General features: G+C 51.7%; 8 protein-coding genes across 8 annotated transcripts; 6 read left to right on the top strand and 2 right to left on the bottom strand.

Annotated features, from left to right (window-relative positions):
* The first annotated feature begins 4549 nt into the window (after positions 1-4549).
* On the top strand, positions 4550-5590 carry LOC124741196 (E3 ubiquitin-protein ligase RNF12-B-like). Its single transcript, XM_047248700.1, has 2 exons — positions 4550-5017; positions 5066-5590. Exons 1-2 carry the CDS (start codon positions 4550-4552, stop codon positions 5588-5590), a joined length of 993 nt encoding a protein of 330 aa, XP_047104656.1.
* A 1039-nt stretch (positions 5591-6629) lies between these two features.
* LOC124741195 (pinin-like) lies at positions 6630-7996 on the top strand. The gene is made up of 3 exons (XM_047248699.1): positions 6630-6642; positions 6684-7405; positions 7454-7996. Exons 1-3 carry the CDS (start codon positions 6630-6632, stop codon positions 7994-7996), a joined length of 1278 nt encoding a protein of 425 aa, XP_047104655.1.
* A 9232-nt stretch (positions 7997-17228) lies between these two features.
* On the top strand, positions 17229-18269 carry LOC124741194 (E3 ubiquitin-protein ligase RNF12-B-like). Its single transcript, XM_047248698.1, has 2 exons — positions 17229-17696; positions 17745-18269. The coding sequence occupies exons 1-2, from the start codon at positions 17229-17231 to the stop codon at positions 18267-18269; spliced, it is 993 nt and encodes a 330-aa protein (XP_047104654.1).
* An 11027-nt stretch (positions 18270-29296) lies between these two features.
* On the top strand, positions 29297-30337 carry LOC124741193 (E3 ubiquitin-protein ligase RNF12-B-like). Its single transcript, XM_047248697.1, has 2 exons — positions 29297-29764; positions 29813-30337. Exons 1-2 carry the CDS (start codon positions 29297-29299, stop codon positions 30335-30337), a joined length of 993 nt encoding a protein of 330 aa, XP_047104653.1.
* A 7111-nt stretch (positions 30338-37448) lies between these two features.
* LOC124741192 (seminal vesicle major clotting proteins-like) lies at positions 37449-37865 on the bottom strand. Its single transcript, XM_047248696.1, has one exon. It carries the CDS (start codon positions 37863-37865, stop codon positions 37449-37451), a length of 417 nt encoding a protein of 138 aa, XP_047104652.1.
* Positions 37866-44311: 6446 nt separating this feature from the next.
* Positions 44312-46339, top strand: LOC124741190. The gene has a single exon (XM_047248694.1). It carries the CDS (start codon positions 44312-44314, stop codon positions 46337-46339), a length of 2028 nt encoding a protein of 675 aa, XP_047104650.1.
* Positions 46340-46521: 182 nt separating this feature from the next.
* Positions 46522-48390, top strand: LOC124741189. Its single transcript, XM_047248693.1, has one exon. The coding sequence runs from the start codon at positions 46522-46524 to the stop codon at positions 48388-48390; it is 1869 nt and encodes a 622-aa protein (XP_047104649.1).
* Positions 48391-49016: 626 nt separating this feature from the next.
* Positions 49017-52580, bottom strand: LOC124741188 (seminal vesicle major clotting proteins-like). The gene is made up of 2 exons (XM_047248692.1): positions 52431-52580; positions 49017-49745 (listed from the first exon to the last, which is right to left on the bottom strand). The coding sequence occupies exons 1-2, from the start codon at positions 52578-52580 to the stop codon at positions 49017-49019; spliced, it is 879 nt and encodes a 292-aa protein (XP_047104648.1).
* Between the last annotated feature and the right edge of the window lie 10877 nt (positions 52581-63457).

Genomic DNA, 63457 nt, shown 5'->3' with positions numbered 1-63457 from the left:
CTGCCCTCTCTAGTTGAGCTGTCCTCTCAAGTTGAGCTGTCCTCTCAAGTTGAGCTGTCCTCTCAAGTTGAGATGTCCTCTCAAGTTGACCTCTCCTTCAAGTTGAGCTGTCCTCTGATGTTGAGCTGTCCTCTCTAGATGAGCTGTCCTCTGTAGATGAGCTGTCCTCTCAAGTTGAGCTGTCCTCTCAAGTTGAGCTGCCCTCTCAAGTTGAGCTGTCCTCTCAAGTTAAGCTGTCCTCTCAAGTTGAGCTGTCCTCTCAGGTTGAGCTGTCCTCTCAAGTTGAGCTGTCCTCTCAAGTTGAGCTGTCCTCTCAAGTTGAGCTGTCCTCGCAAGCCGTGCTGTCCTCGCAAGTTGTGCTGTCATCGCAAGCTGTGCTGTCCTCGCAAGCTGTGCTGTCCTCGCAAGCTGTGCTGTCCTCGCAAGCTGTGCTGTCCTAGCAAGCCGAGCTGTCCTCGCAAGCCGTGCTGTCCTCGCAAGCCATGCTGTCTTCACAAGCCGTGCTGTCCTCGCAAGCCGTGCTGTCCTCGGAAGCCATGCTGTCCACGCAAGCCTTGCTGTCCTCGCAAGCCGTGCTGTCCTCACAAGTTTTGCTGTCCACACAAGCTTTGCTGTCCTCGCAAGCTTTGCTGTCCTCGCAAGTTGTGCTGTCCTCGCAAGTTGTGCTGTCCTCTCAAGTTGTGCTGTCCTCTCGAGTTGAGCTGTCCTCTCAAGTTGAGCTGTCCTCTCAAGTTGAGCTGTCCTCTCAAGTTGAGCTGTCCTCTCAAGTTGAGGTGTCCTCTCAAGTTGAGCTGTCCTCTACAGTTCTGCTGTCCTCTACAGTTCTGCTGTCCTCTACAGTTGGACTGTCCTCTCAAGTTGAGCTGTCCTCTCAGGTTGAGGTGTCCTCTCAGCTTGAGATTTCCTCTCAAGTTGAGCTGTACACTCAAGTTGAGCTACCCTCTCAAGTTGAGCTGCCCACTCAAGTTGAGCTGCCCTCTCAAGTTGAGCTGCCCTCTCAAGTTGAGCTGCCCTCTCAAGTTGAGCTGCCCTCTGAAGTTGAGCTGCCCTTTTAAGTTGAGCTGTCCTCTTAAGTTGTGCTGTCCTCTCTAGTTGAGCTGTCCTCTCAAGTTGAGCTGTCCTCTCAAGTTGAGCTGCCCTATCAAGTTGAGCTGCCCTCTCAAGTTGAGCTGCCCTCTGAAGTTGAGCTGCCCTTTTAAGTTGAGCTGTCCTCTCAAGTTGAGCTGTCCTCTCAAGATGAGATTTCCTCTCAAGTTGAGCTGTACACTCAAGTTGAGCTGCCCTCTCAAGTTGAGCTGCGTTCTCAAGTTGAGCTGCCCTCTCAAGTTGAGCTGCCCTCTGAAGTTGAGCTGCCCTTTTAAGTTGACCTGTCCTCTCAAGTTGAGCTGCTCTCGCAACCTGTGCTGTCCTCGCAAGCCGTGCTGTCCTCGCAAGCCGTGCTGTCGTCGCAATCCGTGCTGTCCTCGCAAGCCGTGCTGTCCTTGCAAGCTTTGCTGTCAGTGCAAGCTTTGCTGTCGGCGCAAGCTGTGGTGTCCTCCCAAGTTGTGCTGTCCTCGCAAGTTGTGCTGTCCTCTCAAGTTGTGCTGTCCTCTCAAATTGAGCTGTCCTCTCAAGTTGAGCTGCCCTCTCAAGTTGAGCTGCCCTCTCAAGCTGAGCTGCCCTCTGAAGTTGAGCTGCCCTCTGAAGTTGAGCTGCCCTCTCAAGTTGAGCTGCCCTCTCAAGTTGAGCTGTCCTCTCAAGTTGAATTGTCCTCTCAAGTTGAGCTGTCCTTTAAAGTTGAGCTGTCCTCTCTAGTTGAGCTGTCCTCTCAGGTTGAGCTTTCCTCTCAGGTTGAGCTGTCCTCTCAAGTTGAGCTGTCCTCGCAATCTGTGCTGTCCCCGCAAGGTGTGCTGTCCCCGCAAGCTGTGCTGTCCCCGCAAGCTGTGCTGTCCCCGCAACCTGTGTTGTCCTCGCAAGCTGTGCTGTCCCTGCAAGCTGTGCTGCTCTCTCAAGCTGTGCTGTCCGCGCAAGCCGTGCTGTCCTCGCAAGCCGTGCTGTCGTCGCAATCCGTGCTGTCTTAGCAAGCCGTGCTGTCCTTGCAAGCTTTGCTGTCGGTGCAAGCTGTGCTGTCGGTGCAAGCTGTGCTGTCCGCACAAGTTGTGCTGTCCTCGCAAGTTGAGCTGTCCTCTCAAGTTGAGCTGCCCTCTGAAGTTGAGCTGCCCTCGCAAGTTGAGCTGTCCTCTCAAGTTGAGCTGTCATCTCAGGTTGAGCTGTCCTCTCAAGTTGAGCTGTCCTCTGAAGTTGAGCTGTCCTCTCAAGTTGAGCTGTCCTCTAAAGTTAAGCTGTCCTCTCAAGTTGAGCTGTCTTCTCTAGTTGATCTGTCCTCTCTAGTTGAGCTGTCCTCTCTAGTTCAGCTGTCTTTCCTAGTTGAGCTGTCCTCTCTAGTTGAGCTGTCCTCTCTAGTTGAGCTGTCCTCTCTAGTTGAGCTGTCCTCTCAAGTTGAGCTGTCCTCTCAAGTTGAGCTGCCCTATCAAGTTGAGCTGCCCTCTCAAGTTGAGCTGCCCTCTGAAGTTGAGCTGCCCTTTTAAGTTGAGCTCTCCTCTTAAGTTGAGCTGTCCTCTCAAGTTGAGCTATCCTCTCAAGATGAGCTGTCCTCTCTAGTTGAGCTGTCCTCTCAAGTTGAGCTGTACACTCAAGTTGAGCTGCCCTCTCAAGTTGAGCTGCCCTCTCAAGTTGAGCTGCCCTCTCAAGTTGAGCTGCCCTCTGAAGTTGAGCTGCCCTTTTAAGTTGAGCTGTCCTCTTAAGTTGAGCTGTCCTCTTAAGTTGTGCTGTCCTCTCTAGTTGAGCTGTCCTCTCAAGTTGAGCTGTCCTCTCAAGTTGAGCTGCCCTATCAAGTTGAGCTGCCCTCTCAAGTTGAGCTGCCCTCTGAAGTTGAGCTGCCCTTTTAAGTTGAGCTGTCCTCTCAAGTTGAGCTGTCCTCTCAAGATGAGATTTCCTCTCAAGTTGAGCTGTACACTCAAGTTGAGCTGCCCTCTCAAGTTGAGCTGCGTTCTCAAGTTGAGCTGCCCTCTCAAGTTGACCTGCCCTCTGAAGTTGAGCTGCCCTTTTAAGTTGACCTGTCCTCTCAAGTTGAGCTGCTCTCGCAACCTGTGCTGTCCTCGCAAGCCGTGCTGTCCTCGCAAGCCGTGCTGTCGTCGCAATCCGTGCTGTCCTCGCAAGCCGTGCTGTCCTTGCAAGCTTTGCTGTCTGTGCAGGCTTTGCTGTCGGCGCAAGCTGTGGTGTCCTCCCAAGTTGTGCTGTCCTCGCAAGTTGTGCTGTCCTCTCAAGTTGTGCTGTCCTCTCAAATTGAGCTGTCCTCTCAAGTTGAGCTGCCCTCTCAAGTTGAGCTGCCATCTCAAGCTGAGCTGCCCTCTGAAGTTGAACTGCCCTCTGAAGTTGAGCTGCCCTCTCAAGTTGAGCTGCCCTCTCAAGTTGAGCTGTCCTCTCAAGTTGAATTGTCCTCTCAAGTTGAGCTGTCCTCTAAAGTTGAGCTGTCCTCTCTAGTTGAGCTGTCCTCTCAGGTTGAGCTTTCCTCTCAGGTTGAGCTGTCCTCTCAAGTTGAGCTGTCCTCGCAATCTGTGCTGTCCCCGCAAGGTGTGCTGTCCCCGCAAGCTGTGCTGTCCCCGCAAGCTGTGCTGTCCCCGCAACCTGTGTTGTCCTCGCAAGCTGTGCTGTCCCTGCAAGCTGTGCTGCTCTCTCAAGCTGTGCTGTCCTCGCAAGCCGTGCTGTCCTCGCAAGCCGTGCTGTCGTCGCAATCCGTGCTGTCTTAGCAAGCCGTGCTGTCCTTGCAAGCTTTGCTGTCGGTGCAAGCTTTGCTGTCGGTGCAAGCTGTGCTGTCCGCACAAGTTGTGCTGTCCTCGCAAGTTGTGCTGTCCTCTCAAGTTGAGCTGTCCTCTCTAGTTGAGCTGTCCTCTCTAGTTGAGCTGTCCTCTCAAGTTGAGCTGTCCTCTCAAGTTGAGCTGTCCTCTCAAGTTGAGCTGTCATCTCAGGTTGAGCTGTCCTCTCAAGTTGAGCTGTCCTCTCAAGTTGAGCTGTCCTCTCAAGTTGAGCTGTCCTCTAAAGTTAAGCTGTCCTCTCAAGTTGAGCTGTCTTCTCTAGTTGATCTGTCCTCTCTAGTTGAGCTGTCCTCTCTAGTTCAGCTGTCTTCCCTAGTTGAGCTGTCCTCTCTAGTTGAGCTGTCCTCTCTAGTTGAGCTGTCCTCTCTAGTTGAGCTGTCCTCTCAAGTTGAGCTGTCCTCTCAAGTTGAGATGTCATCTCAAGTTGACCTCTCCTTCAAGTTGAGCTGTCCTCTGATGTTGAGCTGTCCTCTCTAGATGAGCTGTCCTCTCTGGATGAGCTGTCCTCTCAAGTTGAGCTGTCCTCTCAAGTTGAGCTGCCCTCTGAAGTTGAGCTGTCCTCTCAAGTTAAGCTGTCCTCTGAAGTTGAGCTGTCCTCTGAAGTTCAGCTGTCCTCTTAAGTTGAGCTATCCTCGCATGCTGTGCTCTCCTCGCAAGCTGTGCTGTCCTCGCAAGCCGTGCTGTCCTTGCAAGCCATGCTGTCCTCGCAAGCTGTGCTGTCCTCGCAAGTCGTGCTGTCCTTGCAAGCCGTGCTGTCCTCACAAGCTTTGCTGTCCTCGCAAGCTTTGCTGTCCTCCCAAGTTGTGCTGTCCTCGCAAGTTGTGCTGTCCTCTCAAGTTGAGCTGTCCTCTAAAGTTGAGCTGTCCTCTCTAGCTGAGTTGTCCTCTCAGGTTGAGCTTTCCTCTCAGTTTGAGCTGTCCTCCCAAGTTGAGCTGTCCTCGCAATCTGTGCTGTCCCCGCAAGGTGTGCTGTCCCCGCAAGCTGTGCTGTCCCCACAAGCTGTGCTGACCCCGGAAGCTGTGCCGTCCCCGCAAGCTGTGCCGTCCCCGCAAGCTGTGCTGTCCCCGCCAGCTGTGCTGTCCCCACAAGCTGTGCTGTCCTCGCAAGCTGTGCTGTCCCTGCAAGCTGTGCTGCTCTCGCAAGCTGTGCTGTCCTCGCAAGCTGTGCTGTCCTCGCAGGCTGTGGTTTTCTCTCAAGCTGTGCTGTCCTAGAAAGCCGTGCTGTCCTGGCAAGCTGTGCTGTTCTCGCAAGCTTTGCTGTCCTCGCAAGTTGTGCTGTCCTCACAAGTTGTGCTTTCCTCTCAAGTAGTGCTGGCCTCTCAAGTTGAGCTGCCCTCTCAAGTTGAGCTGTCATCTCAAGTTAAGCTGTCCTCTCAGGTTGAGCTGTCTTCTCAAGTTGAGCTGTCCTCTCAAGTTGAGCTGTCCTCTCAAGTTGTGCTGTCCTTTCAAGTTGTGCCGTCCTCTCAAGTTGAGCTGTCCACTCAAGATGAGCTGTCCTCTCAAGTTGAGCTGTCCTCTCAAGTTGAGCTGTCCTCTCAGGTTGAGGTGTCCTCTCAGGTTGAGATTTCCTCTCAAGTTGAGCTGTACACTCAAGTTGAGCTGCCCTCTCAAGTTGAGCTGCCCTGTCAAAATGAGCTGCCCTCTCAAGTTGAGCTGCCCTCTCAAGTTGAGCTGCGCTCTCAAGTTGAGCTGCCCTCTCAAGTTGAGCTGCCCTCTCAAGTTGAGCTGTCCTCTTAAGTTGAGCTGTCCTCTCAAGTTGAGCTTCCCTCTCTAGTTGAGCTGACCTCCCTAGTTGAGATGCCCTCTCTAGTTGAGCTGCCCTCTCTAGTTGAGCTGTCCTCTCAAGTTGAGCTGTCCTCTCAAGTTGAGCTGTCCTCTCAAGTTAAGCTGTCCTCTCAAGTTCACTTCTCCTTCAAGTTGAGCTGTCCTCTGATGTTGAGCTGTCCTCTCTAGATGAGCTGTCCTCTCTAGATGAGCTGTTCTCTCAAGGTGGGCTGTCCTCTCAAGTTTAGCTGTCCTCTCAAGTTGAGCTGTCCTCTCAAGTTGAGCTGTCCTCGCAAGCCGTGCTGTCCTCGCAAGTTGTGCTGTCATCACAAGCTGTGCTGTCCTCGAAAGCTGTGCTGTCCTCGCAAGCTGTGCTGTCCTCGCAAGCTGTGCTGTCCTCGCAAGCTGTGCTGTCCTCGCAAGCCGTGCTGTCCTTGCAAGCCATGCTGTCATCGCAAGCTGTGCTGTCCTCGCAAGCTGTGCTGTCCTCACAAGCTGTGCTGTCCTCGCAAGCCGTGCTGTCCTCGGAAGCCATGCTGTCCACCCAAGCCTTGCTGTCCTCGCAAGCCGTGCTGTCCTCACAAGCATTGCTGTCCTCACAAGCTCTGCTGTCCTCGCAAGCTTTGCTGTCCTCGCAAGTTGTGCTGTCCTCGCAAGTTGTGCTGTCCTCTCAAATTGAGCTGTCCTCTCAATTTGAGCTGTCCTCTCAAGTTGAGCTGTACACTCAAGTTGAGCTGCCCTCTCAAGTTGAGCTGTCCTCTCAAGTTGAGCTGTCCTCTCAAGATGAGCTGTCCTCTCTAGTTGAGCTGTCCTCTCAAGTTGAGCTGTCAAATTGAGCTGTCCTGTCAAGTTGAGCTGTCCTCTCAAGTTGACCTGTCCTCTCAAGTTGAGCTGTCATCTCAAGTTGAGCTGTCCTCTAAAATTGAGCTGTCCTCTCTAGTTGAGCTGTCCTTTCAGGTTGAGCTTTCCTCTCAGGTTGAGCTGTCCTCTCAAGTTGAGCTGTCCTCGTAATATGTGCTGTCCCCGCAAGCTGTGCTGTCCCCGCAAGCTGTGCTGTCCCCGCAAGCTGTGCTGTCCCCGCAAGCTGTGCTGTCCCCTCAAGCTGAGCTGTCCCCGCAAGCTGTGCTGTCCTCACAAGCTGTGCTGTCGCTGCAAGCTGTGCTGCTCTCGCAAGCTGTGCTGTCCTTGCAAGCCGTGCTGTCCTCGCAAGCCGTGCTGTCGTCGCAATCCGTGCTGTCCTCGCAAGCCGTGCTGTCCTTGCAAGCTTTGCTGTCTGTGCAGGCTTTGCTGTCGGCGCAAGCTGTGGTGTCCTCCCAAGTTGTGCTGTCCTCGCAAGTTGTGCTGTCCTCTCAAGTTGTGCTGTCCTCTCAAATTGAGCTGTCCTCTCAAGTTGAGCTGCCCTCTCAAGTTGAGCTGCCATCTCAAACTGAGCTGCCCTCTGAAGTTGAACTGCCCTCTGAAGTTGAGCTGCCCTCTCAAGTTGAGCTGCCCTCTCAAGTTGAGCTGTCCTCTCAAATTGAATTGTCCTCTCAAGTTGAGCTGTCCTCTAAAGTTGAGCTGTCCTCTCTAGTTGAGCTGTCCTCTCAGGTTGAGCTTTCCTCTCAGGTTGAGCTGTCCTCTCAAGTTGAGCTGTCCTCGCAATCTGTGCTGTCCCCGCAAGGTGTGCTGTCCCCGCAAGCTGTGCTGTCCCCGCAAGCTGTGCTGTCCCCGCAACCTGTGTTGTCCTCGCAAGCTGTGCTGTCCCTGCAAGCTGTGCTGCTCTCTCAAGCTGTGCTGTCCTCGCAAGCCGTGCTGTCCTCGCAAGCCGTGCTGTCGTCGCAATCCGTGCTGTCTTAGCAAGCCGTGCTGTCCTTGCAAGCTTTGCTGTCGGTGCAAGCTTTGCTGTCGGTGCAAGCTGTGCTGTCCGCACAAGTTGTGCTGTCCTCGCAAGTTGTGCTGTCCTCTCAAGTTGAGCTGTCCTCTCTAGTTGAGCTGTCCTCTCTAGTTGAGCTGTCCTCTCAAGTTGAGCTGTCCTCTCAAGTTGAGCTGTCCTCTCAAATTGAGCTGTCATCTCAGGTTGAGCTGTCCTCTCAAGTTGAGCTGTCCTCTCAAGTTGAGCTGTCCTCTCAAGTTGAGCTGTCCTCTAAAGTTAAGCTGTCCTCTCAAGTTGAGCTGTCTTCTCTAGTTGATCTGTCCTCTCTAGTTGAGCTGTCCTCTCTAGTTCAGCTGTCTTCCCTAGTTGAGCTGTCCTCTCTAGTTGAGCTGTCCTCTCTAGTTGAGCTGTCCTCTCTAGTTGAGCTGTCCTCTCAAGTTGAGCTGTCCTCTCAAGTTGAGATGTCATCTCAAGTTGACCTCTCCTTCAAGTTGAGCTGTCCTCTGATGTTGAGCTGTCCTCTCTAGATGAGCTGTCCTCTCTGGATGAGCTGTCCTCTCAAGTTGAGCTGTCCTCTCAAGTTGAGCTGCCCTCTGAAGTTGAGCTGTCCTCTCAAGTTAAGCTGTCCTCTGAAGTTGAGCTGTCCTCTGAAGTTCAGCTGTCCTCTTAAGTTGAGCTATCCTCGCATGCTGTGCTCTCCTCGCAAGCTGTGCTGTCCTCGCAAGCCGTGCTGTCCTTGCAAGCCATGCTGTCCTCGCAAGCTGTGCTGTCCTCGCAAGTCGTGCTGTCCTTGCAAGCCGTGCTGTCCTCACAAGCTTTGCTGTCCTCGCAAGCTTTGCTGTCCTCGCAAGTTGTGCTGTCCTCGCAAGTTGTGCTGTCCTCTCAAGTTGAGCTGTCCTCTAAAGTTGAGCTGTCCTCTCTAGCTGAGTTGTCCTCTCAGGTTGAGCTTTCCTCTCAGGTTGAGCTGTCCTCCCAAGTTGAGCTGTCCTCGCAATCTGTGCTGTCCTCGCAAGCTGTGCTGTCCTCGCAAGCTGTGCTGTCCTTGCAAGCTGTGCTGTCCTCACAAGCAGTGATGTCCTCGCAAGCTGTGCTGTCCTCGCAAGCTGTGCTGTCCTCACAACCTGTGCTGTCCTCGCAACCCGTGCTGTCCTCGCAAGCCGTGCTGTCCTCGCCAGCCGACCTGTCCTCGCAAATCGTACTGTCCTCGCTAGCCGTGCTGTCCTCACAAGCTGTGCTGTCCTTGCAAGCTTTGCTATCATCGCAACTTGTGCTGTCCTCTCAAGTAGTGCTGTCCTCTCAAGTTGAGCTGTCCTCGCAAGTTGAGCTCTCCTTGCAAGCTGCGCTGTCCTCGCAAGCTGTGCTGTCCTCGCAAGCTGTGCCGTCCTCGCAAGCTGTGCTGTCCTCCCAAGTTGTGCTGTTAGTGCAAGTTGTGCTGTCCTCGCAAGTTGTACTGTCCTCTCAAGTTGTGCTGCCCTCTCAAGTTGTGCTGTCCTCCCAAGTTGTGCTGTCCTCTCAAGTGTAGCTGTCCTCTCAAGTTGAGCTGACCTCTCAATATGAGCTGTCCTCTCAAGTTGAGCTGTCCTCTCAAATCGAGCTGTCCTCTCAAGTTGAGCTGTCCTCTCAAATTGAGCTGTCCTCTCAAGTTGAGGTATCTTCTCAAGTTGAGGTGTCCTTTCAAGTTGAGGTGTCCTCTCAGGTTGAGGTGTCCTCTCAAAATGAGGTGTCCTCTCAAGTTGAGCTATCCTCTCAAGTTGAGGTGTCCTCTCAAGTTGAGCTGTCCTCTCAAGTAGAGCTGTCCTCTCAAGTAGAGCTGTCCTCTCAAGTTGAGCTATCCGCTCTAGTGGAGCTGTCCTCTCAAGTTGAGCTGTCCTCTCAAGTTGTGCTGTTGTCTCAAACTGAGCTGTCGTCTCAAGTTGAGCCGTCCTCACAAGTTGAGCTGTCTTCTCAAGTTGTGCTCTCCTCTCAAGTTGAGCTGTCCTGGCAGGTTGAGCTGTTCTCGTAAGTCTAGCTGTCCTAGCAAGTTGAGCTGTCCTCGCCAGTTGATCTGTCCTCTCAAGTTGATCTGTCCTCTCTAGTTGATCTGTCCTCTCTAGTTGAGCACTCCTCTCAAGTTTAGCTGTCCCCGCAAGCTGTGCTGTCCCCACAAGGTGTGCTGTTCTCGCAAGCTATGCTGTCCTCGCAAGCTGTGCTGTCCTCGCAAGCTGTGCAGTTCTCGCAAGCTATGCTGTCCTCACAAGCTGTGCTGTCCTCGCAATCTGTGCTGTCCTCGCAAGCTGTGCTGTCCTCGCAAGCTGTGCTGTCCTCACAAGATGTGCTCTCCTCGCAAGCTGTGCAGTCCTTGCAAGCTGTGCTGTCTTCGCAAGCTGTGCTGTCCATGCAAGCTGTGCTGTCCTCGCAAGCTGTGCTGTCATCGGAAGCTTTGCTGTCCTCGGAAGCTGTGCTGTCCTCGGAAGCTGTGCTGTCCTTGAAAGCTTTGCTGTCCTCGCAATCTGTCATGTCCTCACAACCTGTGCTGTCCTCGCAAGCCATGCTGTCCTCGCTTGCCGTGCTGTCCTCGCAACCCGTGCTGTCCTCGCAACCCGTGCTGTCCTCACACGCCGTGCTGTCCACGCAAGCCGTGCTGTCCTTGCAAGCCGTGCTGTCCTGGAAAGGCGTGCTGTCCTCGCAAGCCGTGCTGTCATCACAAACTTTGCTGTCCTCTCAAGCTTTGCTGTCCTCACAAGCTTTGCTGTCCTCGCAAGTTGTGCTGTCCTCGCAAGTTGTGCTGTCCACTCAAGTTGAGCTGTCCTCTCAAGTTGAGCTGTCCTCTCTAGTTGAGCTGTTCTCTCACGTTGAGCTGTCCTCACAAGTTGAGCTGTTCTCTCAAGTTGAGCTGTCCTATCAAGCAGTGCTGTCCTCGCAAGCTGTGCTGTCCTCGCAAACTGTGCTGTCCTCGCAAGCTGTGCTGTCCTCACAAGCTGTGCTGTCCTCGCAAGCTGTGCTGTCCTCACAAGCCGTGCTGTCCTTGCAAGCTGTGCTGTCCTCGCAAGCTGTGCTGTCCTCGCAAGCTGTGCAGTCCTCACAAGCTGTGCTGTCCTCGCAAGCTGTGCTGTCCTAGAAAGCCGTGCTGTCCCGGCAAGCTGTGCTGTCCTCACAAGCTTTGCTGTCCTCGCAAGTTGTGCTTTCCTCTCAAGTAGTGCTGTCCTCTCAAGTTGAGCTGTCCTCTCAAGTTAAGCTGTCCTCTCAGGCTGAGCTGTCCTCTCAAGTAGAGCTGTCCTGTCAAGTTGAGCTGTCCTCTCAAGTTGTGCTGTCCTTTCATGTTGTGCCGTCCTCTCAAGTTGAGCTGTCTTCTCAAGTTGAGCTGTCCTCTCAAGTTGAGCTGTCCTCTCAACTTGAGCTGTCCTCTCAAGTTGAGCTGTCCTCTCAAGTTGAGCTGTCCTCTCAACTTGAGCTGTCCTCTCAACTTGAGCTGACCTCTCAAGTTGCGCTGTCTTCTCTAGTTGAGCTGTCCTCTCAACTTGAGCTGTCCTCTGAAGTTGAGCTGTCCTCTGAAGTTGAGCTGTCCTCTCAAGTTAAGCTGTCCTCTCAAGTTGAGCTGTCCTCTCAAGTTGAGATGTCCTCTTAAGTTGACCTCTCCTTCAAGTTGAGCTGTCCTCTGATGTTGAGCTGTCCTCTCTAGATGAGCTGTCTTCTCCAGATGAGCTGTCCTCTCTAGATGAGCTGTCCTCTCAAGTTGAGCTGTCCTCTCAAGTTGAGCTGTCCTCTCAAGTTAAGCTGTCCACTCAAGTTGAGCTGTCCTCTCAAGTTGAGCTGTCCTCTCAAGTTGAGCTGTCCTCTCAAAATGAGCTGTCCTTGCAAGCCGTGCTGTCCTCGCAAGCCATGCTGTCCTTGCAAGCCGTGCTGTCCTTGCAAGCCGTGCTGTCCTCGCAAGCTGTGCTGTCCTCGCAAGCCGTGCTGTCCTCGCAAGCCGTGCTGTCCTCGGAAGACGTGCTGTCCACGCAAGCCTTGCTGTCCTCGCAAGCCATGCTGTCATCACAAACTTTGCTGTCCTCTCAAGCTTTGCTGTCCTCGCAAGCTTTGCTGTCCTCGCAAGTTGTGCTGTCCTCGCAAGTTGTGCTGTCCTCTCAAGTTGAGCTGTCCTCTCAAGTTGAGCTGTCCTCTACAGTTGAGCTGTCCTCTACAGTTGGACTGTCCTCTCAAGTTGAGCTGTCCTCTCAGGTTGAGGTGTCCTCTCAGGTTGAGATTTCCTCTCAAGTTGAGCTGCCCTCTCAAGTTGAGCTGCCCTCTCAAGTTGAGCTGCCCTCTCAAGTTGAGCTGCCCTCCCAAGTTGAGCTGTCCTCTCAAGTTGAGCTGTCCTCTCAAGTTGAGCTGTCCTCTCAAGATGAGCTGCCCTCTCTAGTTGAGCTGTCCTCTCAAGTTGAGCTGTCCTCTCAAGTTGAGCTGTCCTCTCAAGTTGAGATGTCCTCTCAAGTTGACCTCTCCTTCAAGTTGAGCTGTCCTCTGATGTTGAGCTGTCCTCTCTAGATGAGCTGTCCTCTGTAGATGAGCTGTCCTCTCAAGTTGAGCTGTCCTCTCAAGTTGAGCTGCCCTCTCAAGTTGAGCTGTCCTCTCAAGTTAAGCTGTCCTCTCAAGTTGAGCTGTCCTCTCAGGTTGAGCTGTCCTCTCAAGTTGAGCTGTCCTCTCAAGTTGAGCTGTCCTCTCAAGTTGAGCTGTCCTCGCAAGCCGTGCTGTCCTCGCAAGTTGTGCTGTCATCGCAAGCTGTGCTGTCCTTGCAAGCCGTGCTGTCCTTGCAAGCCGTGCTGTCCTCGCAAGCTGTGCTGTCCTCGCAAGCCGTGCTGTCCTCGCAAGCCGTGCTGTCCTCGGAAGACGTGCTGTCCACGCAAGCCTTGCTGTCCTCGCAAGCCATGCTGTCATCACAAACTTTGCTGTCCTCTCAAGCTTTGCTGTCCTCGCAAGCTTTGCTGTCCTCGCAAGTTGTGCTGTCCTCGCAAGTTGTGCTGTCCTCTCAAGTTGAGCTGTCCTCTCAAGTTGAGCTGTCCTCTACAGTTGAGCTGTCCTCTACAGTTGGACTGTCCTCTCAAGTTGAGCTGTCCTCTCAGGTTGAGGTGTCCTCTCAGGTTGAGATTTCCTCTCAAGTTGAGCTGCCCTCTCAAGTTGAGCTGCCCTCTCAAGTTGAGCTGCCCTCTCAAGTTGAGCTGCCCTCCCAAGTTGAGCTGTCCTCTCAAGTTGAGCTGTCCTCTCAAGTTGAGCTGTCCTCTCAAGATGAGCTGCCCTCTCTAGTTGAGCTGTCCTCTCAAGTTGAGCTGTCCTCTCAAGTTGAGCTGTCCTCTCAAGTTGAGATGTCCTCTCAAGTTGACCTCTCCTTCAAGTTGAGCTGTCCTCTGATGTTGAGCTGTCCTCTCTAGATGAGCTGTCCTCTGTAGATGAGCTGTCCTCTCAAGTTGAGCTGTCCTCTCAAGTTGAGCTGCCCTCTCAAGTTGAGCTGTCCTCTCAAGTTAAGCTGTCCTCTCAAGTTGAGCTGTCCTCTCAGGTTGAGCTGTCCTCTCAAGTTGAGCTGTCCTCTCAAGTTGAGCTGTCCTCTCAAGTTGAGCTGTCCTCGCAAGCCGTGCTGTCCTCGCAAGTTGTGCTGTCATCGCAAGCTGTGCTGTCATCGCAAGCTGTGCTGTCCTCGCAAGCTGTGCTGTCCTCGCAAGCTGTGCTGTCCTAGCAAGCCGAGCTGTCCTCGCAAGCCGTGCTGTCCTCGCAAGCCATGCTGTCCTCACAAGCCGTGCTGTCCTCGCAAGCCGTGCTGTCCTCGGAAGCCATGCTGTTCACGCAAGCCTTGCTGTCCTCGCAAGCCGTGCTGTCCTCACAAGTTTTGCTGTCCACACAAGCTTTGCTGTCCTCGCAAGCTTTGCTGTCCTCGCAAGTTGTGCTGTCCTCGCAAGTTGTGCTGTCCTCTCAAGTTGTGCTGTCCTCTCGAGTTGAGCTGTCCTCTCAAGTTGAGCTGTCCTCTCAAGTTGAGCTGTCCTCTCAAGTTGAGCTGTCCTCTCAAGTTGAGGTGTCCTCTCAAGTTGAGCTGTCCTCTACAGTTCTGCTGTCCTCTACAGTTCTGCTGTCCTCTACAGTTGGACTGTCCTCTCAAGTTGAGCTGTCCTCTCAGGTTGAGGTGTCCTCTCAGCTTGAGATTTCCTCTCAAGTTGAGCTGTACACTCAAGTTGAGCTGCCCTCTCAAGTTGAGCTGCCCTCTCAAGTTGAGCTGCCCTCTCAAGTTGAGCTGCCCTCTGAAGTTGAGCTGCCCTTTTAAGTTGAGCTGTCCTCTTAAGTTGTGCTGTCCTCTCTAGTTGAGCTGTCCTCTCAAGTTGAGCTGTCCTCTCAAGTTGAGCTGCCCTATCAAGTTGAGCTGCCCTCTCAAGTTGAGCTGCCCTCTGAAGTTGAGCTGCCCTTTTAAGTTGAGCTGTCCTCTCAAGTTGAGCTGTCCTCTCAAGATGAGATTTCCTCTCAAGTTGAGCTGTACACTCAAGTTGAGCTGCCCTCTCAAGTTGAGCTGCGTTCTCAAGTTGAGCTGCCCTCTCAAGTTGAGCTGCCCTCTGAAGTTGAGCTGCCCTTTTAAGTTGACCTGTCCTCTCAAGTTGAGCTGCTCTCGCAACCTGTGCTGTCCTCGCAAGCCGTGCTGTCCTCGCAAGCCGTGCTGTCGTCGCAATCCGTGCTGTCCTCGCAAGCCGTGCTGTCCTTGCAAGCTTTGCTGTCAGTGCAAGCTTTGCTGTCGGCGCAAGCTGTGGTGTCCTCCCAAGTTGTGCTGTCCTCGCAAGTTGTGCTGTCCTCTCAAGTTGTGCTGTCCTCTCAAATTGAGCTGTCCTCTCAAGTTGAGCTGCCCTCTCAAGTTGAGCTGCCCTCTCAAGCTGAGCTGCCCTCTGAAGTTGAGCTGCCCTCTGAAGTTGAGCTGCCCTCTCAAGTTGAGCTGCCCTCTCAAGTTGAGCTGTCCTCTCAAGTTGAATTGTCCTCTCAAGTTGAGCTGTCCTTTAAAGTTGAGCTGTCCTCTCTAGTTGAGCTGTCCTCTCAGGTTGAGCTTTCCTCTCAGGTTGAGCTGTCCTCTCAAGTTGAGCTGTCCTCGCAATCTGTGCTGTCCCCGCAAGGTGTGCTGTCCCCGCAAGCTGTGCTGTCCCCGCAAGCTGTGCTGTCCCCGCAACCTGTGTTGTCCTCGCAAGCTGTGCTGTCCCTGCAAGCTGTGCTGCTCTCTCAAGCTGTGCTGTCCGCGCAAGCCGTGCTGTCCTCGCAAGCCGTGCTGTCGTCGCAATCCGTGCTGTCTTAGCAAGCCGTGCTGTCCTTGCAAGCTTTGCTGTCGGTGCAAGCTTTGCTGTCGGTGCAAGCTGTGCTGTCCGCACAAGTTGTGCTGTCCTCGCAAGTTGAGCTGTCCTCTCAAGTTGAGCTGCCCTCTGAAGTTGAGCTGCCCTCGCAAGTTGAGCTGTCCTCTCAAGTTGAGCTGTCATCTCAGGTTGAGCTGTCCTCTCAAGTTGAGCTGTCCTCTGAAGTTGAGCTGTCCTCTCAAGTTGAGCTGTCCTCTAAAGTTAAGCTGTCCTCTCAAGTTGAGCTGTCTTCTCTAGTTGATCTGTCCTCTCTAGTTGAGCTGTCCTCTCTAGTTCAGCTGTCTTTCCTAGTTGAGCTGTCCTCTCTAGTTGAGCTGTCCTCTCTAGTTGAGCTGTCCTCTCTAGTTGAGCTGTCCTCTCAAGTTGAGCTGTCCTCTCAAGTTGAGCTGCCCTATCAAGTTGAGCTGCCCTCTCAAGTTGAGCTGCCCTCTGAAGTTGAGCTGCCCTTTTAAGTTGAGCTCTCCTCTTAAGTTGAGCTGTCCTCTCAAGTTGAGCTATCCTCTCAAGATGAGCTGTCCTCTCTAGTTGAGCTGTCCTCTCAAGTTGAGCTGTACACTCAAGTTGAGCTGCCCTCTCAAGTTGAGCTGCCCTCTCAAGTTGAGCTGCCCTCTCAAGTTGAGCTGCCCTCTGAAGTTGAGCTGCCCTTTTAAGTTGAGCTGTCCTCTTAAGTTGAGCTGTCCTCTTAAGTTGTGCTGTCCTCTCTAGTTGAGCTGTCCTCTCAAGTTGAGCTGTCCTCTCAAGTTGAGCTGCCCTATCAAGTTGAGCTGCCCTCTCAAGTTGAGCTGCCCTCTGAAGTTGAGCTGCCCTTTTAAGTTGAGCTGTCCTCTCAAGTTGAGCTGTCCTCTCAAGATGAGATTTCCTCTCAAGTTGAGCTGTACACTCAAGTTGAGCTGCCCTCTCAAGTTGAGCTGCGTTCTCAAGTTGAGCTGCCCTCTCAAGTTGACCTGCCCTCTGAAGTTGAGCTGCCCTTTTAAGTTGACCTGTCCTCTCAAGTTGAGCTGCTCTCGCAACCTGTGCTGTCCTCGCAAGCCGTGCTGTCCTCGCAAGCCGTGCTGTCGTCGCAATCCGTGCTGTCCTCGCAAGCCGTGCTGTCCTTGCAAGCTTTGCTGTCTGTGCAGGCTTTGCTGTCGGCGCAAGCTGTGGTGTCCTCCCAAGTTGTGCTGTCCTCGCAAGTTGTGCTGTCCTCTCAAGTTGTGCTGTCCTCTCAAATTGAGCTGTCCTCTCAAGTTGAGCTGCCCTCTCAAGTTGAGCTGCCATCTCAAGCTGAGCTGCCCTCTGAAGTTGAACTGCCCTCTGAAGTTGAGCTGCCCTCTCAAGTTGAGCTGCCCTCTCAAGTTGAGCTGTCCTCTCAAGTTGAATTGTCCTCTCAAGTTGAGCTGTCCTCTAAAGTTGAGCTGTCCTCTCTAGTTGAGCTGTCCTCTCAGGTTGAGCTTTCCTCTCAGGTTGAGCTGTCCTCTCAAGTTGAGCTGTCCTCGCAATCTGTGCTGTCCCCGCAAGGTGTGCTGTCCCCGCAAGCTGTGCTGTCCCCGCAAGCTGTGCTGTCCCCGCAACCTGTGTTGTCCTCGCAAGCTGTGCTGTCCCTGCAAGCTGTGCTGCTCTCTCAAGCTGTGCTGTCCTCGCAAGCCGTGCTGTCCTCGCAAGCCGTGCTGTCGTCGCAATCCGTGCTGTCTTAGCAAGCCGTGCTGTCCTTGCAAGCTTTGCTGTCGGTGCAAGCTTTGCTGTCGGTGCAAGCTGTGCTGTCCGCACAAGTTGTGCTGTCCTCGCAAGTTGTGCTGTCCTCTCAAGTTGAGCTGTCCTCTCTAGTTGAGCTGTCCTCTCTAGTTGAGCTGTCCTCTCAAGTTGAGCTGTCCTCTCAAGTTGAGCTGTCCTCTCAAGTTGAGCTGTCATCTCAGGTTGAGCTGTCCTCTCAAGTTGAGCTGTCCTCTCAAGTTGAGCTGTCCTCTCAAGTTGAGCTGTCCTCTAAAGTTAAGCTGTCCTCTCAAGTTGAGCTGTCTTCTCTAGTTGATCTGTCCTCTCTAGTTGAGCTGTCCTCTCTAGTTCAGCTGTCTTCCCTAGTTGAGCTGTCCTCTCTAGTTGAGCTGTCCTCTCTAGTTGAGCTGTCCTCTCTAGTTGAGCTGTCCTCTCAAGTTGAGCTGTCCTCTCAAGTTGAGATGTCATCTCAAGTTGACCTCTCCTTCAAGTTGAGCTGTCCTCTGATGTTGAGCTGTCCTCTCTAGATGAGCTGTCCTCTCTGGATGAGCTGTCCTCTCAAGTTGAGCTGTCCTCTCAAGTTGAGCTGCCCTCTGAAGTTGAGCTGTCCTCTCAAGTTAAGCTGTCCTCTGAAGTTGAGCTGTCCTCTGAAGTTCAGCTGTCCTCTTAAGTTGAGCTATCCTCGCATGCTGTGCTCTCCTCGCAAGCTGTGCTGTCCTCGCAAGCCGTGCTGTCCTTGCAAGCCATGCTGTCCTCGCAAGCTGTGCTGTCCTCGCAAGTCGTGCTGTCCTTGCAAGCCGTGCTGTCCTCACAAGCTTTGCTGTCCTCGCAAGCTTTGCTGTCCTCGCAAGTTGTGCTGTCCTCGCAAGTTGTGCTGTCCTCTCAAGTTGAGCTGTCCTCTAAAGTTGAGCTGTCCTCTCTAGCTGAGTTGTCCTCTCAGGTTGAGCTTTCCTCTCAGGTTGAGCTGTCCTCCCAAGTTGAGCTGTCCTCGCAATCTGTGCTGTCCCCGCAAGGTGTGCTGTCCCCGCAAGCTGTGCTGTCCCCACAAGCTGTGCTGACCCCGCAAGCTGTGCCGTCCCCGCAAGCTGTTCCGTCCCCGCAAGCTGTGCTGTCCCCGCCAGCTGTGCTGTCCCCACAAGCTGTGCTGTCCTCGCAAGCTGTGCTGTCCCTGCAAGCTGTGCTGCTCTCGCAAGCTGTGCTGTCCTCGCAAGCTGTGCTGTCCTCGCAGGCTGTGGTTTTCTCTCAAGCTGTGCTGTCCTAGAAAGCCGTGCTGTCCTGGCAAGCTGTGCTGTTCTCGCAAGCTTTGCTGTCCTCGCAAGTTGTGCTGTCCTCGCAAGTTGTGCTTTCCTCTCAAGTAGTGCTGGCCTCTCAAGTTGAGCTGCCCTCTCAAGTTGAGCTGTCATCTCAAGTTAAGCTGTCCTCTCAGGTTGAGCTGTCTTCTCAAGTTGAGCTGTCCTCTCAAGTTGAGCTGTCCTCTCAAGTTGTGCTGTCCTTTCAAGTTGTGCCGTCCTCTCAAGTTGAGCTGTCCACTCAAGATGAGCTGTCCTCTCAAGTTGAGCTGTCCTCTCAAGTTGAGCTGTCCTCTCAGGTTGAGGTGTCCTCTCAGGTTGAGATTTCCTCTCAAGTTGAGCTGTACACTCAAGTTGAGCTGCCCTCTCAAGTTGAGCTGCCCTGTCAAAATGAGCTGCCCTCTCAAGTTGAGCTGCCCTCTCAAGTTGAGCTGCCCTCTCAAGTTGAGCTGCCCTCTCAAGTTGAGCTGCCCTCTCAAGTTGAGCTGTCCTCTTAAGTTGAGCTGTCCTCTCAAGTTGAGCTTCCCTCTCTAGTTGAGCTGACCTCCCTAGTTGACATGCCCTCTCTAGTTGAGCTGCCCTCTCTAGTTGAGCTGTCCTCTCAAGTTGAGCTGTCCTCTCAAGTTGAGCTGTCCTCTCAAGTTAAGCTGTCCTCTCAAGTTCACTTCTCCTTCAAGTTGAGCTGTCCTCTGATGTTGAGCTGTCCTCTCTAGATGAGCTGTCCTCTCTAGATGAGCTGTTCTCTCAAGGTGGGCTGTCCTCTCAAGTTTAGCTGTCCTCTCAAGTTGAGCTGTCCTCTCAAGTTGAGCTGTCCTCGCAAGCCGTGCTGTCCTCGCAAGTTGTGCTGTCATCACAAGCTGTGCTGTCCTCGAAAGCTGTGCTGTCCTCGCAAGCTGTGCTGTCCTCGCAAGCTGTGCTGTCCTCGCAAGCTGTGCTGTCCTCGCAAGCCGTGCTGTCCTTGCAAGCCATGCTGTCATCGCAAGCTGTGCTGTCCTCGCAAGCTGTGCTGTCCTCACAAGCTGTGCTGTCCTCGCAAGCCGTGCTGTCCTCGGAAGCCATGCTGTCCACCCAAGCCTTGCTGTCCTCGCAAGCCGTGCTGTCCTCACAAGCATTGCTGTCCTCACAAGCTTTGCTGTCCTCGCAAGCTTTGCTGTCCTCGCAAGTTGTGCTGTCCTCGCAAGTTGTGCTGTCCTCTCAAATTGAGCTGTCCTCTCAATTTGAGCTGTCCTCTCAAGTTGAGCTGTACACTCAAGTTGAGCTGCCCTCTCAAGTTGAGCTGTCCTCTCAAGTTGAGCTGTCTTCTCAAGATGAGCTGTCCTCTCTAGTTGAGCTGTCCTCTCAAGTTGAGCTGTCAAATTGAGCTGTCCTGTCAAGTTGAGCTGTCCTCTCAAGTTGACCTGTCCTCTCAAGTTGAGCTGTCATCTCAAGTTGAGCTGTCCTCTAAAATTGAGCTGTCCTCTCTAGTTGAGCTGTCCTTTCAGGTTGAGCTTTCCTCTCAGGTTGAGCTGTCCTCTCAAGTTGAGCTGTCCTCGTAATATGTGCTGTCCCCGCAAGCTGTGCTGTCCCCGCAAGCTGTGCTGTCCCCGCAAGCTGTGCTGTCCCCGCAAGCTGTGCTGTCCCCTCAAGCTGAGCTGTCCCCGCAAGCTGTGCTGTCCTCACAAGCTGTGCTGTCGCTGCAAGCTGTGCTGCTCTCGCAAGCTGTGCTGTCCTTGCAAGAGATGCTGTCCTCGCAAGCCGTGCTGTCGTCGATATCCGTGCTGTCCTCGCAAGCCGTGCTGTCCTTGCAAGCTTTGCTGTCGGTGCAAGCTTTGCTGTCGGCGCAAGCTGTGCTGTCCGCCCAAGTTGTGCTGCCCTCCCAAGTTGTGCTGTCCTCTCAAGTTGTGCTGTCCTCTCAAGTTGAGCTGTCGTCTCAGGTTGAGCTGTCCTCTCAAGTTGAGCTGTCCTCTCAAGTTGAGATGTCCTCTCAACTTGAGCTGTCCTCTAAAGTTGAGCTGTCTTCTCTAGTTGATCTGTCCTCTCTAGTTGAGCTGTCCTCTGTAGTTGAGCTGTCTTCCCTAGTTGAGCTGTCGTCTCTAGTTGAGCTGTCCTCTCTAGTTGAGCTGTTCTCTCACGTTGAGCCGTCCTCACAAGTTGAGCTGTCCTCTCAAGTTGAGCTGTCCTCGCAAGCAGTGCTGCCCTCGCAAGCTGTGCTGTCCTCGCAAGCTGTGCTGTCCTCGGAAGCTGTGCTGTCCTCGCAAGCTGTGCTTTCCTCGCAAGCTGTGCTTTCCTCGCAAGCTGTGCTGTGCTCGCAAGCTGTGCTGTCCTAGAAAGCCGTGCTGTCCTGGCAAGCTGTGCTGTCCTCACAAGCATTGCTGTCCTCGCAAGTTGTGCTTTCCTCTCAAATAGCGCTGTCCTCTCAAGTTGGGCTGTCCTCTCACGTTGAGCTGACCTCTCAAGTTGAGCTGTCCTCTGACGTTGAGCTGTCCTCTCAAGTTGAGCTGTCCTCTCAAGTTGAGCTGTCCTCTCAAGTTGAGCTGTCCTCGCAGGCTGTGCCGTCTACGCAAGCTGTGCCGTCTTTGCAAGGTGTGCTGTCCTCGCAAGCTGTGCTGTCCTCGCAAGCTGTGCTGTCCTTGCAAGCTGTACTGTCCTCGCAAGCTGTGCTGTCCTCGCAAGCTGTGCTGTCCTCGCAAGCTGTGCTGTCCTTGCAAGCTGTACTGTCCTCGCAAGCTGTGCTGTCCTCGCAAGCTGTGCTGTCCTCGCAAGCTGTGCTGTCCTCGCAAGCTGTGCTGACCTCGCAAGCTGTGCTGTCCTCACAAGCAGTGATGTCCTCGCAAGCTGTGCTGTCCTCGCAAGCTGTGCTGTCCTCACAACCTGTGCTGTCCTCGCAACCCGTGCTGTCCTCGCAAGCCGTGCTGTCCTCGCCAGCCGACCTGTCCTCGCAAATCGTACTGTCCTCGCTAGCCGTGCTGTCCTCACAAGCTGTGCTGTCCTTGCAAGCTTTGCTATCATCGCAACTTGTGCTGTCCTCTCAAGTAGTGCTGTCCTCTCAAGTTGAGCTGTCCTCGCAAGTTGAGCTCTCCTTGCAAGCTGCGCTGTCCTCGCAAGCTGTGCTGTCCTCGCAAGCTGTGCCGTCCTCGCAAGCTGTGCTGTCCTCCCAAGTTGTGCTGTTAGTGCAAGTTGTGCTGTCCTCGCAAGTTGTACTGTCCTCTCAAGTTGTGCTGCCCTCTCAAGTTGTGCTGTCCTCCCAAGTTGTGCTGTCCTCTCAAGTGTAGCTGTCCTCTCAAGTTGAGCTGACCTCTCAATATGAGCTGTCCTCTCAAGTTGAGCTGTCCTCTCAAATCGAGCTGTCCTCTCAAGTTGAGCTGTCCTCTCAAATTGAGCTGTCCTCTCAAGTTGAGGTATCTTCTCAAGTTGAGGTGTCCTTTCAAGTTGAGGTGTCCTCTCAGGTTGAGGTGTCCTCTCAAAATGAGGTGTCCTCTCAAGTTGAGCTATCCTCTCAAGTTGAGGTGTCCTCTCAAGTTGAGCTGTCCTCTCAAGTAGAGCTGTCCTCTCAAGTAGAGCTGTCCTCTCAAGTTGAGCTATCCGCTCTAGTGGAGCTGTCCTCTCAAGTTGAGCTGTCCTCTCAAGTTGTGCTGTTGTCTCAAACTGAGCTGTCGTCTCAAGTTGAGCCGTCCTCACAAGTTGAGCTGTCTTCTCAAGTTGTGCTCTCCTTTCAAGTTGAGCTGTCCTGGCAGGTTGAGCTGTTCTCGTAAGTCTAGCTGTCCTAGCAAGTTGAGCTGTCCTCGCCAGTTCATCTGTCCTCTCAAGTTGATCTGTCCTCTCTAGTTGATCTGTCCTCTCTAGTTGAGCACTCCTCTCAAGTTTAGCTGTCCCCGCAAGCTGTGCTGTCCCCACAAGGTGTGCTGTTCTCGCAAGCTATGCTGTCCTCGCAAGCTGTGCTGTCCTCGCAAGCTGTGCAGTTCTCGCAAGCTATGCTGTCCTCACAAGCTGTGCTGTCCTCGCAATCTGTGCTGTCCTCGCAAGCTGTGCTGTCCTCGCAAGCTGTGCTGTCCTCACAAGATGTGCTCTCCTCGCAAGCTGTGCAGTCCTTGCAAGCTGTGCTGTCTTCGCAAGCTGTGCTGTCCACGCAAGCTGTGCTGTCCTCGCAAGCTGTGCTGTCATCGGAAGCTTTGCTGTCCTCGGAAGCTGTGCTGTCCTCGGAAGCTGTGCTGTCCTTGAAAGCTTTGCTGTCCTCGCAATCTGTCCTGTCCTCACAACCTGTGCTGTCCTCGCAAGCCATGCTGTCCTCGCTTGCCGTGCTGTCCTCGCAACCCGTGCTGTCCTCGCAACCCGTGCTGTCCTCACACGCCGTGCTGTCCACGCAAGCCGTGCTGTCCTTGCAAGCCGTGCTGTCCTGGAAAGGCGTGCTGTCCTCGCAAGCCGTGCTGTCATCACAAACTTTGCTGTCCTCTCAAGCTTTGCTGTCCTCACAAGCTTTGCTGTCCTCGCAAGTTGTGCTGTCCTCGCAAGTTGTGCTGTCCTCTCAAGTTGAGCTGTCCTCTCAAGTTGAGCTGTCCTCTCTAGTTGAGCTGTTCTCTCACGTTGAGCTGTCCTCACAAGTTGAGCTGTTCTCTCAAGTTGAGCTGTCCTATCAAGCAGTGCTGTCCTCGCAAGCTGTGCTGTCCTCGCAAACTGTGCTGTCCTCGCAAGCTGTGCTGTCCTCACAAGCTGTGCTGTCCTCGCAAGCTGTGCTGTCCTCACAAGCCGTGCTGTCCTTGCAAGCTGTGCTGTCCTCGCAAGCTGTGCTGTCCTCGCAAGCTGTGCAGTCCTCACAAGCTGTGCTGTCCTCGCAAGCTGTGCTGTCCTAGAAAGCCGTGCTGTCCCGGCAAGCTGTGCTGTCCTCACAAGCTTTGCTGTCCTCGCAAGTTGTGCTTTCCTCTCAAGTAGTGCTGTCCTCTCAAGTTGAGCTGTCCTCTCAAGTTAAGCTGTCCTCTCAGGCTGAGCTGTCCTCTCAAGTTGAGCTGTCCTGTCAAGTTGAGCTGTCCTCTCAAGTTGTGCTGTCCTTTCATGTTGTGCCGTCCTCTCAAGTTGAGCTGTCTTCTCAAGTTGAGCTGTCCTCTCAAGTTGAGCTGTCCTCTCAACTTGAGCTGTCCTCTCAAGTTGAGCTGTCCTCTCAAGTTGAGCTGTCCTCTCAACTTGAGCTGTCCTCTCAACTTGAGCTGACCTCTCAAGTTGCGCTGTCTTCTCTAGTTGAGCTGTCCTCTCAACTTGAGCTGTCCTCTGAAGTTGAGCTGTCCTCTGAAGTTGAGCTGTCCTCTCAAGTTAAGCTGTCCTCTCAAGTTGAGCTGTCCTCTCAAGTTGAGATGTCCTCTTAAGTTGACCTCTCCTTCAAGTTGAGCTGTCCTCTGATGTTGAGCTGTCCTCTCTAGATGAGCTGTCCTCTCCAGATGAGCTGTCCTCTCTAGATGAGCTGTCCTCTCAAGTTGAGCTGTCCTCTCAAGTTGAGCTGTCCTCTCAAGTTAAGCTGTCCACTCAAGTTGAGCTGTCCTCTCAAGTTGAGCTGTCCTCTCAAGTTGAGCTGTCCTCTCAAAATGAGCTGTCCTTGCAAGCCGTGCTGTCCTCGCAAGCCATGCTGTCCTTGCAAGCCGTGCTGTCCTTGCAAGCCGTGCTGTCCTCGCAAGCTGTGCTGTCCTCGCAAGCCGTGCTGTCCTCGCAAGCCGTGCTGTCCTCGGAAGACGTGCTGTCCACGCAAGCCTTGCTGTCCTCGCAAGCCATGCTGTCATCACAAACTTTGCTGTCCTCTCAAGCTTTGCTGTCCTCGCAAGCTTTGCTGTCCTCGCAAGTTGTGCTGTCCTCGCAAGTTGTGCTGTCCTCTCAAGTTGAGCTGTCCTCTCAAGTTGAGCTGTCCTCTACAGTTGAGCTGTCCTCTACAGTTGGACTGTCCTCTCAAGTTGAGCTGTCCTCTCAGGTTGAGGTGTCCTCTCAGGTTGAGATTTCCTCTCAAGTTGAGCTGCCCTCTCAAGTTGAGCTGCCCTCTCAAGTTGAGCTGCCCTCTCAAGTTGAGCTGCCCTCCCAAGTTGAGCTGTCCTCTCAAGTTGAGCTGTCCTCTCAAGTTGAGCTGTCCTCTCAAGATGAGCTGCCCTCTCTAGTTGAGCTGTCCTCTCAAGTTGAGCTGTCCTCTCAAGTTGAGCTGTCCTCTCAAGTTGAGATGTCCTCTCAAGTTGACCTCTCCTTCAAGTTGAGCTGTCCTCTGATGTTGAGCTGTCCTCTCTAGATGAGCTGTCCTCTGTAGATGAGCTGTCCTCTCAAGTTGAGCTGTCCTCTCAAGTTGAGCTGCCCTCTCAAGTTGAGCTGTCCTCTCAAGTTAAGCTGTCCTCTCAAGTTGAGCTGTCCTCTCAGGTTGAGCTGTCCTCTCAAGTTGAGCTGTCCTCTCAAGTTGAGCTGTCCTCTCAAGTTGAGCTGTCCTCGCAAGCCGTGCTGTCCTCGCAAGTTGTGCTGTCATCGCAAGCTGTGCTGTCCTTGCAAGCCGTGCTGTCCTTGCAAGCCGTGCTGTCCTCACAAGCTGTGCTGTCCTCGCAAGCCGTGCTGTCCTCGCAAGCCGTGCTGTCCTCGGAAGACGTGCTGTCCACGCAAGCCTTGCTGTCCTCGCAAGCCATGCTGTCATCACAAACTTTGCTGTCCTCTCAAGCTTTGCTGTCCTCGCAAGCTTTGCTGTCCTCGCAAGTTGTGCTGTCCTCGCAAGTTGTGCTGTCCTCTCAAGTTGAGCTGTCCTCTCAAGTTGAGCTGTCCTCTACAGTTGAGCTGTCCTCTACAGTTGGACTGTCCTCTCAAGTTGAGCTGTCCTCTCAGGTTGAGGTGTCCTCTCAGGTTGAGATTTCCTCTCAAGTTGAGCTGCCCTCTCAAGTTGAGCTGCCCTCTCAAGTTGAGCTGCCCTCTCAAGTTGAGCTGCCCTCCCAAGTTGAGCTGTCCTCTCAAGTTGAGCTGTCCTCTCAAGTTGAGCTGTCCTCTCAAGATGAGCTGCCCTCTCTAGTTGAGCTGTCCTCTCAAGTTGAGCTGTCCTCTCAAGTTGAGCTGTCCTCTCAAGTTGAGATGTCCTCTCAAGTTGACCTCTCCTTCAAGTTGAGCTGTCCTCTGATGTTGAGCTGTCCTCTCTAGATGAGCTGTCCTCTGTAGATGAGCTGTCCTCTCAAGTTGAGCTGTCCTCTCAAGTTGAGCTGCCCTCTCAAGTTGAGCTGTCCTCTCAAGTTAAGCTGTCCTCTCAAGTTGAGCTGTCCTCTCAGGTTGAGCTGTCCTCTCAAGTTGAGCTGTCCTCTCAAGTTGAGCTGTCCTCTCAAGTTGAGCTGTCCTCGCAAGCCGTGCTGTCCTCGCAAGTTGTGCTGTCATCGCAAGCTGTGCTGTCCTCGCAAGCTGTGCTGTCCTCGCAAGCTGTGCTGTCCTCGCAAGCTGTGCTGTCCTAGCAAGCCGAGCTGTCCTCGCAAGCCGTGCTGTCCTCGCAAGCCATGCTGTCCTCACAAGCCGTGCTGTCCTCGCAAGCCGTGCTGTCCTCGGAAGCCATGCTGTCCACGCAAGCCTTGCTGTCCTCGCAAGCCGTGCTGTCCTCACAAGTTTTGCTGTCCACACAAGCTTTGCTGTCCTCGCAAGCTTTGCTGTCCTCGCAAGTTGTGCTGTCCTCGCAAGTTGTGCTGTCCTCTCAAGTTGTGCTGTCCTCTCGAGTTGAGCTGTCCTCTCAAGTTGAGCTGTCCTCTCAAGTTGAGCTGTCCTCTCAAGTTGAGCTGTCCTCTCAAGTTGAGGTGTCCTCTCAAGTTGAGCTGTCCTCTACAGTTCTGCTGTCCTCTACAGTTCTGCTGTCCTCTACAGTTGGACTGTCCTCTCAAGTTGAGCTGTCCTCTCAGGTTGAGGTGTCCTCTCAGCTTGAGATTTCCTCTCAAGTTGAGCTGTACACTCAAGTTGAGCTACCCTCTCAAGTTGAGCTGCCCACTCAAGTTGAGCTGCCCTCTCAAGTTGAGCTGCCCTCTCAAGTTGAGCTGCCCTCTCAAGTTGAGCTGCCCTCTGAAGTTGAGCTGCCCTTTTAAGTTGAGCTGTCCTCTTAAGTTGTGCTGTCCTCTCTAGTTGAGCTGTCCTCTCAAGTTGAGCTGTCCTCTCAAGTTGAGCTGCCCTATCAAGTTGAGCTGCCCTCTCAAGTTGAGCTGCCCTCTGAAGTTGAGCTGCCCTTTTAAGTTGAGCTGTCCTCTCAAGTTGAGCTGTCCTCTCAAGATGAGATTTCCTCTCAAGTTGAGCTGTACACTCAAGTTGAGCTGCCCTCTCAAGTTGAGCTGCGTTCTCAAGTTGAGCTGCCCTCTCAAGTTGAGCTGCCCTCTGAAGTTGAGCTGCCCTTTTAAGTTGACCTGTCCTCTCAAGTTGAGCTGCTCTCGCAACCTGTGCTGTCCTCGCAAGCCGTGCTGTCCTCGCAAGCCGTGCTGTCGTCGCAATCCGTGCTGTCCTCGCAAGCCGTGCTGTCCTTGCAAGCTTTGCTGTCAGTGCAAGCTTTGCTGTCGGCGCAAGCTGTGGTGTCCTCCCAAGTTGTGCTGTCCTCGCAAGTTGTGCTGTCCTCTCAAGTTGTGCTGTCCTCTCAAATTGAGCTGTCCTCTCAAGTTGAGCTGCCCTCTCAAGTTGAGCTGCCCTCTCAAGCTGAGCTGCCCTCTGAAGTTGAGCTGCCCTCTGAAGTTGAGCTGCCCTCTCAAGTTGAGCTGCCCTCTCAAGTTGAGCTGTCCTCTCAAGTTGAATTGTCCTCTCAAGTTGAGCTGTCCTTTAAAGTTGAGCTGTCCTCTCTAGTTGAGCTGTCCTCTCAGGTTGAGCTTTCCTCTCAGGTTGAGCTGTCCTCTCAAGTTGAGCTGTCCTCGCAATCTGTGCTGTCCCCGCAAGGTGTGCTGTCCCCGCAAGCTGTGCTGTCCCCGCAAGCTGTGCTGTCCCCGCAACCTGTGTTGTCCTCGCAAGCTGTGCGGTCCCTGCAAGCTGTGCTGCTCTCTCAAGCTGTGCTGTCCGCGCAAGCCGTGCTGTCCTCGCAAGCCGTGCTGTCGTCGCAATCCGTGCTGTCTTAGCAAGCCGTGCTGTCCTTGCAAGCTTTGCTGTCGGTGCAAGCTTTGCTGTCGGTGCAAGCTGTGCTGTCCGCACAAGTTGTGCTGTCCTCGCAAGTTGAGCTGTCCTCTCAAGTTGAGCTGCCCTCTGAAGTTGAGCTGCCCTCGCAAGTTGAGCTGTCCTCTCAAGTTGAGCTGTCATCTCAGGTTGAGCTGTCCTCTCAAGTTGAGCTGTCCTCTGAAGTTGAGCTGTCCTCTCAAGTTGAGCTGTCCTCTAAAGTTAAGCTGTCCTCTCAAGTTGAGCTGTCTTCTCTAGTTGATCTGTCCTCTCTAGTTGAGCTGTCCTCTCTAGTTCAGCTGTCTTTCCTAGTTGAGCTGTCCTCTCTAGTTGAGCTGTCCTCTCTAGTTGAGCTGTCCTCTCTAGTTGAGCTGTCCTCTCAAGTTGAGCTGTCCTCTCAAGTTGAGCTGCCCTATCAAGTTGAGCTGCCCTCTCAAGTTGAGCTGCCCTCTGAAGTTGAGCTGCCCTTTTAAGTTGAGCTCTCCTCTTAAGTTGAGCTGTCCTCTCAAGTTGAGCTATCCTCTCAAGATGAGCTGTCCTCTCTAGTTGAGCTGTCCTCTCAAGTTGAGCTGTACACTCAAGTTGAGCTGCCCTCTCAAGTTGAGCTGCCCTCTCAAGTTGAGCTGCCCTCTCAAGTTGAGCTGCCCTCTGAAGTTGAGCTGCCCTTTTAAGTTGAGCTGTCCTCTTAAGTTGAGCTGTCCTCTTAAGTTGTGCTGTCCTCTCTAGTTGAGCTGTCCTCTCAAGTTGAGCTGTCCTCTCAAGTTGAGCTGCCCTATCAAGTTGAGCTGCCCTCTCAAGTTGAGCTGCCCTCTGAAGTTGAGCTGCCCTTTTAAGTTGAGCTGTCCTCTCAAGTTGAGCTGTCCTCTCAAGATGAGATTTCCTCTCAAGTTGAGCTGTACACTCAAGTTGAGCTGCCCTCTCAAGTTGAGCTGCGTTCTCAAGTTGAGCTGCCCTCTCAAGTTGACCTGCCCTCTGAAGTTGAGCTGCCCTTTTAAGTTGACCTGTCCTCTCAAGTTGAGCTGCTCTCGCAACCTGTGCTGTCCTCGCAAGCCGTGCTGTCCTCGCAAGCCGTGCTGTCGTCGCAATCCGTGCTGTCCTCGCAAGCCGTGCTGTCCTTGCAAGCTTTGCTGTCTGTGCAGGCTTTGCTGTCGGCGCAAGCTGTGGTGTCCTCCCAAGTTGTGCTGTCCTCGCAAGTTGTGCTGTCCTCTCAAGTTGTGCTGTCCTCTCAAATTGAGCTGTCCTCTCAAGTTGAGCTGCCCTCTCAAGTTGAGCTGCCATCTCAAGCTGAGCTGCCCTCTGAAGTTGAACTGCCCTCTGAAGTTGAGCTGCCCTCTCAAGTTGAGCTGCCCTCTCAAGTTGAGCTGTCCTCTCAAGTTGAATTGTCCTCTCAAGTTGAGCTGTCCTCTAAAGTTGAGCTGTCCTCTCTAGTTGAGCTGTCCTCTCAGGTTGAGCTTTCCTCTCAGGTTGAGCTGTCCTCTCAAGTTGAGCTGTCCTCGCAATCTGTGCTGTCCCCGCAAGGTGTGCTGTCCCCGCAAGCTGTGCTGTCCCCGCAAGCTGTGCTGTCCCCGCAACCTGTGTTGTCCTCGCAAGCTGTGCTGTCCCTGCAAGCTGTGCTGCTCTCTCAAGCTGTGCTGTCCTCGCAAGCCGTGCTGTCCTCGCAAGCCGTGCTGTCGTCGCAATCCGTGCTGTCTTAGCAAGCCGTGCTGTCCTTGCAAGCTTTGCTGTCGGTGCAAGCTTTGCTGTCGGTGCAAGCTGTGCTGTCCGCACAAGTTGTGCTGTCCTCGCAAGTTGTGCTGTCCTCTCAAGTTGAGCTGTCCTCTCTAGTTGAGCTGTCCTCTCTAGTTGAGCTGTCCTCTCAAGTTGAGCTGTCCTCTCAAGTTGAGCTGTCCTCTCAAGTTGAGCTGTCATCTCAGGTTGAGCTGTCCTCTCAAGTTGAGCTGTCCTCTCAAGTTGAGCTGTCCTCTCAAGTTGAGCTGTCCTCTAAAGTTAAGCTGTCCTCTCAAGTTGAGCTGTCTTCTCTAGTTGATCTGTCCTCTCTAGTTGAGCTGTCCTCTCTAGTTCAGCTGTCTTCCCTAGTTGAGCTGTCCTCTCTAGTTGAGCTGTCCTCTCTAGTTGAGCTGTCCTCTCTAGTTGAGCTGTCCTCTCAAGTTGAGCTGTCCTCTCAAGTTGAGATGTCATCTCAAGTTGACCTCTCCTTCAAGTTGAGCTGTCCTCTGATGTTGAGCTGTCCTCTCTAGATGAGCTGTCCTCTCTGGATGAGCTGTCCTCTCAAGTTGAGCTGTCCTCTCAAGTTGAGCTGCCCTCTGAAGTTGAGCTGTCCTCTCAAGTTAAGCTGTCCTCTGAAGTTGAGCTGTCCTCTGAAGTTCAGCTGTCCTCTTAAGTTGAGCTATCCTCGCATGCTGTGCTCTCCTCGCAAGCTGTGCTGTCCTCGCAAGCCGTGCTGTCCTTGCAAGCCATGCTGTCCTCGCAAGCTGTGCTGTCCTCGCAAGTCGTGCTGTCCTTGCAAGCCGTGCTGTCCTCACAAGCTTTGCTGTCCTCGCAAGCTTTGCTGTCCTCGCAAGTTGTGCTGTCCTCGCAAGTTGTGCTGTCCTCTCAAGTTGAGCTGTCCTCTAAAGTTGAGCTGTCCTCTCTAGCTGAGTTGTCCTCTCAGGTTGAGCTTTCCTCTCAGGTTGAGCTGTCCTCCCAAGTTGAGCTGTCCTCGCAATCTGTGCTGTCCCCGCAAGGTGTGCTGTCCCCGCAAGCTGTGCTGTCCCCACAAGCTGTGCTGACCCCGCAAGCTGTGCCGTCCCCGCAAGCTGTGCCGTCCCCGCAAGCTGTGCTGTCCCCGCCAGCTGTGCTGTCCCCACAAGCTGTGCTGTCCTCGCAAGCTGTGCTGTCCCTGCAAGCTGTGCTGCTCTCGCAAGCTGTGCTGTCCTCGCAAGCTGTGCTGTCCTCGCAGGCTGTGGTTTTCTCTCAAGCTGTGCTGTCCTAGAAAGCCGTGCTGTCCTGGCAAGCTGTGCTGTTCTCGCAAGCTTTGCTGTCCTCGCAAGTTGTGCTGTCCTCGCAAGTTGTGCTTTCCTCTCAAGTAGTGCTGGCCTCTCAAGTTGAGCTGCCCTCTCAAGTTGAGCTGTCATCTCAAGTTAAGCTGTCCTCTCAGGTTGAGCTGTCTTCTCAAGTTGAGCTGTCCTCTCAAGTTGAGCTGTCCTCTCAAGTTGTGCTGTCCTTTCAAGTTGTGCCGTCCTCTCAAGTTGAGCTGTCCACTCAAGATGAGCTGTCCTCTCAAGTTGAGCTGTCCTCTCAAGTTGAGCTGTCCTCTCAGGTTGAGGTGTCCTCTCAGGTTGAGATTTCCTCTCAAGTTGAGCTGTACACTCAAGTTGAGCTGCCCTCTCAAGTTGAGCTGCCCTGTCAAAATGAGCTGCCCTCTCAAGTTGAGCTGCCCTCTCAAGTTGAGCTGCCCTCTCAAGTTGAGCTGCCCTCTCAAGTTGAGCTGCCCTCTCAAGTTGAGCTGTCCTCTTAAGTTGAGCTGTCCTCTCAAGTTGAGCTTCCCTCTCTAGTTGAGCTGACCTCCCTAGTTGAGATGCCCTCTCTAGTTGAGCTGCCCTCTCTAGTTGAGCTGTCCTCTCAAGTTGAGCTGTCCTCTCAAGTTGAGCTGTCCTCTCAAGTTAAGCTGTCCTCTCAAGTTCACTTCTCCTTCAAGTTGAGCTGTCCTCTGATGTTGAGCTGTCCTCTCTAGATGAGCTGTCCTCTCTAGATGAGCTGTTCTCTCAAGGTGGGCTGTCCTCTCAAGTTTAGCTGTCCTCTCAAGTTGAGCTGTCCTCTCAAGTTGAGCTGTCCTCGCAAGCCGTGCTGTCCTCGCAAGTTGTGCTGTCATCACAAGCTGTGCTGTCCTCGAAAGCTGTGCTGTCCTCGCAAGCTGTGCTGTCCTCGCAAGCTGTGCTGTCCTCGCAAGCTGTGCTGTCCTCGCAAGCCGTGCTGTCCTTGCAAGCCATGCTGTCATCGCAAGCTGTGCTGTCCTCGCAAGCTGTGCTGTCCTCACAAGCTGTGGTGTCCTCGCAAGCCGTGCTGTCCTCGGAAGCCATGCTGTCCACCCAAGCCTTGCTGTCCTCGCAAGCCGTGCTGTCCTCACAAGCATTGCTGTCCTCACAAGCTTTGCTGTCCTCGCAAGCTTTGCTGTCCTCGCAAGTTGTGCTGTCCTCGCAAGTTGTGCTGTCCTCTCAAATTGAGCTGTCCTCTCAATTTGAGCTGTCCTCTCAAGTTGAGCTGTACACTCAAGTTGAGCTGCCCTCTCAAGTTGAGCTGTCCTCTCAAGTTGAGCTGTCCTCTCAAGATGAGCTGTCCTCTCTAGTTGAGCTGTCCTCTCAAGTTGAGCTGTCAAATTGAGCTGTCCTGTCAAGTTGAGCTGTCCTCTCAAGTTGACCTGTCCTCTCAAGTTGAGCTGTCATCTCAAGTTGAGCTGTCCTCTAAAATTGAGCTGTCCTCTCTAGTTGAGCTGTCCTTTCAGGTTGAGCTTTCCTCTCAGGTTGAGCTGTCCTCTCAAGTTGAGCTGTCCTCGTATTATGTGCTGTCCCCGCAAGCTGTGCTGTCCCCGCAAGCTGTGCTGTCCCCGCAAGCTGTGCTGTCCCCGCAAGCTGTGCTGTCCCCTCAAGCTGAGCTGTCCCCGCAAGCTGTGCTGTCCTCACAAGCTGTGCTGTCGCTGCAAGCTGTGCTGCTCTCGCAAGCTGTGCTGTCCTTGCAAGCCATGCTGTCCTCGCAAGCCGTGCTGTCGTCGATATCCGTGCTGTCCTCGCAAGCCGTGCTGTCCTTGCAAGCTTTGCTGTCGGTGCAAGCTTTGCTGTCGGCGCAAGCTGTGCTGTCCGCCCAAGTTGTGCTGCCCTCCCAAGTTGTGCTGTCCTCTCAAGTTGTGCTGTCCTCTCAAGTTGAGCTGTCGTCTCAGGTTGAGCTGTCCTCTCAAGTTGAGCTGTCCTCTCAAGTTGAGATGTCCTCTCAACTTGAGCTGTCCTCTAAAGTTGAGCTGTCTTCTCTAGTTGATCTGTCCTCTCTAGTTGAGCTGTCCTCTGTAGTTGAGCTGTCTTCCCTAGTTGAGCTGTCGTCTCTAGTTGAGCTGTCCTCTCTAGTTGAGCTGTTCTCTCACGTTGAGCCGTCCTCACAAGTTGAGCTGTCCTCTCAAGTTGAGCTGTCCTCGCAAGCAGTGCTGCCCTCGCAAGCTGTGCTGTCCTCGCAAGCTGTGCTGTCCTCGGAAGCTGTGCTGTCCTCGCAAGCTGTGCTTTCCTCGCAAGCTGTGCTTTCCTCGCAAGCTGTGCTGTGCTCGCAAGCTGTGCTGTCCTAGAAAGCCGTGCTGTCCTGGCAAGCTGTGCTGTCCTCACAAGCATTGCTGTCCTTGCAAGTTGTGCTTTCCTCTCAAATAGCGCTGTCCTCTCAAGTTGGGCTGTCCTCTCACGTTGAGCTGACCTCTCAAGTTGAGCTGTCCTCTGACGTTGAGCTGTCCTCTCAAGTTGAGCTGTCCTCTCAAGTTGAGCTGTCCTCTCAAGTTGAGCTGTCCTCGCAGGCTGTGCCGTCTACGCAAGCTGTGCCGTCTTTGCAAGGTGTGCTGTCCTCGCAAGCTGTGCTGTCCTCGCAAGCTGTGCTGTCCTTGCAAGCTGTACTGTCCTCGCAAGCTGTGCTGTCCTCGCAAGCTGTGCTGTCCTCGCAAGCTGTGCTGTCCTCGCAAGCTGTGCTGACCTCGCAAGCTGTGCTGTCCTCGCAAGCTGTGCTGTCCTCACAAGCTGTGCTGTCCTCACAAGCTGTGCTGTCCTCGCAAGCTGTGCTGTCCTAGCAAGCTGTGCTGTCCTCGCAAGCTGTGCTGTCCTCGCAAGCTGTGCTGTCCTAGAAAGCCGTGCTGTCTTGGCAAGCTGTGCTGTCCTCGCAAGCTTTGCTGTCCTCGCAAGTTGTGCTTTCCTCTCAAGTAGTGCTGTCCTCTCAAGTTGAGCTGTCCTCTCAAGTTGAGCTGTCCTCTCAAATTAAGCTGTCCTCTCAGGACGATCTGTCCTCTCAAGTTGAGCTGTCCTGTCAAGTTGAGCTGTCCTCTCAAGTTGTGCTGTCCTTTCAAGTTGTGCCGTCCTCTCAAGTTGAGCTATCCTCTCAAGTTGAGCTGTCCTCTCAAGTTGAGCTGTCCTCTCAGATTGAGCTGTCCTCTCAAGTTGAGCTGTCCTCTCAACTTGAGCTGTCCTCTCAACTTGAGCTGACCTCCCAAGGTGTGCCGTCCTCTCTAGTTGAGCTGTCCTCTCAACTTGAGCTGTCCTCTGAAGTTGAGCTGTCCTCTCAAGTTAAGCTGTCCTCTCACGTTGAGCTGTCCTCTCAAGTTGAGATATCCTCTTAAGTTGGCCTCTCCTTCAAGTTGAGCTGTCCTCTGATGTTGAGCTGTCCTCTCTAGATGAGCTGTCCTCTCAAGTTGAGCTGTCCTCTCAAGTTGAGCTGTCCTCTCAAGTTAAGCTGTCCTCTCAAGTTGAGCTGTCCTCTCAAGTTGAGCTGTCCTCTCACGTTGAGCTGTCCTCTCAAGTTGAGCTATCCTCGCAAGCGGTGCTGTCCACGCAAGCCTTGCTGTCCTTGCAAGCCGTGCTGTCCTCGCAAGCTTTGCTGTCCTCGCAAGCTTTGCTGTCCTATCAAGTTGAGCTGTCCTCTCAAGTTGAGCTTTCCTCTCAAGTAGAGCTGTCCTCGCAAGCTGTGCCGTCCACGCAAGCTGTGCCGTCCTCACAAGGTATGCCGTCCTCGAAAGCTGTGCTGTCCTCGCAAGCTGTGCTGTCCTCGAAAGCTGTGCTGTCCTCGCAAGCTGTGCTGTCCTCGCAATCTGTGCTGTCCTCGCAAGCCTTTCCTGTCCTCACAAGCTTTGCTGTCCTCGCAAGCTTTGCTGTCCTCGCAAGTTGTGCTGTCCTCGCAAGTTGTGCTGTCCTCTCAAGTTGTGCTGTCCTCTCAAGTTGAGCTGTCCTCTCAAGTTGAGCTGTCCTCTACAGTTGAGCTGTCCTCTCAAGTTGAGCTAACCTCTTAGTTTGAGGTGTCCTCTCAGGTTGAGATTTCCTCTGAAGTTGAGCTGTACACTCAAGTTGAGCTGCCCTCTCAAGTTGAGCTGCCCTCTCAAGTTGAGCTGCCCTCTCAAGTTGAGCTGCCCTCTCAAGTTGAGCTGCCCTCTCAAGTTGAGCTGCCCTCTCAAGTTGAGCTGCCCTCTCAAGTTGAGCTGCCCTCTCAAGTTGAGCTGCCCTCTCAAGTTGAGCTGTCCTCTTAAGTTGAGCTGTCCTCTCAAGTTGAGCTTCCCTCTCTAGTTGAGCTGACCTCTCTAGTTGAGATGCCCTCTCTAGTTGAGCTGCCCTCTCTAGTTGAGCTGTCCTCTCAAGTTGAGCTGTCCTCTCAAGTTGAGCTGTCCTCTCAAGTTAAGCTGTCCTCTCTAGTTGAGCTGTCCTCACAAGTTGAGATGTCCTCTCAAGTTGACTTCTCCTTCAAGTTGAGCTGTCCTCTGATGTTGAGCTGTCCTCTCTAGATGAGCTGTCCTCTCTAGATGAGCTGTTCTCTCAAGGTGGGCTGTCCTCTCAAGTTTAGCTATCCTCTCAAGTTGAGCTGTCCTCTCAAGTTGAGCTGTCCTCGCAAGTTGTGCTGTCATCACAAGCTGTGCTGTCTTCGAAAGCTGTGCTGTCCTCGCAAGCTGTGCTGTCCTCGCAAGCTGTGCTGTCCTCGCAAGCTGTGCTGTCCTCGCAAGCCGTGCTGTCCTTGCAAGCCATGCTGTCATCGCAAGCTGTGCTGTCCTCGCAAGCTGTGCTGTCCTCACAAGCTGTGCTGTCCTCGCAAGCCGTGCTGTCCTCGGAAGCCATGCTGTCCACACAAGCCTTGCTGTCCTCGCAAGCCGTGCTGTCCTCACAAGCTTTGCTGTACTCACAAGCTTTGCTGTCCTCGCAAGCTTTGCTGTCCTCGCAAGTTGTGCTGTCCTCGCAAGTTGTGCTGTCCTCTCAAATTGAGCTGTCCTCTCAATTTGAGCTGTCCTCTCAAGTTGAGCTGTCCTCTACAGTTGAGCTGTCCTCTACAGTTGGACTGTCCGCTCAAGTTTAGCTGTCCTCTCAGGTTGAGGTGTCCTCTTAGGTTGAGATTTCCTCTCAAGTTGAGCTGTACACTCAAGTTGAGCTGCCCTCTCAAGTTGAGCTGTCCTCTCAAGTTGAGCTGTGCTCTCAAGATGAGCTGTCCTCTCTAGTTGAGCTGTCCTCTCAACTTGAGCTGTCAAATTGAGCTGTCCTGTCAAGTTGAGCTGTCCTCTCAAGTTGACCTGTCCTCTCAAGTTGAGCTGTCCTCTTAAGTTGAGCTGTCCTCTCAAGTTGAGCTTCCCTCTCTAGTTGAGCTGACCTCTCTAGTTGAGATGCCCTCTCTAGTTGAGCTGCCCTCTCTAGTTGAGCTGTCCTCTCAAGTTGAGCTGTCCTCTCAAGTTCAGCTGTCCTCTCAAGTTAAGCTGTCCTCTCTAGTTGAGCTGTCCTCACAAGTTGAAATGTCCTCTCAAGTTGACTTCTCCTTCAAGTTGAGCTGTCCTCTGATGTTGAGCTGTCCTCTCTAGATGAGCTATCCTCTCTAGATGAGCTGTTCTCTCAAGGTGGGCTGTCCTCTCAAGTTTAGCTATCCTCTCAAGTTGAGCTGTCCTCTCAAGTTGAGCTGTCCTCGCAAGCCGTGCTGTCCTCGCAAGTTGTGCTGTCATCACAAGCTGTGCTGTCCTCGCAAGCTTTGCTGTCCTCGCAAGTTGTGCTTTCCTCTCAAGTAGTGCTGTCCTCTCAAGTTGAGCTGTCCTCTCAAGTTGAGCTGTCCTCTCCAGTTAAGCTGTCCTCTCAGGATGATCTGTCCCTTTCAAGTTGAGCTGTACACTCAAGTTGAGCTGCCTTCTCAAGTTGAGCTGCCCTCTCAAGTTGAGCTGCCCTCTCAAGTTGAGCTGCCCTCTCAAGTTGAGCTGCCATCTCAAGTTGAGCTGCCCTCTCAAGTTGAGCTGCCCTCTCAAGTTGAGCTGCCCTCTGAAGTTGAGCTGCCCTCTGAAGTTGAGCTGCCCTCGCAAGTTGAGCTGTCCTCTCAAGTTGAGCTGTCCTCTCAAGTTGAGCTGTCCTCTCAAGATGAGCTGTCCTCTCTAGTTGAGTTGTCCTCTCAAGTTGAGCTGTCCTCTCAAGTTGAGCTGTCCTCTCAAGTTGAGATGTCCTCTCAATTTGACCTGCCCTCTCAAGTTGAGCTGTCCTCTCAAGTTGAGCTGTCCTCTCAAGTTTAGCGGTCCTCTCAAGTTGAGCTATCCTCTAAAGTTAAGCTGTCGTCTCAAGTTGAGCTGTCTTCTCTAGTTGATCTGTCCTCTCTAGTTGAGCAGTTCTCTCTAGTTGAGCTGTCTTCCCTAGTTGAGCTGTCCTCTCTAGTTGAGCTGTCTTCCCTAGTTGAGCTGTCCTCTCTAGTTGAGCTGTCCTCTCTAGTTGAGCTGTCCTCTCTAGTTGAGCTGTTCTCTCACGTTGAGCTGTCCTCACAAGTTGAGCTGTCCTCTCAAGTTGAGCTGTCCTCGCAAGCAGTGCTGTCCTCGCAAGCTGTGCTGTCCTCGCAAGCTGTGCTGTCCTCGCAAGCTGTGCTGTCCTCACAAGCTGTGCTGTACTCGCAAGCTGTGCTGTCCTAGAAAGCCGTGCTGTCCTGGCAAGCTGTGCTGTCCTCGCAAGCGTTGCTGTCCTCACAAGTTGTGCTTTCCTCTCAAGTAGTGCTGTCCTCTCAAGTTGGGCTGTCCTCTCAAGTTGAGCTGTCCTCTCAAGTTGAGCTGTCCTCTCAGGTTGAGCTGTCCTCTCAAGTTGAGCTGTCCTCTCAAGATGAGCTGTCCTCTCAAGTTGAGCTGTCTTCGCAAGCTCTGCCGTCCACGCAAGCTGTGCCGTCCTCGCAAGGTGTGCTGTCCTCGCAAGCTGTGCTGTCCTCGCAAGCTGTGCTGTCCTCGCAAGCTGTGCTGTCCTCGCAAGCTGTGCTGTCCTCGCAAGCTGTGCTGTCCTCGCAAGCTGTGCTGTCCTCGCAAGCTGTGCTCTCCTCGCAAGCTGTGCTGTCCTCGCATACTGTGCTGTCCTCGCAAGCTGTGCTGTCCTCGCAAGCTGTGCTGTCCTCACAAGCTGTGCTGTCCTCGCAAGCTGTGCTGTCCTCGCAAGCAGTGCTGTCCTCGCAAGCTGTGCTGTCCTCGCAAGCTGTGCTGTCCTAGAAAGCCGTGCTGTCCTGGCAAGCCATGCTGTCCTCGCAAGCTTTGCTGTCCTCGCAAGTTGTGCTTTCCTCTCAAGTAGTGCTGTCCTCTCAAGTTGAGCTGTCCTCTCAAGTTGACCTCTCCTTCAAGTTGAGCTGTCCTCTGATGTTGGGCTGTCCTCTCTAGATGAGCTGTCCTCTCTAGATGAGCTGTCCTCTCAAGTTGAGCTGCCCTCTCAAGTTGAGCTGCCCTCTCTAGTTGAGCTGTCCTCTCAAGTTGAGCTGTCCTCTCAAGTTGAGCTGTCCTTTCACGTTGAGCTGTCCTCTCAAGTTAAGCTGTCCTCTCAAGTTGAGCTGTCCTCTCAAGTTGAGATGTCCTCTCAAGATGACCTCTCCTTCAAGTTGAGCTGTCCTCTGATGTTGAGCTGTCCTCTCTAGATGAGCTGTCCTCTCTAGATGAGCTGTTCTCTCAAGTTGAGCTGCCCTCTCAAGTTGAGCTGTCCTTTCAGGTTAAGCTGTCCTCTCAAGTTGAGCTGTCCTCTCAAGTTGAGCTCTCCTCTCAAGTTGAGCTGTCCTCTCAAGTTGAGCTGTCCTCTCAGGTTGAGCTGTCCCCTCAAGTTGAGCTGTCCTCTCAAGATGAGCTGTCCTCTCAAGTTGAGCTGTCTTCGCAAGCTGTCCCGTCCGCGCAAGCTGTGCCGTCCTCGCAAGGTGTGCTGTCCTCGCAAGCTGTGCTGTCCTCGCAAGCTGTGCTGTCCTCGCAAGGTGTGCTTTCCTCGCAAGCTGTGCTGTCCTCGCAAGCTGTGCTGTCCTCGCAAGCTGTGCTGTCCTGGCAAACTGTGCTCTCCTCGCAAGCTGTGCTCTCCTCGCATGCTGTGCTGTCCTCGCAAGCTGTGCTGTCCTCGCAAGCTGTGCTGTCCTCACAAGCTGTGCTGTCCTCGCAAGCTGTGCTGTCCTCGCAAGCTGTGCTGTCCTCGCAAGCTGTGCTGTCCTCGCAAGCTGTGCTGTCCTAGAAAGCCGTGCTGTCCTGGCGAGCCGTGCTGTCCTCGCAAGTTGTGCTTTCCTCTCAAGTAGTGCTGTCCTCTGAAGTTGAGCTGCCCTCTGAAGTTGAGCTGCCCTCGCAAGTTGAGCTGTCCTCTCAAGTTGAGCTGTCCTCTCAAGTTGAGCTGTCCTCTCAAGATGAGCTGTCCTCTCTAGTTGAGCTGTCCTCTCAAGTTGAGCTGTCCTCTCAAGTTGAGCTGTCCTCTCAAGTTGAGCTGTCCTCTCAAGTTGACCTGCCCTCTCAAGTTGAGCTGTCCTCTCAAGTTGAGCTGTCCTCTCAAGTTTAGCGGTCCTCTCAAGTTGAGCTGTCCTCTAAAGTTAAGCTGTCGTCTCAAGTTGAGCTGTCTTCTCTAGTTGATCTGTCCTCTCTAGTTGAGCTGTTCTCTCTAGTTGAGCTAGCTTCCCTAGTTGAGCTGTCCTCTCTAGTTGAGCTGTCTTCCCTAGTTGAGCTGTCCTCTCTAGTTGAGCTGTCCTCTCTAGTTGAGCTGTCCTCTCTAGTTGAGCTGTTCTCTCACGTTGAGCTGTCCTCACAAGTTGAGCTGTCCTCTCAAGTTGAGCTGTCCTCGCAAGCAGTGCTGTCCTCGCAAGCAGTGCTGTCCTCGCAAGCTGTGCTGTCCTCGCAAGCTGTGCTGTCCTCGCAAGCTGTGCTGTCCTCACAAGCTGAGCTGTACTCGCAAGCTGTGCTGTCCTAGAAAGCCGTGCTGTCCTGGCAAGCTGTGCTGTCCTCGCAAGCATTGCTGTCCTCACAAGTTGTGCTTTCCTCTCAAGTAGTGCTGTCCTCTCAAGTTGGGCTGTCCTCTCAAGTTGAGCTGTCCTCTCAAGTTGAGCTGTCCTCTCAGGTTGAGCTGCCCTCTCAAGTTGAGCTGTCCTCTCAAGATGAGCTGTCCTCTCAAGTTGAGCTGTCTTCGCAAGCTGTGCCATCCACGCAAGCTGTGCCGTCCTCGCAAGGTGTGCTGTCCTCGCAAGCTGTGCTGTCCTCACAAGCTGTGCTGTCCTCGCAAGGTGTGCTGTCCTCGCAAGCTGTGCTGTCCTCGCAAGCTGTGCTGCCCTCGCAAGCTGTGCGGTCCTCGCAAGCTGTGCTCTCCTCGCAAGCTGTGCTGTCCTCGCATGCTGTGCTGTCCTCGCAAGCTGTGCTGTCCTCGCAAGCTGTGCTGTCCTCACAAGCTGTGCTGTCCTCGCAAGCTGTGCTGTCCTCGCAAGCAGTGCTGTCCTCGCAAGCTGAGCTGTCCTCGCAAGCTGTGCTGTCCTAGAAAGCCGTGCTGTCCTGGCAAGCCGTGCTGTCCTCGCAAGCTTTGCTGTCCTCGCAAGTTGTGCTTTCCTCTCAAGTAGTGCTGTCCTCTCAAGTTGAGCTGTCCTCTCAAGTTGAGCTGTCCTCTCAAGTTGACCTCTCCTTCAAGTTGAGCTGTCCTCTGATGTTGGGCTGTCCTCTCTAGATGAGCTGTCCTCTCTAGATGAGCTGCCCTCTCAAGTTGAGCTGCCCTCTCAAGTTGAGCTGCCCTCTCTAGTTGAGCTGTCCTCTCAAGTTGAGCTGTCCTCTCAAGTTGAGCTGTCCTCTCACGTTGAGCTGTCCTCTCAAGTTAAGCTGTCCTCTCAAGTTGAGCTGTCCTTTCAGGTTAAGCTGTCCTCTCAAGTTGAGCTGTCTGCTCAAGTTGAGCTGTCCTCTCAAGTTGAGCTGTCCTCTCAAGTTGAGCTGTCCTCTCAAGTTGAGCTGTCGTCGCAAGCTGTGCTGTCCTCGCAAGTTGTGCTGTCATCACAAGCTGTGCTGTCCTCGAAAGCCGTGCTGCTCTCGCAAGCTGTGCTGTCCTCGCAAGCCGTGCTGCCTTCGCAAGCCGTGCTGTAGTCGCAATCCGTGCTGTCCTAGCAAGCCGTGCTGTCCTTGCAAGCTTTGCTGTCGGTGCAAGCTTTCCTGTCGGCGCAAGCTGTGCTGTCCGCCCAAGTTGTGCTGTCCTCGCAAGCTGAGCTGTCCTCTCAAGTTGAGTTGTCATCTCAGGTTGAGCTGTCCTCTCAAGTTGAGCTGTCCTCTCAAGTTGAGCTGTCCTCTCAAGTTGAGCTCTCCTCTAAAGTTAAGCTGTCCTCTCAAGTTAAACTGTCTTCTCTAGTTGGTATGTCCTCTCTAGTTGAGCTGTCCTCTCTAGTTGAGCTGTCTTCCATAGTTGAGCTGTCCTTTCTAGTTGAGCTGTCGTCTCTAGTTGAGCTGTTCTCACACGTTGAGCTGTCCTCACAAGTTGAGATGTCCTCTCAAGTTGAGCTGTCCTCGCAAGCCGTGCTGTCCTCGCAAGCTGTGCTGTCCTCGCAAGCTGTGCTGTCCTCGCAAGCTGTGCTGTCCTCGCGAGCTGTGCTGACCTCGCAAACTGTGCTGTCCTCGCAAGCTGTGCTGTCGTCGCAAGCTGTGCTGGCCTCGCAAGCTGTGCTGTACTCGCAAGCTGTGCTGTCCTCGCAAGCTGTGCTGTCCTCGCAAGCTGTGCTGTCCTCGCAAGCTGAGCTGTCCTCGCAAGCTGTGCTGTCCTCCCAAGCTGTGCTGTCCTAGAAAGCCGGGCTGTACTGGCAAGCTGTGCTGTCCTCGCAAGCGTTGCTATCCTTGCAAGTTGTGCTTTCCTCTCAAGTAGTGCTGTCCTCTCACGTTGGGCTGTCCTCTCAAGTTGAGCTGTCCTCTCAAGTGGAGCTGTCCTCTCAAGTTGAGCTGTCCTCTAAAGTTAAGCTGTCCTCTCTAGTTGAGCTGTCCTCTCTAGTTGAGCTGTCCTCTCTAGTTGAGCTGTTCTCTCACGTTGAGATGTCCTCACAAGTTGAGCTGTCCTCTCAAGTTGAGCTGTCCTCGCAAGCTGTGCTGTCCTCACAAGCTGTGCTGTCCTCGCAAGCTGTGCTGTCCTAGAAAGCCGTGCTGTCCTGGCAAGCCGTGCTGCCCTCGGAAGCTTTGCTGTCCTCGCAAGTTGTGCTTTCCTCTCAAGTAGTGCTGTCCTCTCAAGTTGAGCTGTCCTCTCAAGTTGAGCTGTCCTCTCAAGTTGACCTCTCCCTCAAGTTGAGCTGTCCTCTGATGTTGGGCTGTCCTCTCTAGATGAGCTGTCCTCTCTAGATGAGCTGTCCACTCAAGTTGAGCTGCCCTCTCTAGTTGAGCTGCCCTCTCTAGTTGAGCTGTCCTCTCAAGTTGAGCTGTCCTCTCAAGTTGAGCTGTCCTCTCACGTTGAGCTGTCCTCTCAAGTTAAGCTGTCCTCTCAAGTTGAGCTGTCCTCTCAAGTTGAGATGTCCTCTCAAGTTGACCTTTCCTTCAAGTTGAGCTGTCCTCTGATGTTGAGCTGTCCTCTCTAGATGAGCTGTCCTCTCTAGATGAGCTGTTCTCTCAAGTTGAGCTGCCCTCTCAAGTTGAGCTGTCCTTTCAGGTTAAGCTGTCCTCTCAAGTTGAGCTGTCCTCTCAAGTTGAGCTGTCCTCTCAAGTTGAGCTGTCCTCTCAAGTTGAGCTGTCCTCTCAAGTTGAGCTGTCGTCGCAAGCTGTGCTGTCCTCGCAAGTTGTGCTGTCATCACAAGCTGTGCTGTCCTCGAAAGCCGTGCTGCTCTCGCAAGCTGTGCTGTCCTCGCAAGCCGTGCTGTCTTCGCAAGCCGTGCTGTAGTCGCAATCCGTGCTGTCCTAGCAAGCCGTGCTGTCCTTGCAAGCTTTACTGTCGGTGCAAGCTTTCCTGTCGGCGCAAGCAGTGCTGTCCGCCCAAGTTGTGCTGTCCTCGCAAGCTGAGCTGTCCTCTCAAGTTGAGCTGTCGTCTCAGGTTGAGCTGTCCTCTCAAGTTGAGCTGTCCTCTCAAGTTGAGCTGTCCTCTCAAGTTGAGCTCTCCTCTAAAGTTAAGCTGTCCTCTCAAGTTAAACTGTCTTCTCTAGTTGATCTGTCCTCTCTAGTGGAGCTGTCCTCTCTAGTTGAGCTGTCTTCCATAGTTGAGCTGTCCTTTCTAGTTGAGCTGTCCTCTCTAGTTGAGCTGTTCTCTCACGTTGAGCTGTCCTCACAAGTTGGGTTGTCCTCTCAAGTTGAGCTGTCCTCGCAAGCATTGCTGCCCTCGCAAGCTGTGCTGTCCTCGCAAGCTGTGCTGTCCTCGCAAGCTGTGCTGTCCTCGCAAGCTGTGCTGTCCTCGCAAGCTGTGCTGACCTCACAAGCTGTGCTGCCCTCGCAAGCTGTGCTGTCCTCGCAAGCTGTGCTGGCCTCGCAAGCTGTGCTGTACTCGAAAGCTGTGCTGTCCTCGCAAGCTGTGCTGTCCTCGCAAGCTGTGCTGTCCTCGCAAGCTGAGCTGTCCTCGCAAGCTGTGCTGTCCTCCCAAGCTGTGCTGTCCTAGAAAGCCGTGCTGTACTGGCAAGCTGTGCTGTCCTCGCAAGCGTTGCTGTCCTTGCAAGTTGTGCTTTCCTCTCAAGTAGTGCTGTCCCCTCACGTTGGGCTGTCCTCTCAAGTTGAGCTGTCTTCTCAAGTTGAGCTGTCCTCTCAAGTTGAGCTGTCCTCTAAAGTTAAGCTGTCTTCTCTAGTTGAGCTGTCCTCTCTAGTTGAGCTGTCCTCTCTAGTTGAGCTGTTCTCTCACGTTGAGCTGTCCTCACAAGTTGAGCTGTCCTCCCAAGTTGAGTTGTCCTCGCAAGCAGTGCTGTCCTCGCAAGCTGTGCTGTCCTCGCAAGCTGTGCTGTCCTCACAAGCTGTGCTGTCCTCGCAAGCTGTGCTGTCCTCGCAAGCTGTGCTCTCCTCGCAAGCTGTGCTGTCCTCGCAAGCTGTGCTGACCTCGCAAGCTGTGCTGTCCTCGCAAGCTGTGCTGTCCTCGCAAGCTGTGCTGTCCTCGCAAGCTGTGCTGTCCTCGCAAGCTGTGCTGACCTCGCAAGCTGTGCTGTCCTCGCAAGCTGTGCTGTCCTCGCAAGCTGTGCTGTCCTCGCAAGCTGTGCTGTCCTCGCAAGCTGTGCTGTCCTCGCAAGCTGTGCTGTCCTCGCAAGCTGTGCTGACCTCGCAAGCTGTGCTGACCTCGCAAGCTGTGCGGTCCTCGCAAGCTGTGCTGTCCTCGCAAGCTGTGCTGTCCTCGCAAGCTGTGCTGTCCTCGCAAGCTTTGCTGTCCTCGCAAGCTTTGCTGTCCTCGCAAGCTTTGCTGTCCTCGCAATTTGTGCTGCCTTCGCAAGTTGTGCTGTCCTCTCAAGTTGAGCAGTCCTCTCAAGTTGAGCTGTCCTCTACAGTTGAGCTGTCCTCTACAGATGGACTGTCCTCTCAAGTTGAGCTGTCCTCTCAGGTTGAGATTTCCTCTCAAGTTGAGCTGTACACTCAAGTTGAGCTGTACACTCAAGTTGAGCTGCCCTCTCAAGTTGAGCTGCCCTCTGAAGTTGAGCTGCCCTCTCAAGTTGAGCTGCCCTCTCAAGTTGAGCTGCCCTTTCAAGTTGAGCTGTCCTCTCAAAATGATCTGTCCTCTCAAGTTGAGCTGTCCTCTCAAGATGAGCTGCCCTCTCTAGTTGAGCTGTCCTCTCAAGTTGAGCTGACCTCTCAAATTGAGTTGTCCTCTCAAGTTAAGTTGTCCTCTCAAGTTGAGCTGTCCTCTCAAGTTGAGATGTCCTCTCAAGTTGACCTCTCCTTCAAGTTGAGCTGTCCTCTGATGTTGAGCTGTCCTCTCTAGATGAGCTGTCCTCTCTAGATGATCTGTCCTCTCAAGTTGAGCTGTCCTATCAAGTTGAGCTGTCCTCTGAAGTTGAGCTGTCCTCACAAGCCGTGCTGTCCTCGCAAGTTGTGCTGTCATCGCAAGCTGTGCTGTCCTCAAAAGCTGTGCTGTCCTCGCAAGCTGTGCTGTCCTCGCAAGCTGTGCTCTCCTCGCAAGCTGTGCTGTCCTCGCAAGCTGTGCTGTCCTTGCAAGCCATGCTGTCCTCGCAAGCCGTGCTGTCCTTGCAAGCCATGCTGTCCTGGGAAGCCGTGCTGTCCACGCAAGCCGTGCTGTCCACGCAAGCCTTGCTGTCCTCCCAAGCCGTGCTGTACTCACAAGCTTTGCTGTCCTCACAAGCTTTGCTGTCCTCGCAAGCTTTCCTGTCCTCGCAAGTTGTGCTGTCCTCTCAAGTTGTGCTGTCCTCTCAGGTTGAGGTGTCCTCTCAGGTTGAGATTTCCTCTCAAGTTGAGCTGTACACTCAAGTTGAGCTGCCCTCTCAAGTTGAGCTGCCCTCTCAAGTTTAGCTGCCCTCTGAAGCTGAGCTGAGCTCTCAAGTTGAGCTGTCCTCTGAAGTTGAGCTGTCCTCTCAAGTTGAGCTGTCCTCTCAAGTTGAGCTGTCCTCTCAAGTTGAGCTGTCCTCGCAAGCTGTGATGTCCTTGCAAGCTGTGCCGTCCTCGCAAGCTGTGCCGTCCTCGCAAGCTGAGCCGTCCTCGCAAGCTGTGCTGTCCTCGCAAGCTGTCCTGTCCTCACAAGCTATGCTGTCCTCGCAAGCTGTGCTGTCCTCGCAAGCTGTGATGTCTTCGCAAGCCGTGCTGTCCTCGCAAGCTGTGCTGTCCTCGCAAGTCGTGCTGTCCTCCCAAGCAGTGCTGTCCTCGCAACCTGTGCGGTCCTCGCAACCTGTGCTGTCCTCGCAAGCTGTGCTGTCCTCGCAAGCTGTCCTGTCCTCGCAAGCTGTGCTGTCCTGGCCACCTGTGCTGTCCTCGCTAGCTGTGCTGTCCTCGCAAGCTGTGCTGTCCTCACAAGCTGTGCTGTCCTCGCAAGCTGTACTGTCCTCCCAAGCTGTGCTGTCATCGCAAGCCTTGCTGTCCTCGCAAGCCGTGCTGTCCTCGCCAGCCGTGCTGTCTTCGCAAGCTTTGCTATCCTCGCATGTTGTGCTTTCCTCTCAAGTAGTGCTGTCCTCTCAAGTTGGGCTGTCCTCTCAAGTTGAGCTGTCCTCTCAAGTTGAGCTGCCCTCTCAAGTTGAGCTGTCCTCTCAAGTTGTGCTGTCCTCTCAGGTTGTGCTGTCCTCTCAAGTTGAGCTGTCCTCTCAAGTTGAGCTGTCCTCTCAAGTTGAGCTGTACTCTCAAGTTGAGCTGTCCTCTCAAGTTGAGCTGTCCTCTCAAGTTGAGCTGTCCTCTCAAGTTGAGCTGTCCTCTCTAGTTGAGCTGTCCTCTCAAGTTGAGCTGTCCTCTCAAGTTGAGCTGTCCTTTCATGTTGAGCTGACCTCTCTAGTTGAGCTGTCATCTCTAGTTGAGCTGTCCTCTCAAGTTGAGCTGTCCTCTCATGTTGAGCTGTCCTCTAAAGTTGAGCTGTCTTCTCTAGATGAGCTGTCCTCTCTAGATGAGCTGTCCTCTCAAGTTCAGTTGTCCTCTCAAGTTGAGCTGTCCTCTCAAGTTGAGCTGTCCTCTCAAGTTGAGCTGTCCTCTCAAGTTGAGCTGTCCTCGCAAGCTGTGCTGTCCTCGCAAGCTGTGCTGTCTTCGCAAGCTGTGCTGTCCTCGCAAGCTGTGCTCTCCTCGCAAGCTGTGCTGTCCTCGCAAGCTGTGCTGACCTCGCAAGCTGTGCTGTCCTCGCAAGCTGTGCTGTCCTCGCAAGCTGTGCTGTCCTCGCAAGCTGTGCTGTCCTCGCAAGCTGTGCTGACCTCGCAAGCTGTGCTGTCCTCGCAAGCTGTGCTGTCCTCGCAAGCTGTGCTGTCCTCGCAAGCTGTGCTGTCCTCGCATGCTGTGCTGTCCTCGCAAGCTGTGCTGTCCTCGCAAGCTGTGCTGACCTCGCAAGCTGTGCTGTCCTCGCAAGCTGTGCTGTCCTCGCAAGCTGTGCTGTCCTCGCAAGCTGTGCTGTCCTCGCAAGCTGTGCTGTCCTCGCAAGCTTTGCTGTCCTCGCAAGCTTTGCTGTCCTCGCAAGCTTTGCTGTCCTCGCAATTTGTGCTGCCTTCGCAAGTTGTGCTGTCCTCTCAAGTTGAGCAGTCCTCTCAAGTTGAGCTGTCCTCTACAGTTGAGCTGTCCTCTACAGATGGACTGTCCTCTCAAGTTGAGCTGTCCTCTCAGGTTGAGATTTCCTCTCAAGTTGAGCTGTACACTCAAGTTGAGCTGTACACTCAAGTTGAGCTGCCCTCTCAAGTTGAGCTGCCCTCTCAAGTTGAGCTGCCCTCTCAAGTTGAGCTGCCCTCTCAAGTTGAGCTGCCCTCTCAAGTTGAGCTGTCCTCTCAAAATGATCTGTCCTCTCAAGTTGAGCTGTCCTCTCAAGATGAGCTGCCCTCTCTAGTTGAGCTGTCCTCTCAAGTTGAGCTGACCTCTCAAATTGAGTTGTCCTCTCAAGTTAAGTTGTCCTCTCAAGTTGAGCTGTCCTCTCAAGTTGAGATGTCCTCTCAAGTTGACCTCTCCTTCAAGTTGAGCTGTCCTCTGATGTTGAGCTGTCCTCTCTAGATGAGCTGTCCTCTCTAGATGATCTGTCCTCTCAAGTTGAGCTGTCCTATCAAGTTGAGCTGTCCTCTCAAGTTGAGCTGTCCTCACAAGCCGTGCCGTCCTCGCAAGTTGTGCTGTCATCGCAAGCTGTGCTGTCCTCAAAAGCTGTGCTGTCCTCGCAAGCTGTGCTGTCCTCGCAAGCTATGCTCTCCTCGCAAGCTGTGCTGTCCTCGCAAGCTGTGCTGTCCTTGCAAGCCATGCTGTCCTCGCAAGCCGTGCTGTCCTTGCAAGCCATGCTGTCCTCGGAAGCCGTGCTGTCCACGCAAGCCGTGCTGTCCACGCAAGCCTTGCTGTCCTCCCAAGCCGTGCTGTCCTCACAAGCTTTGCTGTCCTCACAAGCTTTGCTGTCCTCGCAAGCTTTCCTGTCCTCGCAAGTTGTGCTGTCCTCTCAAGTTGTGCTGTCCTCTCAGGTTGAGGTGTCCTCTCAGGTTGAGATTTCCTCTCAAGTTGAGCTGTACACTCAAGTTGAGCTGCCCTCTCAAGTTGAGCTGCCCTCTCAAGTTGAGCTGCCCTCTGAAGCTGAGCTGAGCTCTCAAGTTGAGCTGTCCTCTGAAGTTGAGCTGTCCTCTCAAGTTGAGCTGTCCTCTCAAGTTGAGCTGTCCTCTCAAGTTGAGCTGTCCTCGCAAGCTGTGCTGTCCTCGCAAGCTGTCCTGTCCTCGCAAGTCGTGCTGTCCTCCCAAGCAGTGCTGTCCTCGCAACCTGTGCGGTCCTCGCAACCTGTGCTGTCCTCGCAAGCTGTGCTGTCCTCGCAAGCTGTCCTGTCCTCTCAAGCTGTGCTGTCCTGGCAACCTGTGCTGTCCTCGCTAGCTGTGCTGTCCTCGCAAGCTGTGCTGTCCTCACAAGCTGTGCTGTCCTCGCAAGCTGTACTGTCCTCCCAAGCTGTGCTGTCATCGCAAGCCTTGCTGTCCTCGCAAGCCGTGCTGTCCTCGCCAGCCGTGCTGTCTTCGCAAGCTTTGCTATCCTCGCATGTTGTGCTTTCCTCTCAAGTAGTGCTGTCCTCTCAAGTTGGGCTGTCCTCTCAAGTTGAGCTGTCCTCTCAAGTTGAGCTGCCCTCTCAAGTTGAGCTGTCCTCTCAAGTTGTGCTGTCCTCTCAGGTTGTGCTGTCCTCTCAAGTTGAGCTGTCCTCTCAAGTTGAGCTGTCCTCTCAAGTTGAGCTGTCCTCTCAAGTTGAGCTGTACTCTCAAGTTGAGCTGTCCTCTCAAGTTGAGCTGTCCTCTCAAGTTGAGCTGTCCTCTCAAGTTGAGCTGTCCTCTCTAGTTGAGCTGTCCTCTCAAGTTGAGCTGTCCTCTCAAGTTGAGCTGTCCTATCATGTTGAGCTGACCTCTCTAGTTGAGCTGTCATCTCTAGTTGAGCTGTCCTCTCAAGTTGAGCTGTCCTCTCAAGTTGAGCTGTCCTCTAAAGTTGAGCTGTCTTCTCTAGATGAGCTGTCCTCTCTAGATGAGCTGTCCTCTCAAGTTCAGTTGTCCTCTCAAGTTGAGCTGTCCTCTCAAGTTGAGCTGTCCTCTCAAGTTGAGCTGTCCTCTCAAGTTGAGCTGTCCTCGCAAGCTGTGCTGTCCTCGCAAGCTGTGCTGTCTTCGCAAGCTGTGCTGTCCTCGCAAGCCGTGCTGTCCTCGCAAGCCGTACTGTCCTCGCGAGATGTGCTGTCCTCACATACCGTGCTGTCCTCGCGAGCCGTGCTGTCCTCGCAAGCCGTGCTGTCCTCGCAAGCCGTGTTGTCCTCGCGAGGCGTGCTGCCCTCGCGAGCCGTGCTGTCCTCGCAAGCCGTGCTGTCCTCGCGAGCTTTGCTGTCCTCGCGAGCTTTGCTGTCCTCGCGAGCTTTGCTGTCCTCGCGACCTTTGCTGTCCTCGCAAGTTTTGCAGTCCTCGCAAGTTGTGCTGTCCTCTCAAGTTGAGCTGTTCTCTCAAGTTGAGCTGTCCTCTCAAGTTGAGCTGCCCTCTCAAGTTGAGCTGCCCTCTCAAGTTGAGCTGCCCTCTCAAGTTGAGCTGCCCTCTCAAGTTGAGCTGCCCTCTTAAGTTGAGCTGTCTTCCAAAGTTGAGCTGTCCTCTCAAGTTGAGCTGTCCTCTCAAGTAATGCTGTCCTCGCAAGCTGTGCTGTCCTCGCAAGCTGTGCTGTTCTCGCAAGCCGTGCTGTCCTCTCAAGTTGAGCTGTCCTCTCTAGTAGAGCTGTCCTCTCAACTTGAGCTGTCCTTTGAAGATGAGCTGTCCTCTAAAGTTGAGCTGTCCTCTCAAGTTGAGCTGACCTCTCAAACTGAGATGTCCTCTCAATTTGAGCTCTCCTTCAAGTTGAGCTATCCTCTGAAGTTGAGCTGTCCTCTCTAGATGAGCTGTCCTCTCTAGATGAGCTGTCCTCTCAAGTTGAGCTGTCCTCTCAAGTTGAGCTGTCCTCTCAAGTTGAGCTGTCCTCTCAAGTAATGCTGTCCTCGCAAGCTGTGCTGTCCTCGCAAGCCATGCTGTCCTCGCAAGACGTGCTGACCTCACAAGCCGTGCTGTCCTCGCAAGCCGTGCTGTCGTCGGAAGCCGTGCTGTCCACGCAAGCCGTGCTGTCCTCGCAAGCCGTACTGTCATCGCAAGCTTTGCTGTCCTCGCAAGTTGTGCTGTCCTCGCAAGTTGTGCTGTCCTTTAAAGTTGAGCTGTCCTCTTCAGTTGGACTGTCCTCTCAAGTTGAGCTGTCCTCTCAAGTTGAGCTGTCCTCTGAAGTTGAGTTGTTCTCTCATATTGAGCTGTCCTCGCAAGCTGTGCTGTCCTCGCAAGCCGTGCTGTCCACGCAAGCCGTGCTGTCCTCGCAAGCCATGCTGTCCTCGCAAGCTGTGCTGTCCTCGCAAGCTTTGCTGTCCTCGAAAGTTGTGCTTTCTTCTCAAGTAGTGGTGTCCTCTCAAGTTGAGCAGTCCTGTTAAGCTGAGCTGCCCTCTCATGTTGAACTGCCCTCTCAAGTTGAGCTGTCCTCTCAAGTTGAGCTGTCCTCTCAAGTTGAGCTGTCCTCTCAAGTTGTGCTGTCCTCTCAAGTTGTGCTGTCCTCTCAAGTTGAGCTGTCCTCTCAAGTTGAGCTTTCCTCTCAAGTTGAGCTGTCCACTCAAGTTGAGCTGTCCACTCAAGTTGAGCTGTCCTCTCAAGTTGAGCTGTCCTCTAAAGTTGAGCTGTCCTCTCAAGTTGAGCTGTCCTCTCACGTTGAGCTGTCCTCTCAAGTGGAGCTGTCCTCGTAAGCTGTGTTGTCCTCGCAAGCCTCGCTGGCCTCGCAAGCTGTGCTGTCCTCGCAAGCTGTGCTGTCCTCGCAAGCCGTGCTGTCCTCGCAAGCCGTGCTGTCCTCGCAAGCCTTGCTGTCCTCGCAAGCTTTGCTGTCCTCGCAAGCTTTGCTGTCCTCGCAAGCTGTGCTGTCCGCGCAAGCTGTGCTGTCCTCGCAAGCTGTGCTGTCCTCGCAAGCTGTGCTGTCGTCTCAAGTTGAGCTGCCCTCTCAAGTTTAAGCTGCCCTCTCAAGTTGAGCTGTCCTCTCAAGTTGAGCTGTCCTCTCAAGTTTAGCTGTCCTCTCAAGTTGAGCTGTCAAGTTGAGCTGTCCTCTCAAGTTGAGCTGTCCTCTCAAGTTGAGCTGTCCTCTCAAGTTGAGCTGTCCTCGCAAGCCGTGCTGTCCTCGCAAACCGTGCTGTCCTCGCAAGCCGTGCTGACCTCGGAAGCCGTTCTGTCCTCAGAAGCCGTGCTGTCCTTGCAAGCCGTGCTGTCCTCGCAAGTTGTGCTGTCCTCGCAAGTTGTGCTGTCCTCACAAGTTGTGCTGTTGTCCCAAGTTGAGCTGTCCTCTCAAGTTGAGCTGTCCCCTCAAGTTGAGCTGTCCCCTCAAGGTCAGCTGATTTTGTAAGTCATACTGCTTTTACAAGGTGTGCTGCGTATGCAAGTCGTGCTGTGTTGCCATGACATGCTGTCTTGGCAAGACATGCTGTCTTCGCAAGGTGTGCCATCTTTGCAAGTCGTGCTGTCTACACATGGTGTGCTATCTTCACACAGTGTACTGCCTTTGGAAATCGTACTGTCTTTGCTGTCTTGGAAAGGCGGCAGGCAGCACACACTGTAAAGGCAATATGCACTATAAAACAAGCACACAATGGAATGGCAGCACAAGCTGCAAAGGCAGCACATGCTGCAATGGCTGCATATGCTATAAAGACTGCATATGCTACAAAGACTGCACACCATGTAAAGGGTGCAAACGCTGCAACAGCAGCACATGCTGCAATGGCAGCACACACTACAAAGGCAGCACATGCTACAAAGGCGGCACACAATACTAGGCAGCACACACTGCAAAGGCAGCCCATGCTGAAAAAGGCAGCACAAACTGAAAATTCAGCACATATCGGAAAGGCGTCACACAATGGCAAGGTACTGCACACTGAAACCCAGCATGCACTGGGAAGCAAGCATACAATGAAATAACAACACACTGTAAAGTGTCACAATGTGGATAGGCAGCACACACTGAAAGGCCGGAAACTCTAGAAAAGCAGAAGACAAAGGAAAGGCACCATGCATGGCAAAGGCAGCCTGCACTTTAAATGCAGCACACGCTGCAAAGGTAGTAGGCACTGCAAAGAAAACATGCACTGCAAAGGCAGGACACACTGCAAAGGCAGCAGGCCCTGCAAACACTGCACATGCTGTGAAGCACATGATGATAAGGCAGCACCTGGTGCAATGGCAGTACACACAGCATAGCCAGCACTCGCTGAAAAGGCAGCATACATTGGGAATTCAGCAAATGCTGCAAAGGCAGCATGCACCTCCCTCTATAACAGCACATGCCTCTATAGCCACACTCGCTGCTATGGCAGCATGTGGTCCTATGGCAGCACATGTGGTAATGTCAGCATGCGCTACATTGGCAGGATATGCAGGAAAGGTAGCACATGCTGGAAAGGTAATACACACTGCAAAGGCAGCACATGCTTGCGCATACATCGGAAAGCAATACACACTTGAAAGGCCGCACACACAGCAAATCACACACACTGGGAAGGCAGCTCACCATGGAAAGGCAGCATACTCTGGAAAGCCAGCATACCCCAGAAAGGCAGCACACCCTGGAAAGGCAGCACAACCTGGAAAGGCAGCACACCCTGGAAGGGCAACACACCCTAGAAAGGCAGCACACCCTGGATATGCATCACAACCTGGATATGCAGCGCGCACTATAAAGGCAGCACACTTTGGATATGCAACACACACTATAAAGGCAGCAGACACTGGAATGCATCACAAACTGGACAGGCAGCACTCACTGGAGATGCAGCACACACTGGAAAGGCAGCACTCAATGGAAATGCATCACAAACTGGATAGGCAGCAGTCACTAGAAAAGCGGTGCACACTAGAAATCCACACACAATGGTAGGCAGCACAAATTGGAAAGGAGCACATGCTGCAACGGCAGAACACGCTGCAATAGCAGCACACACTGCTGTGGCAGCAGCACGCTGCAATGGCAGAACATACTGCCATGACAGCACATGTTGCAAAGGTAGCACATATTAGAAAGGCAACACACATTGGAAAGTCACCTCATATTTTAAAGACAGCACACATTGGGAAGGCAGCACATATTGGGAAGGCAGCACACATCGGAAAGGAAGCACACATTTAATATGCAGCAACACTGGAGAAGCACACATAGTGGAAAGCACCACGCTGGAGTCCGCAGCTCGTGGTCGTGCGGTAGCGTTCTCATTTCCCACGCTCGGGTTCGATTCCTGGCGGGGTCAGGGATTTTCTCTGCCTCGTGATGACTGGGTGTTGTGTGCTGTCCTTAGGTTAGTTAGGTTTAAGTAGTTCTAAGTTCTAGGGGCTGATGACCATAGATGTTAAGTCCCATAGTGCTCAGAGCCATTTTGAACCACACTGGAAAGGCACCACACACTAGAAAGGCACCACATACTGAAAAGGCATCACACACTGGTAAGGCTGCAGTCGCAGCGTGTGCTGCCTCACATTGTGTGTGGTTTTCAAGTGATGTGGCTCCGCAGTGTGTTCTGCGTTTCCAGTGAGTGTTGCCTATCCAGTTTGTGATGCCTTACCAATGTCTGCGCCTTTCCACTGTGTTCTTCCTTTCCAGTATATGCTGCTTTTCCAGTTTGTGCTGCCTTTCCAGTGTGTTTCAGGCTTCTCAATGTGTGCTGCCTTTGCAGCATGTGCTGCCTTTGCAGCATGTGCTTCCTTTGCTGCATGTGCCTCTTTGCAGTCTGTGCTGCATTTGAACATGTGTTGCATTTTCATTGTGTGCCGCCTTTGCAGCATGTGCTGCTTTTGCAGGGTATGCAGCCTTTACAAGGTGTGCATCCTTCATAAAATTTGTAGTATTTGCAATGCTTGCAGTGATTTCAAGGTGTGCAGCATTCGCAATCTGTGCAGCTTTCACAAGGTATGCTGCCTTAGCAAAGTGTGCTATGTTCACAATGTGTGCTGCCTTTGCAATGTTTGCAGCCTTCACAAGTGATTCTGTCTTCGCAATGTGGTTCAAATGGCTCTGAGCACTATGGGACTTAACATCTGAGGTCATCAGTCACCTAGAACTTCGAACTACTGAAACCTAACCAACCTAAGGACATCACACACATCCATGCCCGAGGCAGGATTCGAACCAGCGACCATAGCAGTTGCGCAGGTCCTGACTGAAGCGCCTAGAACCTGTCGGCCACCGCGGCCGGCTTATTCACAATGTGTGCTGCCTTCATACGGTATGCTGCATTTATACAGTGTACTGGCTTCACAAGGTGTGCTGCCTTCACAAGTTGGCCCTCCTTCACAATATGTACTGCCTTTGCAGTGTCTTATTTCTTCACATGGTCTTCTTCCTTTGCATGCTGTGCTACCTTCGCAAGGTTTGCTACTTTCGAGAGGTTGACTGCCTTCACCAGATATGCAGCTTCCGCAAGGTAACCTTGCAAAGGCAGCACATATTGTGAAGGCAACACACCTAGCTAATGCAGCATTTCTTGTGAAGCAGCACTCCTTGAGAAGCCAGCACATTTTGTGAAGGTAGCACATCTTCTGATAGTAGAGGCAGAAAACCTTGCGAAGGTTACACACTGTGTCAAGGCAGAACAGCTTGCAAAGGCAGCACACCTCACGAAAGTAGCACACCTTGCGAAGACAGGACAGAATGCAATGGCACAAAATCTTGCAAAGGAGAACACCTTGCAAAGAACAACTGCCTTGCAAAGGCAGCACACCTTGTGGAGGCTGCACACATTGCAAATGCAGGACACCTTGCAAAGACAGCACATTTCCTAAATACAGCCCTCCTCCAAAGGACAGCACATATCCCAAAGGCAGCACACCTTCTGGAGACAGTTTACTTTCGTGCATATTGTCCACAAACTGAGGAAAGAAATATAGGATGTGAAGTTACCTTCCCATTCCTGCATATTTTTGCGGGAACGGTCGCAGCATTCGGCATCTGGCAGTAGGTGTGCAGGGTTGAGGTTCCGTCCGTCATGACTTCTGGTGTGGTGGGCGCCCTGTCGCTCCACATCAGCTGTGCACGCGAGTGCAGCGTGCTCAGTGCAGCTGCTGCGCCACACTTCTGTGTGCAGCACGTTGGTCTCTGTTCCACAGGTGTAGCCTGTACGAGCGACCTTCCAAGCAGTTAATAATTAATGTAAACCCAGCCATGTCGCTGTTTTATGCTCTACGTGTTAATTTAATGGTACTCTTGTCTTACGTTTTATAATTCAATAGAAGAGTTCCTATTAGGAGATTGACCTCTTGGACGTAGAATGCCTTTCATATCTTCTGCCAAAATGATATTACCTTAATGAAATCTGAAGAGAGGGACAATTTTGTAATTAAAGGAACTCTGCTCGTTTACGTAGTTTACTGCTACCAGGTTGAACATATATATTAAATAGCCAGGTGTTGTAAACAGTACAAGCTACAACTGTATTACATGTGAGTTTTCAACGTGATCCACTATTATGCCCTCTTTCGCGAGTATCACGGTCTCTAATTCATCTCCAGTTCCAGCATTAATTACAGCGCTATATCCCAATACAACGTGTAGTGCAGTATCCTTTACTTCTGTAACTAGAATAATATCAATGTTTGGCTCATACATAAAGTCTTTCAAGGTACTTGCTTTTAGGGAGCTCCCTATGCTGTTTATGGATTCATAATGTATCACATTTCATAAATTCAACTCTTTCATCGCATGCAGTCAGTATGAAAGCTATGGATAAGTGTCACATACGTATCTACCTCTGTCGCTTGGTTTGGATGAGGTAACCATTCCCGTCCCCCCTTGCAATCTTAGTAAGCATGCAGCGAAAATCGTGCACAGACACACATGTGAAACTCTTAAATTGACCGAATCAGTTCGATAGCTGTGATTCAGGGCCTAGTGTAATGCCACCATGTGTTTGAAACCTCCGCAAAGAATTCTGTTGCATGGTTCATACTAATGTCTCGATATCGCCATTGTGTAACTTACAGCAAGTATTTTATTCTTGTCGCTCACCTACATTAAGGAAAATGGGAAACATTTACCACCTTCCGATATTGTTGTCATTGTTAGTAAGCAGAATGAAAGTAGTCTCTGGTCAGGAGAAACTAAAAGCGATTATGTGTTTCCACAGACAGAGCTTAACAATTCGTATCAGTACACTGTCCCATCCAAGGGGCAGATTCGTTACTCTGTCGTATGCATATAACGAGATAACATAAAGACTTTACGTCACAGCTACTCAGTTTATGGGGCTAGGTAACCTACACACATCGACATCATTCACTTCTTCTTCGCTGAGATAGTATAAATTTCCTAAGTAAAATGACATTGCAAGTTGTTGTTGTAGTGAACATCTTCTAAATGCTTAATGCAAAGACACTATTTACACACGATCATCCTGACTGACGATGCGAGGAAGTAAATTGACTGGCTCGGTTAAGAGGTGTATATAATTTTGATTCGTTTCACAACAGATTCACGTAGAATGGTCATTTTTGAAAGTTTCGGCGAACAATACAGTTAAGACTTTGATTACGATACATGCATCACATTCTTGTAAAGCTATTGTATTAAACGTGTGCTACTTTCGATATTAATCACAATTGCAGAAAGCAGCAATGAATATGTCTCGTCTCGTTTCTCCGACCGTTTCCCGTACTGTGCGACCCACAGAGCTTTATCGCTGCATCAGCGGTCGATTGTTGCTGTTGCCGCCACGGAATGATGGCAGTTAAATTCAAATTTCCTCCAAGTATAAGGGATTCTACGATATAAATGAAAATGGAAAGAAGTAACGAAAGTGGCAACTAGCAGTCAAACTCAACGTTCCTGGTGGTTTAATGCTATGACAATTTTAAACAATAAACTACGCAGTGGAACTGAGAGCTATCACAGGAATCTGCAATATACCCTCGATGGACAAACTGATTAAAGTTTTCGTCCTTGCCACTTCTCATTTTACAGGCAACTGATTCTGACTACTTCTTATGAGCTGAACTGAGGCCATAACTCATGTCGAAGTTGTCTGTTTGTATTACTACTATCGTATCTTTCTTAGGTAAAGAACGAGCAAAATAGCAGTTTTGCGTTTAGCATGCAATCATCCAGGATACAATTTCTACAGTCAGAGCATTTTCTGTTGCGGCATAGGAATGATTATGTGATTACTTCTATATGGAATTCATCTGTAACTTTATGAACTCAATATTTAGTAAGAGGGCCAACCGAATTACATACTGCACAGTGTGAATAATTGCTGCAATTTTGGTGGCAACAACAACAAACAACCAGTCAGTGCCGAGATTTGGCTGTAGAATAGTGGCAACACAGAGCTACCGTTGCAGCCGAGTGGTTCATGAAGCCTTGGCCGTGATCACAGCGGCTGAGGCGCGTCTACAGCTGTAGCAACCGCACAGCAGCCCACACTGAGGTGTGACGTCACACGGCACCCCTGTCTCGGTTGACCACCCACAACGTGTTTCGCTACATTTGATCAATTCACTATTTGCTCATACCTGAAACGTTAGTAAGTTTTTTTTGTGATCGGTATAAACAAATGAAACGTGTTGTATAATACTCCCCTACGAGGGGCATTACTATCAACAATTTTACATTCAATTTTTATCAATAGCTTATTTGCTAGTTACCCCATTTCCTCTTTCTACGCTCAATTAGCGTCAAGCAAATCACGCGTACCTTCGAAACTTGGACCTTTTTACCAGGTACATCTCTAGAAGTATTAGGTACATAACATGTCTTTGTAATTTACACGCAGAACTAATCTTTCTACGAAAAAGACAGACGTCAATCCTTATCTCTGTTTAAGATACGCGTCGGAATCTCTCCCTACTTGAAGCGGCGAACGTATGTCCGAAACTCCGCCCATAGCTCATCCTCGCATATACTGCCGATTGCAACGTGCGCGCCCAGTAGTCACTGATCAGTTACGCCATTGTAATCTGTCCAGAGTGAGCTGTTTCGCCGTCCACAGATTATTACAGAACGTGCACGGCCTTTATATCCAGTTTATGTATTTTAGACTTTCCGTTTCAATGTTTGCCAAATGACAGTCGCTCCCAGTCCGTGTTTCACGACCGCTTTCTTTGCAGTCTGCCGCCGATTGTAAACTTAGCTCCTTTTCCAGTCACATAACGTTTCTTCCAACGTTTATTCCAATGACTGATGCCTCTTGTTACTCCATGCCATGAATGGTTATCTGCATTCCGAAGAGCTAAATGAAAATTAATGCAACGTAGTCTATTATTTTAAACTGATGGAAGTAACAGTTCTTAGCGAGTAGCCTCGAACCCGATATTCAATTCAGAGTTTACCTCGGACGAGAAAAAACGTTCTGTGTAGTGTTGAAAGCTGTGACGAAAAAAGGGATCTATTTATTTCCATTCTCTACAAAGGCAGTACAAAAAAATCAACTTATCCCATACCTGTAATACAAATTTATTTGAAAGCGCTGGCCATCGCTACGGTCGTACGAAGGCAATCCAAAGTTTATTCCACACCGCCAGACTGCGTTACGCGATACTCTCTGGCGCTGTGTGCTGACGGATTTGAAATCGCAGCCGCCTGTCTCTGTGACGTGGCAGTCTTGTTCGCTCACAGTTATTTCATATTTCGTGTTAACTCCTTTCATGCTAAAAGACCGCAGCCTTCTCTCCACGCACACAAAAACAGATTTCTATTTTTTTTATTCATTTCACGAAAATGCGTGATTCCCGCCGAACCAGCGATACGGAAAGACACCTTCTATTGGCGCCTCGCGTGGCAGAAGACGTTGACTGCGAAAGGAGTTTCGGAGGACGCAGTGCAGCCGTTGGTCGACAGATGGCAGTGGGCGACTTGCAGTGTACGGCAGTGATATAAACAATAAGACGCTAAAAAGAAATAAACAGCGCGGAAAAGAGTAACATGTCTACTGGGCATCTTGTGACACGCGGCGATCACGGACATTGTATATAATAGTGCACACGAAAATTCTGATAGCCTTTTGTTGAGAATTGTAAATATCGAAAGCGGGAGAAATGTTAAGCGTAAAAATAAAATCTTTGCTTCTCTGTGTTTCCGTTTTGTAACAGGAAAGGTATGTTAATATTTACTTTCATTGCGTGAAACAAAAAGTAAAACATTCCTTAGCAGTTCTGCGTATGTCTACCGAGTGTGTTTTTCACAAACCGATCTTTCACCACCGCTTGTGGTTCGTCATGTAAACACTATCATATCGGTTTTCGAAATGCGGTTACCGGTTACGGATTTTTTACTGTATTTTAAAGGTAAAACACACTACCACCACATTCCATCATTTTACCGTTTGTAGCACAATCATTTTATCAGAGACTAAGTAAGTATTGAACTCCTGGGAATGCGGTCAGCGCTCAAGTCGGCTCATCTGTGGCGTGAATGACGGTGCACGATGACAAAATCTCGCTTAAACAGCACTGCTTAAGTTACGCCTTTTTTCACATACGTGGCACATACGTCTCTGGATGACTTCCAAACGGGTCGTCCCCCCATGTTCCGCCACGTCACTCGAATACCAGCACTGGTTACACGAAATCGCCAAATAATGACATTGTATTGACTTTGAACGTATTTAATTATGCTTGCAGATCTTAGTAACGTAGAAGCCGAATGTATTTTTCTGTTGATTCTCCCTCTTCTGCAGCCCACAGAGCTTTGTCAGTGCCCCAGCCATTGATTGTTGGTGCTAGCCTTCCGCAACGTCGGCAGTTGAACTTTCTAGCTAGTAATGTCGATTTTATGAAGTAAATGAAAACGGAGGAAAATGATAATAATTGCACAACCACCAGTCAAACGTACCGTTTAGCGAAGTTATAGACGAGCAAAGCCTTAAGCCAAAAATTACGACAATGGGGCACACATAACCGTTATTGCATAAATCCACATTCAGAGTTGGGCCTTCCACGCACAATGTCGCAAAAGTTACCGTTATGTCCAAACGAAATTACGCATTGTATTCTTCGATGAAAAATGCCACTGACTTCCAGTAATCAGTTGTGGCGTAATGTTTTCATAACACTTCAACCTCACTACAATAAACGGCTGTGAGCTCTATTACACATTCTGTCCGATGTAGAAGCACTTCAATATTTCCGAAATAGTAATTTAGGAGATACTCAAAGCTGTCTCCTTTGGTCCTCTTAATTATCACGTCAGTATTCACATATGTTATGTGAGCGTCGACCACCGGTTTGCTCACACGGAGAGATGATGATTTGTTGTCATCAAACAGCACATGTGGAAACCGAATCACAAAACTCGTCGTTCATCCGAACATGAGTTAACTATCGTGTTCGCCTCTAGAAAACAGTACTTATTGATAAAAGCGACAGTAATTTCCGTAACCGTTCTCTTTCCATAGCTAAATGTTTCGTCAACTGTTAATTGCATTCTTCTTAGTTCAAGGGTTTTCAGTTCTTCAGCAATACATAAAGTAACAGTTTCAAAGACGAGATATTTAGGAAATGCCACTAAAACAGCACTGCGCCGAAAATTCCGTTACGACTGTGGACGGAGTGTGTCGCAACGACATTCTTCTGACACACACTTCCGGCGTTCTTGGCCGGCTTAGACGTGAGTAACAAATCGAGGTTCGGATGAATGTCTCCACCGCCTATTCCTGGACCAGCTGACACCAGCCGTGCTGCCAAGCGAGGTGTCGACGTCTGCGACGCTGCTTCCCCCGTGCTTAAAACGTAAACGAGTCTTGAGACTCCTCTGTCATCTGTCGATGCTACGGCAACAGCCGCCGTGCGGCTACAAATTGCTGCTGTACATTCTCCTCTCTGCGGCCTGTCTTTCCACACAAGTGATGGGGCTCGGTTTTACGTGAATATAAGTAACGTAACTATTTTTGCGTACTGCACCACAGCCAATATTTACAGTTACTAGTAACTGCTTTTTCGCATTACTCATCTTAAATGTATTCAGGTTTTGTAATACCTTAACTGTTTTCGTATGTGCTTGTGGTCGTCGGCAAGCAAATGCATCATTACCAGCGCAGAAAACTCATCGTCGTCAAACCGGCATCGGAGACGAATTTGCGTACCTGGAAAGGTAGCAACTTAAGAGAGTTTACATGTATTCCGGAACCTACACAGCTTACTCTGTTATTGGCCACACTAAGAAAATAAAATTAGCACTCGAAAAATTCCGTCTGTTTAGGAGCTTAGGGAATGTCAAGGGCGCACTTTTTGTTTGGCTCTAGCTTTAAAACGCCATAAAAACATTTAGTCGTGTATATGTAACATTTTGCAACTGTGCACCTTACAAATTATTTTTCTCGCCTTACCCGTGTTTCTACTAGCTGACTGGTGACATGTTTTCCTTATTACAGCATTTTCCATTGCAAAGTGGGGCTGTGGGCCTTTACATATTCCGGCCACATATTAAGAGAGTATTATGATTGTCCTGATGACAATGATGATGGAAAAGGGAAAGTTGTTCTTATTGTGTCTCGTACTATCAAGAGCTTAGTGAGTATCTATGCAGTTTCTTTGCGACAGTACTTTATTATCTAAAGATCAGAGCAGGCATCTCTTGCTGATACACTATGGTGACGTCATAACATCCACACTCGTGACTCATTCATTACGAATGGCTCTGCACTGCCACATATGCTAGCTCTGTAATGGAGTGTGGCTGGCCTCACATTCTCCTCACTAAAATAATACAGTGAGTGCTCTGACACATTATGGTTTTTTGAAAAACGTAAATTCTTCGCCATTTCAAAGCGTCTCAATTTTGTTCTACTGTAAGTGTAAAACAGTTTTAAAACGTGGAAATGGCGGATATCTGTTCGACTGTGTTTTACTCTCTGGGCGATAAGCGCAAAAATACTTTTTTAAGGCATTGTCTTCGCCTCGACCAACAAATCTCCTGTCCTCTGTTGACAACATGCTGACATTGTTCCCGTCACGTCTTCCTCCTCGAAATTCTACAGTAGTCTGTTTCACATTTTTGCTATACGTTAAAAAAATACCGCATTTTTTTTTTACTACGAAAAACGAGATTATCATTTTTATTTCTTCTTGTGAAGTGTGCCATCCGTCGCGTTTAAATGACCGACATTGCACAGTTGTACCACAGATTGGCACGATTTGTGTATCTACATACTTCTTCAGAAATCATTGCCCATTCTAATCAGGAAACGTATTTAAATCTTGCTTCGTAACGATTTGGTTAAATGTATCACATGTGCTTTTACGTAGTCACTGTGTACTGAACTTCAAAGTTATAAATCGCTCGTAACGCATTCCGTCATTTTGCCGTATTTAGCACTTTCTACCATAGACGAAGTGTATTGTATGACTTGAGAATTCGACCATTACTGTCGCGTCACGTCTAGAACAAACAGGGTGGGGAAAAACAATTTGACCGAAAGTGCAGAGCAGGAAGGCAGCATCAAATGAAGGAATTTCGGTATTGCAAGTGTCAGTTGAATATTTCGGGCGCTATGCCAACATGGCAACTGTGGTCACTTTGAAGATTTGCTATGACATACTTATAGCAATAAGTGGCGGCTCCCTTCTTACTCATTTTCACCTTTTTAAGACATACTGAAGCATGAGACATGCACATCTGATTCTCTTCATCTCTAAAAACGTGCAGTGTCCTAAGTCAGCTAAGTGCGATACACGTGTAAGTGGCGCTTTAAATTTATCTTGTTCTCATGGTGGCGGTTGGTTAGTTCACACAGCCTGTGTTTACGTATACATTTTCTGTAAACTACCAGTCATTTGGAGCCAAGACGGTCGTGTGTGGGATTTTAATTACGTTCCGGTGCCGCCGAAAATATTCAGTCGCGAAGCCTAGTTGCTATACTCAAATTTTTGTGTTTCATGCTGCGTTTCCACGATACACTGTTGGTCACATTGTTTCTATGCACCCTGTATGACGACGCCGGATGGCAAACTTCGCTGAATCACAACAGCTTAAATTTTTCTTTTCTTACGAACGCTGGGTGACTGCCACCCATATTCTGCCACGTCACTGGAACGCTAGCACGCGACATATAAAATCACGAAACCAGGATCAGATCCGCGTAATTACACTGTACCGATTATGTGCATATTTAAACGTTAATCACAAATGTAGATTGCAGTAATGTGTAAGATGAATTTCTTTCTCCATTAGTCTTCCGCGTCCTGCAACCGACAGAGCTTTGTCGCTGCCTCAGCGACTGATTGTTGCTGCTACTACGCAGAACGATGTCAATTTTAAAGTCTGCCGCGAGTAATGGCGGTTTTCTGAAGCAAACGAAAGCGGGAGAAAAATGTATATGCATCATCTGATCGAGAGTGAATCCCTAATTGGCACAGCGACTTAATTTTTAATATTTACGAGCAGCAGAGCCTGGCGTAGCCGTCCAGTTGCGAGATGCGTGTCCATTCCGACACGTGAATCGCACCCCTAGTCGCTGGCAGTTGTAACATTGTAATGCATTCGAAGTGTGCTCTTTCGCACACCGCACCTACAGTACATGGATGGTCTTGTGTCTCAGCTGCCTCCAGCTGATTGTATCCTACACTCCTAAGAAGGAGACCATTCTGTGAGAAAATCTTCTGGAAAACACGTTTAGAAATCGCCAAAAAATACCTTCAGAACCTTTCTATCCAAGCCAGTTAACGCTTGTGCTTCTTATATTATGCTCACTTTAATGACACACGTGGTGCAGAATATGCGTAGCGGTAAGGGATGGAACTTATTTACACCCCACGGCTTTGAAAACGTATGATGGCTAGAAAAATTCCTCTCGGCCCGAGGCGGAACCTTAAACAAGTACACAGGATTAGCAGATATGTTGTCACCACCCATCGATTGTCAAGGTTTAATAAACAAGTTGACAGCGTCGTCTGTTTCCCATCGACGTGGAATATAATCGCAGTATGAGAACATGTTTTACTTCGTGGCAATGTGTCCAGCTGTTGTCCTTGTTTTTCTACAGACTGCTTTCGTATCTGGTAACGGATACGGAAAAAGATCTCTCAACGGCCTTAACACACTGCACCTGTGAAGAAGAGCACCGTATGGAAACTAACAACTAATTTACTGGAAAGGTGATAAAAATACAAAAAAATCTTGCGTCAGCGATATTGTTGTCATGCCTCTGGGCAGCGCCGAACGCGAGAACGAACGTCACCAAAGCTTTATTTTAATTTACGGCGCCTTTTTGCGTTGTACGGCGCTCGTTGGCGCACGTGAAACTTTGGGCACACACACACAGCGTTTCATACCTTAGGCCATAGTCACACACATGTAGACGGCAAATGCATCTATCCTTGCCGTGCCGAGGTTCGAAACCAGGTGGATAAGACAGTTGCAGTATTAAGCACTCATATCAACGACGGATCTCCGTGTCGTATTAGCGTCACACGTGTAGCAATTCTGTTAAGCTAATTTCCCCAAGACTCGCAGTGCTAATCCGGTATCTATCCCAGTTGCGTTTGGTCAGGTGGGACGACAGCAAACGTTTCACACACTGTCCTGACAATTCTTTATTTTCACGAACGACAGAATTCCTGTTCTTGTTAGACTGTGGCTCATTTAGCTGGCCGCTTCTACAGGAGA

The sequence above is a fragment of the Schistocerca piceifrons genome, unplaced genomic scaffold (genome assembly GCF_021461385.2).
Source record: "Schistocerca piceifrons isolate TAMUIC-IGC-003096 unplaced genomic scaffold, iqSchPice1.1 HiC_scaffold_1883, whole genome shotgun sequence".
Classification (NCBI taxonomy): domain Eukaryota; kingdom Metazoa; phylum Arthropoda; class Insecta; order Orthoptera; family Acrididae; genus Schistocerca; species Schistocerca piceifrons.
Note: the sequence above shows the minus strand (reverse complement) of the source record. Positions and strands in the feature narration are given on the sequence as shown.

Coding starts and splice junctions, on each gene's coding strand:
- LOC124741196 (XM_047248700.1), top strand. CDS start 4,550: ATGCTGTCCTCGCAAGCTGTGCTGTCCTCGCAAGTCGTGCTGTCCTTG. Junction 5,018..5,065: donor CTGTGCTGTCCTCGCAAGCT/GTGCTGTCCTCG, acceptor GTGCTGTCCTAG/AAAGCCGTGCTGTCCTGGCA.
- LOC124741195 (XM_047248699.1), top strand. Junction 7,406..7,453: donor CTGTGCTGTCCTCGCAAGCC/GTGCTGTCCTCG, acceptor GTGCTGTCTTAG/CAAGCCGTGCTGTCCTTGCA.
- LOC124741194 (XM_047248698.1), top strand. CDS start 17,229: ATGCTGTCCTCGCAAGCTGTGCTGTCCTCGCAAGTCGTGCTGTCCTTG. Junction 17,697..17,744: donor CTGTGCTGTCCTCGCAAGCT/GTGCTGTCCTCG, acceptor GTGCTGTCCTAG/AAAGCCGTGCTGTCCTGGCA.
- LOC124741193 (XM_047248697.1), top strand. CDS start 29,297: ATGCTGTCCTCGCAAGCTGTGCTGTCCTCGCAAGTCGTGCTGTCCTTG. Junction 29,765..29,812: donor CTGTGCTGTCCTCGCAAGCT/GTGCTGTCCTCG, acceptor GTGCTGTCCTAG/AAAGCCGTGCTGTCCTGGCA.
- LOC124741192 (XM_047248696.1), bottom strand. CDS start 37,865: ATGCGAGGAGAGCACAGCTTGCGAGGAGAGCACAGTTTGCCAGGACAG.
- LOC124741190 (XM_047248694.1), top strand. CDS start 44,312: ATGTCCTTGCAAGCTGTGCCGTCCTCGCAAGCTGTGCCGTCCTCGCAA.
- LOC124741189 (XM_047248693.1), top strand. CDS start 46,522: ATGCTCTCCTCGCAAGCTGTGCTGTCCTCGCAAGCTGTGCTGTCCTTG.
- LOC124741188 (XM_047248692.1), bottom strand. CDS start 52,580: ATGCAGCAAAGGAAGCACATGCTGCAAAGGCAGCACATGCTGCAAAGG. Junction 49,746..52,430: donor GTGGAAAGGCGCAGACATTG/GTAAGGCATCAC, acceptor TTGCGCGGACAG/CACAGCTTGCGAGGACAGCA.